We start from the raw sequence: 72,089 nt of genomic DNA, 5'->3' as shown, positions 1-72,089 counted from the left end.
TATACAGTTATCTTGTTGCACAGGAAAGATTGGATTTAGAAAAAAGGTAAAAATAATCTGTGAAGAAAATAACAAAAATGCAAGCAAACAGTAACAGAAAGACTGGAAATACTATGTTGTGGTCCATACTCATTTCCCAGTGTTCTTTCTCTGGGTGTAGCTGGTTCTATTCATTACAGATCAATTGGAACTGATTTGGATCCTCTCATTGCCGAAGACAGCCACTTCCATCAGAATTGATCATCATGTAGTGTTGTTGTTGAAGTGTATAATGATCTCCTGGTTTTGCTTATTTCATATAGGCATCAGTTTATGTATGTCTCTCCAAGTCTCTCTGTATTCATTCTGCTGGTCATTTTTTAGAGAACAATAATATTCCATAACATCCATATACCACAATTTATTCAGCCATTCTCCAATTGGTGGGTATCTGTGAGGAACTTTTTTCAAATCTAAACTTTGTATCTCCTCTTCCATGAAGCACTGGGTTTTGTACCCACATAACAAATGTTTTTTGAATTAAGAATTTTCAATATTCTGGAGAAGTCATTATAGAATTTAACATTTTACAAAAATAATTCATAAAACTGATCATCCAAAGTGTACCATTTGGGGGGGGGATCTCAATCTCTTTTTAGGATATTTTTATTTCCCGCCCCCAATTACATTTAAAACAATTTTTTTTAATTTGTTTTAAGACTTTGAGTTCCAAATTCTCTCTCTTCCTCCTACTCCTACCCCCCATTAAGAAAGCACATGTGAAGTTATGAAAAACATTTCCATAAATGTGGTATTTATGAAAGAAAACAGATTTACCCCCCAAAAAAAAAACCCTCATGAAAAATAAAGTAAAAAAACAAAAGAGAGAGTATGCCTCAATCTGAATTCTGACACAATAAGTTCTTTTTCTGGGTATGGATAGCATTTTTCATCATCAGTTCTTCAGAATAGTCATGAAACATTGTATTGCTAAGAATGGCAAAGTCATTCACAGTTGATTATCTCACAGCATTGAAATTATTTTGTACATAATACATTCCATCTTGCTTGAGTGCAGGGAGGACTTTCCAGATTTTTCTGAGAGTATCCTGCTCATTATTTTCCATAGAACAATAATATTCCATCATAATCACATGCCACAGTTTAGGGACCTCAATCTCAATGAAGTCTCCAAGAATCTAAGCTCTTTAGATAAAAGTGGAATTGTTTAATGTTCTCCATTCACACCTATTGGACCATCCTAAAGAAATAATAGTAATTGATGTTTATATAATGCTTATTTATTCTTATACTTATTATTAAATGATTCACTAGCTAAGTTTTACTAAATGAATAATTACTAACAATCATTGCACCCCATAAAATAATAATGGACTTATTAATACTGATTAAAGTTTGAGTAGGGGTCTCCAATAAATCAGCTTTCTCATTCATCCCCCTCTGATCCAAAAAAAAAAAAACATCAGTCTTTCTTTGGACTGTTATCCCACCTATAATAAGAGAGACTGAAACAAAGATTTGAACCAATGGCACTTTATTAAAGGATCGATGGTCCCCTCTAATGAAGTGAACCTCAGATTTTCTTCACAATCTGAGAAGCCACCTTTCCTAGGGCTATATAAAAACATAGGATCATAGTTATACTAAATATAATACAGCAATTTCTTTTGGGGGGGCTGATTTTTTTTATTTTTTTAATAACTTTTTATTGACAGAATCCATGCCAGTGTAATTTTTTACAACATTATCCCTTGCACTCACTTCTGTTCCAATTTTTCCCCTCCCTCCCTTCACTCCTTCCCCCAGATGGCAAGCAGTCCTTTACATGTTGAATGGGTTACAGTATATCCCAGATACAATATATTTGTGCAGAACCAAACTGTTCTCTTGTTGCACCAGGAGAATTGGATTCAGAAGATATAAATAACCCGAGAAGAAAAACAAAAATGAAAACAGCTTACAATCATTTTCCAGTGTTCTTTCTTTGGGTATAGCTGCTTCTGTCCATCCTTGATCAATTGAAACTGAGTTAGATCTCTTTGTCGAAGAAATCCACTTCCATCAGAATACATCCTCATACAGTATCGTTGTTGAGATATATAATGATCTCCTGGTTCTCCTCATTTCACTTAGCATCAGTTCATGTAAGTCTCGCCAGTTCTCTCTGTATTCATCCTGCTGGTCATTCCTTACAGAACAATAATATTCCATAACATTCATATACCACAGTTTACCCAGCCATTCTCCAATTAATGGGCATCCATTCAGTTTCCAGTTTCTAGCCACTACAAACAGGGCTGCCACAAACATTTTGGCACATACAGGTCCCTTTCCCTTCTTTAGTATCTCTTTGGGGTATAAGCCCAGTAGAAACATTGCTGGATCAAAGGGTATGCACAGTTTGATAACTTTTTGAGCATAGTTCCAAATTGCTCTCCAGAATGGCTAGATGTGTTCACAATTCCACTAACAATGATAATACAGCAATTTCATTGGTTAACATGTAAATTCATAGACTAAAATAGAAATACCATCAGAGTCACAAGTTGGTTGAAGCTATCATAATGATGTAAGTGGTCATAAAGTAGTCAGTCATTATAAGATGGTCTGCTCTTATTGGACAAGCTTTTATTTATGCCTCATTTCCAGAGGTACAAAAATATTTTGGGTGGACTTCCCATATAGTTATGATTTCTGCCATGCTGGGCTTGGTCACCTTGACAAGTGAAACAAGGGTAGATAGTCTTTAGTTAACTTCCCATACTTAAGCAAGTGAACTTAGAACCTACAGCTCACAGCTCTGATTATCCCCATTTTAAACAAGAATAAACTGAAGTTTGGAAAAGGGAAGGTCCAACAAAAGATCAATGGCCAAACTGAGATTGATTCTCAGGTCTCCTCACTCAAAATGTAAAACTCCTTCCAAAGCACCTAGATCCCTGTTGCTTAAGAGTCTGGGAGATGAAGAATTTTATAAATATGAGCTATGTTTCTAGAGAGGAATCATTTTGTTTTTTATGAAAAGAATAAAGGGGAAGATGATTCTTCTGTTCTTCTCTTATCATGCAGGAAGGAAATGCATTTTATATGAAACCAGGTCAGCCAGATGACTCCCAGCTATCCTCATCTCCCCTGGGGAACCTAAGCTTTAAAAAATTTTCTACTGCTAACAAAAGCAGCTCTCAATGGGCAGTGAATCTAAACAAGGATTCAGAGACTGACAGATGCCTTAGGGGTGGAAGGACATTGGGCAGGCTGAAGTCAGCAGGAGAGAGCAAGTCAGAGACAAGAAACAACTCAGAACCTACAGAAACAAATGGTCCAGAAGATTATTCTTACCCCCAGATGGCCATCATAAGCTGTCATCAATAATTAGGGTTAGACATGGGCTGTCCAGGCTAGTCACAGGCTGTCATAGGTATTCATAAGTGGTCAAAAGCAGTCATGTAATCAGAGGCAATTACAGGAGGACAAAGGCAGTTGCAGGCAATGTTAGTTGTTAAGCAATAGATTCAGGCAGTCATAGTCTATCCATTGTAGGTAGTCATGAAGAGTTAAAAGAAGTCATGGAAAATTAGGGTTAATAACTGGCAGCCATATGTTATCATGGGAAATCATTCATGATCACAGTTAGTCACAAGTAGTTGCAGATAATCATGAATTGTTCTGTGTAATCCTAGACAGTCCTGGACAATCCCCAGCTTCCATATCTCAAGGTAGCCTCTCCTGACTATTTTCCCTTCTTGAATCACCACCTCATTGTGGAAAAGAGCTTATATAGCTCAATGAAATGATGGGCTATGTTATGCAAGGCTATCCAAGACACATAGGTCATAGTGGGGAGTTCTGACAAAAGGTCCCTGGAGAAGGAAATGGTAAACACTCCAGTATCTTTACCCAGAAAATCCCATCGACAGTCACGCTATGGTCCATGAAGTCAAGAAGAGTCAGACAAGACTAAACTGCACAACAATAGCTTGGCTTCTCCAGGGAAGACCTGAGAAAGCAGATGGATGCATGAATCCAACAAGTAGTCAGATTTAAACATTATTCCCAAGAGACTTTGCTTCTTAGCTAAAGAACTATATCTCTAGGTCAGGTCGAAATTGACTTCTTCTTTCAGGTCAAAAGCAACCACCACTATCATCCCAACATAATCCAGCCACCACCATCCAAATGCCCAAATAAGGTTTAAGGCCTCTTATGATACATTGGAGAAAGTTGAGATCTTGAGAATGGGTGTCCCAATCATAAAGAAATTTATCATATCTCAAGCATGAAATGCACAGTAAACTAAGTATTAGTCTCCAGTCAACATGTCTGTGCCCAATGCCCAAGCAAGGTTAGCTGGCCAGACCCAATTGAGGATCCCTCCCTGTCTTTTGAATTGCAGAACTACCCTCAAGTTAAGATGGAGTAGCACCCCAGTGACCAGGATAAGTCTCATTGAGAGCAAGAGATGTCTGAGTATCTTGAACCACCCATGTGTGCATGTAAGACCTTTCACCTTTGCTTAACCCTTCTCTTCCATGACAAATGTCTAGGACTTGCTCTCTTTGTCAAATCATGCTCATGCTCCTCTTGCCATTCAGTCTTCCTCAGGATCCAGTTATCCTACACCTTCCAAGCCAACAATGATAAATTTGATAGAGTCATCTTTAGGGATAGAAGAATACAAGAAGAGACCCACTACTCACAACCTTTCCTGTCCAGGAAACTTGTGACTTTAATAATGACCTTCCAGAGAGAATGTTCTTGACTTGATTATCTTTACTGATTCACATGATCATAGAATGCTAGAGATAGAAGGGACTTTAGAGATCATGTAGTCTGACATGCATTTTGTAGATGGAGAAACTGAAACTATCCATTCCTTGGTAGTTTTCTATCAGAAGGAAATAACTTGCCTAAAGTCAAACAGAATGTCAGTGAGAAGGTCAGAACTCTTTCTTGATACCCCATCCAATATCCAATATCCCATCCCTCCATACTTATAACTATTGTCTAAAAACTCCTTTATCTTATGCTAGGTTTTTCAGACCATATCAGAGGGAAAATTAGAGTCGTGGCACATAAATGAGAAAAATATTAGGTCAACTGGAACCATTCAATGGTCTTCTAATACTATGTAGAAATGCTCCTTCTTGTTAAGGACCATGCCTAGATGAGGGGGCAGATAAATTTTCCAAGAGCCTCCACAGCTGTGAACCATAAACTGGAAGGAGTTGCAAAACAGCCTTGCATTTGCACTGAAATAAATTCGAGGCAAGAGGGAAGAGGAAAGAGGTCAGACAATGCAACTGCCTCTCAGTAGAGAGGTCAGAGAATTCAACTGCCTCTCAGTCTCCTTGTCCTCTCACATGAAGAGATCCATTCTACAGGTTTGAGTTAGACCTCCAGCAGCCACTGGCAGGTGTCTCCTATATCCCACAACATAGGGCACCCGAACATGGGACACAAGAATCACAAGAAACAAAGAAGTAGCAGCACTTGAGAGCTGTTCATGAGTAGGATCCTTCCAGAGTTCCTTTGATAACCCTTAGGGAAGGAAAGGGAGAAGAGACCCAGTAAACTTTTTTAGTCAGAGTAATTAAATGGGCCAGCACATAAAAGGGCCGAGCCAGGAGACTGATGAGAGACTCAAATGCCTGTTCTGACTATAGTCTCCTTCTCCATTGGAAAGTTTGCCTCCATGACATCTCACAAGCTTCAATACCTGCTAGAGTGCTGTTTGCCCTCTCTAGCATGTGGACTCAGATACTTTAGCATATGGACTTAGATAACAGCCAATGCACAAACTTACTGACCATTCCATGGGGGAAAAATAATTGTGTTTTCATCAAACAAATAAAGGGGAATTTTTAAGAACCATGCCTAGATGGAGGGGCAGATCAGTTCTCCAAGAGTCTCCACAGTTGTGAATCATAAACTTGAAGGGGTTGCAAAGCAACCTTCACAGATGTCCCTTGTGGAGTGAAATAAATTGGAGACAAGAGGGAAGAGGAGAGAAGTCAGACAATGCAACTGCCTCTCACTCTCCTTGTATCATCATCATCCTCTCACATGAAAAGATACATTCTTACAGGTCTGAGTTAGACTTCCAGCAGCCACTAGCAGGTGGCTCCCATATTGATTCCCTGACAAATGAAGTAATGGACAATAGATTCGTTTTGGACTAGCTCTTGACTATTGAAGGAGGTGTATGTGTGATTGTTATTTATATATCCTCCTTCTAGGACTTCCTCATGTTGACTCATGTTTATTACATCACGACTAGCTTGTGTTATATTACTATGTGCTTGTGTAATACCTCCCATGATGATGGATTTATGTATACCTGTTTCGACTAAAACAAAAGAAAGCAGGAGATGTAGAAGGCTGCAGATGGGGGGGGGGGGAACTCTGAGTAAAGTATGAGACCCTTCGGCCTGGAGGAAACCTGCTGACAATGTCTGGTTTGGCTCCCCATTTCCCTTTGGTGTTCTCACCTCCCTTCCTGAGAAGTCAAGGAGTGTGTGACCACTCTGCTTGAAGCAAGGGAAACTTATAGCAGAGTGCTTATAGTTAGCACTTCCTCAGTGTGATTGATGAGATAATGGTTCTCTACTTCTTACTTAGTATGCTGTAATGATGTAATCATACAGATGTACTTAAGGGCTGAGAGGACTAGAAATAAGAGATTTTCCATCTTTGATCATCCTGGTGGCTCTTCTGCCTCCTTCACTTCTCCACTAAGATCAAGCCTGGTCCCGAGATCCTCCACAGTATCCAGAGTCCAGATACTACACCTCCTCTACTGACTAAGGTTATAAGTCATGCCTGGGAAGAAATAGTGTAGCCATCCTCTTATCCACTTCTTGATCACAAGCCCATTTCCTATTCTTTGTTCTTTCTTTCTTCTTATAGGCCCCAAAACAAACATAGTGAAGTAGAAAGAGAACTGGGTTTTATGTCAAAGGAGCTAGGATTATATCCTAGCTCTCTTCTTCGCTAACTGGAGGACTTCAGTCAAATCATTTCCCCTAGCAAGAGAATACTTTCCTTATCTTCAAAATGGTGGCATTAGACTATATATCCTATGAATATCTATAGTGTCTTTTAGTTTTAATTCCCACAATGCTGATGGATTTCTCACATTTTTGTTAATATGCTTAGTTAGCATAGGTCTATTTTCCTACCAAAAATTTTGCAGAAATGAAAAAGTAGACATATAGGGCAGTAATTACTACTATGTTTTTGATTATTTTTTGAGTAATTTTCTTTATTTTTTCATTATTTAACATCTTCCACTGTTTCCAGATGGCTTGAAAAATTAATATCCTTAATAGTGCACAAAAGATGAATCAGGGAAATCCCTAAGCTTAATTGAAGTATTTTTCCATTAACCACTTGAACTGTGGTCTGAACTATAAAACTTTCCTATATAGGATTAAGAATACTATTGTTAAAATAATTAATTAAGATAATAGTGGGTAGATCATGTGACATCACATCAGTTTGATCAAACTCTTCTCTCTTTTTTTTAGTGCTTTATACTTGCCTTTTAAAAATTTTAATAGTACTTCACTTTTCCAAATATGCACAAAGACTGTTTCCAACATTCACCTTTGAAAAGTCACACACTTCTTTTTCCAATCCTCTTTTCATTTTTTTCCTTAGGACTTCTTTCAAACTATAACCAAGGTGGAAGGGGCATTGTGATATAAAGGAACAAACAGTAGTAAAAGAATCTGGCTTCAAATCCTGACTCTACATTTGTTATGCTTATGATCCTGGGCCTATTTCCTTATTTGTAAAATGAAAGGCTAAAACTAAATGGCCTTTAAGGTTCCTTTTGCCATTATAACTATGATTTTGTGAGTGATTCTCCTATTTAGTTATGACTTCCTTGGATTTTCTGATTTCTTTTGTAGAAAGAATGGGGATATTGATTGTTTCAATTCTTCCAGCATTATGTCATTTCACTGATTGTTGGACAAAGATCTTATATGTGAAGAACAATAGGCAAATTAATAATTTTATGATAATGAATCATACTTCCCCTTGGAGAGAGAGGTATGAAAAGGGTTTCTTACAGATATGGAATGTGCTATATACAAAGTTAAATGCAGTCACTTTCTCTGTTGGTTTTGCTTAAAGGCTTTTTTTAATGTTTATAGAAAGTCTAAGATTATGATTATGATTAATAGAATCACCTACCAGGCCAATTAGGTGGATAGAACATCAGCCCTGGAGTCAGAAGGGTCTGAATATAAATCCAGTCTCAACTTTCTGTGTGACTCTGAGCAAGTTCATTTAACTCTGATTGCCTACAAAAAATATAGAATCATCTGCCCTTAAAAATGTTTATAGAAAGTCTAGAAACTCAATAATTAATAGAATCATCTGCCCTCTTTTCATCATTTTTTAAAAAGTGAAAAGGGAATCTCACTGAGCCAATAGTCATTTTGCATTTTTCTTTGTTTTATAGATTGCTCCAGACAAAGAATTCACATAATCTAGTGTAAATGGACTTGAAGTTGGGTATTTAAGTTTTAAATCACAATTCTTCCATTTATTTATTATCCATGTAACCTTGCATGAGTCGTTTAAATTCTCTGAGCCCCAATATTCTCATCTATAAAAATGGGGTAATGATAATGGGGATGTGTACTTCATACATTTATTGATCTTATGAGATAATGGATGGTTAACGCATTAGGAGACTCCAAACCCAAATTAAGTTGTAAGACAATAGCAACTGAAATATTCATAAACCATCTAACATTTATTTCTTAATTCAATTTTATTTTCAGTTCTAGATTCTCCCCTTCACCCCACTCATTGAAAAGGCAAGAAATACAAAATGCATTACAAATATGAAGTCACTTAGTCTTGTTCTGAGATGGAGGTGGAGGGCAGGGAGGAAGGATAAAAAAAGAGAGGGGGAAAAATGAACTTCAGTCTGCACTGAGTCCACTATTTCTCTTTCTAGAGATGGATAACTTTTTTTTTTATCACAAATACTTGGGAATTGTGGTAGATTGGAGTTACAAATTCTTTCACAGTTGACTGTCTTTACAATGATACTGTTACTTTGTAAATTGTTTTTTTTTGTATCAGTTCATATAAATCTTCTCAGGTCTTTCTGAACTCATCCCCTTCACTATTTCTTACAAAACAATAATGTTCCATCATATTTACACAATATATTCTTCAGCTGTTCTCCAATTGATGAGAGTCCTTTCAATTTCCAATTCTTTGCCTCCACAAAGAGTTGCTATAAATATATTTCTATATATGGATCCTTTTCCTTTTTTTCTCCTGTCTTTGGTGTAAAGATCTAGTTGTAGTATTTCTAGGTTAAAAGGCATGTATAGTTTAATAGCTTTGGGGTCATAGTTTCAAATTGTTTTCTGAAATGGTTGCATTAGTTCTAATTCTGCCAACATTGCATTGCTGTACCTCTTTTCCCACATTTTCTCCAGCATTAATTATTTTCTTCTTTTGTCATCTTCCATCTAATGGGCACAAGGTGGTATCACAAAGTTGTTTTAATTTGCATTTCTCTCTTTGTGATTTAGATTTTTCTCATGTAATTATTAATAGCTTTGATTTCTTCCTCTGAAAACTGCCTGTTCAGATACCTTGACCATATCAATTGGGAAATTACTCTTATTCTTAGAATTTATCTTAGTTCTCCACATATTGATAAATAACTCTTATCAGAGAAATTTGTTGCAAAGACTTTTAAAAATTATTTCTTGCTTTTCTTCTAATTTTAGTCATTTGATTTTGTTGGTGCAAAAGCTTTTATAATTTGCGTATTCAAAACTATTCATTTTGTCTCTCAAAAACCTTTCTAGCTCTTGTTTAATCATGAACTCCTGGATCTATGGATCTAAGGATAAAGATCCATAGATCTCACAGGTAATTTCTTCCATGTTACACTAATTTACCTATGATGTCACCTATTTGTCTAAATCATGTACCCATTTGGAGGTTATCTTTTTATATGGTGTTCTGTATTGGTCTACACCCAGTTTCTACTACACTACTTTCCCGTTTTCCCAGCACTTTTCATCAGAGAAATAAATAGCTGTGATCTCTGAGTTTATCAAACATTATGCCACTGTGTTCATTTGCTTTTATTTGTTATGTATCTAATCTGTTCATTGATTAACACTCTACTTTTTATCCAGTATCAAATTGTTTTGATGATTACAGATTTGTAGTATAGTCTGAAATCTAATTCCAGGAGACCCCCTTCCTTTCCATTTTTTTCATTGATTCCATTAAAGTTCTTGACCTTTTGTTTCTCCAGATAATTTTTTTTTCTAACTCCATAATTTTGGTAGTTTGATTGGTATAATTCTGAGAAGTAAATGAATTTAGGTAGTATTGTCATTTTGATTATATTGACTCAGTCTTGTGAGCAATTAATATTTCTTCAATTATATTTATATTATTATCATTCATAAAAGAGTGTTTTGTAATTATTTCATATAGTTCCTATGTGTGTGTTGGCTAGCAGGCTCCCAAATATTTTAGAAAGATTATAGTTATTTTCAATTGAATTTCATTTCTAGTTAACATTTATTGAAAGGAGTTTTACTTAATAATATGAAAAGTGTATTTGGCAAAGATATGGCACCAATTCAGCTGAGTGCAGCTCCTAACTGCTTTCTTATTTGCCACAATGTCATATAAGATCAGAAGATTGTGCCATATCTGAGAAGCCCCAATATCTCATAAACTAGGCTTTGGTAAGTAGATAGGCATGGAGACAAGTGGTAGGCAAGTAAGAAGCTATGTTAACTATTTAAGCCTTAGAAGGAGGTGAAAGATAGCGACTATTCCCTAACAAGCCATTGGTCCCTTTCCCTTCAACATTGTCTGTAAGCAAATATAAAAGAAGAGCCCAGGCTTCTGGCCATTCTTTTCTTAGATTACTATTAGATAGAGAGAGAGAGAGAGAGAGAGAGAGAGAGAGAGAGAGAGAGAGAGAGAGAGAGAGAGAGAGAGAGAGAGAGAGAGAGACATATATAGTATGTTATAGATTTGGAAGAAATCTCAGACTACCCCATAATTGAACAAAATCCTCTCTTTAATATCCCCAACATATCGTTAGTCAGCCTTTGCTTAGGCATTATTATCATCATTATTGTTATCATTAGTGATCTCCAGGGATGGAAAACTCAGTGCTCTCCAAGAGAGTTCTATTTCATTTCTTTTCTGCTTGTTAGAAAAATGTTTGTTACACCAAATCAAGAGCAGCTTCTTACAAATTTGTATCCATTACTCTTTGTTCTGCTCTCTAAAGGAAAATAGGAAAAAAAACCTAATCCTTTTTTTCCCATGATAGCCCATCAATAATTATCTCTGTCCCAACTTTTTTCTTCTCCATATCAGTCCCTTATCTTTATGATGCTTTCCTGATCCTGATCACCTTACCCTAAATAAATTCCAATTTATTAAATTAATATTTTTCTTTAAAAGAAATAACCCAGAATTTAACAAGAACAGGTTCTGGATAAGGTCTGACAATTTATTTTTCAGTCTTTCCAGGGCAGTGAAACTCCTCTCCTTGTCCCATTGAGAGAACTTGAGGTATACAGCCAGGATCATGTGGCCAATGAATGTAAGATTTCCTTAACAAGGCATCTGACCATGTAGGACTCTCTGTGCTGCACATTGCCATTCCTTTTCTTTAATCATAAAATTAGCTACAATGTTATTCTTTTTTTTTATCATAGCTTTTTATTTACAAAATATATGCATGGGTAATTTTTCAGCATTGACAGTTGCAAAACCTTTTGTTCCAACTTTTCTCCTCCTTCCCTCCATCCCCCTCCCCAAGATGGCAGATTGACCAATACATGTTAAATATGTTAAAGTATAAGTTAAATACAATATATGTATACATGTCCATACAGTTATTTTGCTGTACAAAAAGAATCGGACTTTGAAAATAGTATACAATTAGCCTGTGAAGGAAATCAAAAATGTAGGTGGAGAAAAATAGAGGGATTGGGAATTCAATGTAATGGTTCTTAGTCATCTCCCAGAATTCTTGCACTGAGTGTGGCTGGTTCAGTTTATTACTGCTCTATTGGAACTGATTTGGTTCATCTCATTGCTGAAGATGGCCAGGTCCATCAGAATTGATCATCATATAGTATTGTTGTTGAAATATATAATGATCTCCTGGTCCTGTTCATTTCATTCAGCATCATCCATGTAAGTCACTCCAGGCTATTCTGAAATCATCCTGCTGGTCATTTCTTACAGAACAATAATATTCCATAATATTCATATACCACAATTTATTCAGTCATTCTCCAATTGATGGGCATCCACTCAGTTTCCAGTTTCTGGCCACTACAAAGAGGGCTGCCACAAACATTCTTGCACATACAGGTCCTTTTCCCTTCTTTAAAATCTCTTTGGGATATAAGCCCAATAGAAACACTGCTGGATCAAAGAGCATTCACAGTTTGATAACTTTTTGAGCATAGTTCCAAATTGCTCTCCAGAATGGCTGGATGTATTCACAATTCTACCAACAATGTATTAGTGTCCCAGTTTTCCCACATCCCCTCCAACATTCTGCATACAATATTATTCTTATCTAATCCTGCCAACTCTTACTAAGTGACATAAGCCAGTCTTCCCTTGGCCTATCTACTGTTTCCGTTTCGGAACTAGAGTGAAATTAGACACTTGTAGATCTTTTAATAGTTAATAAGAGGAAGTTTACTTAGCCTTAGCATGGAAAGGACATTCAACAAGAATGCAGTACTGATTCAGCAGGGCTCCACTCCATGATAAAATACTGGGTCAGAAATGGGTCTCAAATCTATGAAATATCTGACTTGTCATGCACTAGACTTTTGTACTTGGGCAACCATCAAGCTATGTCAGTAATTTAAATCTCAGTCCCCTAGAACAATTTTGTCTATAGAATAGTTTTATTACTTACGGTGGTACACCAAGATAAGGTCAAAATGGGTTCATGATCTAGACATGAAGAATGAGATTATAAATAAATTAGAAGAACATACGATAGTTTATCTCTCAGGAGGAGGAAGGAATTTGTGACCAAAGAAGAACTAGAAATCATTATTGATCACAAAATAGAAAATTTTAATTATATCAAGTTAAAAGTTTTTGTACAAACAAAACTAATGCAGACCAAGATGAGAAGGGAAGTAATAAACTGGGAAAACATTTTTACAGTCAAAGATTCTGATAAAGGCCTCATTTCCAAAATATAGAGAAAATTGACTCTAATTTATAAGAAATCAAGCCATTCTCCAATTGATAAATGGTCAAAGGATATGGACAGAAGAAATTGAAACTATTTCTAGCCATATGAAAAGATGCTCCAAATCATTATTGATCAGAGAAATGCAAATTAAGACAACTCTGAGATACCACTACACACCTCTCAGATTGGCGAGGATGACAGGAAGAGATAATGATGAACATTTGAGGGGATGTGGGAAAACTAGGATGAAGTTGGTGGAATTGTGAATACATCCAACCATTCTGGAGAGCAGTTTAGAACTATGCTCAAAAAGTTATCAAACTGTGCATACCTTTTGATCCAGCAGTGTTACTACAGGGCTTATATCCCAAAGAGATATTAAAGAAGGGAAAGGGACCTGTATGTGCATGAATGTTTGTGGCAGGTCTCTTTGTAATGGCCAGAAACTGGAAAATGAATGGATGCCCATCAATTGGAGAATGGCTGAATAAACTGTGGTATATGAATATTATGGAATATTATTGTTCAGTAACAAATGACCTACAGGATGATTTCAGAAAGGCCTGGAGAGACTTACATGAACTGATGCTGAGTGAAATGAGCAGAACCAGAAGATCATTATACCCTTCAACACAATACTAGATGATGATCAATTCTGAGGATTCAACAATGAGATGAACCAAATCAGTTCCAATTGTTCAGTAATGAAGAGAATCAGCTATACCCAGTGAAAGAACTATGGGAAATGAGTGTGGACTATAAGATAGCATTTCCACTCCTTCTGTTATTGTCCATTTGCATTTTTGGTTTCCTTCTCAGATTATTTTTACATTATTTCTAGATCCGATTTTTCTTGTGCAGCAAGATAACCGTATAAATATGTATAAATATATTGCATTTAACATATACTTTAACATATTTAACATGTATTGGTCTACCTGCCATCCAGGGGAGGGGGTGGGGGGAAGGAGGGGAAAAGTTGGAACAGAAGGTTTTACAAAGGTCAGTGCTGAAAAATTACCCATGCATGTGTCTTGTAAATAAAAAGCTATAATAAAAAAGAATGGTTTTATTACTCTTAGGTAAAAATTAGCTTCACCTACGTGACAAGGATCTTAGTAAATATACTTCTACCCCACAGTGATTTCTCTTTCTGCTGAATCCTTGAGGCACTGCATAGTTTAGGTCTGTTATATCATCCTTGATGGCTTCATGTTAGATTTACATGTAGGAAGCATTTCCTCATCTGTTATTTCTTCTTTGGTCTTTTTATAGCATTCTGTCTGTCCCATCTTATTTTGCCTTTCTTTCTAGTTATTGATGCCTGTGGCTCCTCTTGTCAGGGCTTCACAATAACAAACTCCAAGCTAGATATGTACAGGATAATAGGGAAGGCAACAGAAAACCAGACAGCATGGTCAGAAATGAAATTTTCACAAATTTTGGAACATAAAGTCATCCTTTTGTTGTATCCTGGATTTCAGGTGTCTCAAAGTGCAGTCCAATGCAAGAGACTTGGAGGAGGAGGAAATGGAGATAAAGAAGAGCAGCAACAACATGTTTATTCATCATTTTATGGTTTATAAAGCACATCTTTCACAATGACTCTGTGACACATAACTCTAGGTGGCAAGTACACAGAAAGCCATCCAACAGGATCTAGTACCCCCAAAACCACTTGGCTCTGCAATGGAGGCCAGTTGCTCTCCTTTCAATATAATTAACTTTACAATCATAGTATAAAGGCCAGTTTGGGAAACATTGACTCAAAGATTCAGGCTCTTCTTGTTTTTAGTGACTGTCTTCAGGCAGCCTTATTGAGAAAAAAAGACAACTTTGCTCATTAAGAATATCAGCCCCAGTTGCTGCCTTCCTATTCATCTTTTTGCTTGTAACAACACATCATCTCTTGCTAGGGTGGGAGATCCTTAAGGGCGGAAAGCCTGTTCCTTTTCTATCTCCCCAAGAATTTAATAACTGGTCCTAAACAAAAGTTACATGATGAGTGGTTTTGAATGAATGAAAGACAGGGGCATATGTCTTCTTCTCTGTAATTCCTCACAATATCTCTAAAATATATTCCCCACAAAAGGGTCCAATAAGGATCAAAAACAGGACTTTTGTATCTCTGTATACTTATAAATTGTATTTTTCCTGGTGCTGCCCACAAATGGATAGTGTAGATTATATCTTTCTTGTAGTAATCTCTGGCCTTATATTCAGAAGGCTCAAATTTGACTTCTGACCAGCAACAACCACATAGCTTTAGGCATGTTCCTTAAGCTCTTCCATAAAGAGGGAAGGCAGTGTTCCTCTTCTATAAAATGAGGGGATTGAGCTAATAATATATCTCTAAGGATTCTTCCAGTTTTAATTATCTCTGATTTTCTGAAACATTCCCCCAAACCTTCCAGAAATGACTCAGCCTAGGAATGGACTGGTTTTTGTCAGCATTTCTGCCAAAGCATATAGTTATCTAGGAAGTTTAGGAGAATTGAACAGTGGGAATGAATAGAGGAGGTTCAACAATAGTTCAACAGGTGGCAGGATGGTAAACAGAGAGCAGAAGGGCAGGGAGCTGGTGGGTGATGAGAATCTACTGTATTGGACATGTTATAATGTTTCCCTTCCTGTCATTAAATGTAGGATGTTCTTGGTTATATGTGTGGGTTTGTGGTAATGGTTTAAGCTACTCTGGAACCCAGACACCTATTACCATGTGGCATGTGTGTATATGTATCTGTCATTTATGTATATGTGTACATGTAGCTCTCAAGCCAAAGTTTCCATCCTGGCACAAAAGGTCTGTTTATCTTTTAAAGGAAATCTCAGTTCTCAGGCTCATTTTCCTCACCCTTGGAATTTTCTGTACAACAATAGCATGTTATCATCAATCTGCCTTGAAGTAAACTATGTAGTTCACAAGTATCAAAGACAGGAATAATTTTATTGATGGGTTAGTGAGAACAAAAAAAGCCCACAAAGATGCTATATTTTTCTTTGTAGACTATATTAATTCACTCACTCACAGTACCCAGTGTACAGAATTCTCACTAGAATTCTGCCTTGTAGGCCTCTAGTACATCTTTCCATGGAATCTCTCATGGACTTCTTCTACAAGCTTAGCCTCATATCATATCATCCGTGTCTCTACCTACAATTCTTGTTGGTTCCAAACAGGTAGTGTGAGCCTTCTCTATGCAAATTCCTTTTGGTCCAGTTCTGATAGTACTCAGTTGGCAAATCCATTGGAAGGATAATACTCTTCAGTGGTCAGAAGTTTTCAGGCAAGGATATAGAATACTCCCACAACTCCTTTAAGCTCAGTCTATTTCTGACATGCAATCTGTAAAAGGAACTCATTCTAGGATTCCTCCTTGTCCTAGAATGTGACTGTCTCACTTTGCAGGGAAGCATCGAGCTCCTACGAACTCTTCTTCAGGAATAACACACTTTTCCCCATATCTATGTTAGATCTCAAAGACTAGTATACTCTCCAGCTTCTTTTTCCTCCAGTTCCCTCTCCTGATGTCTCAGGAGGCAGGAAGTCACACAATCCCATATACCTTCCTATGAAATATGGAGTAGTGATTACACATGGGAAGAAAAAATAGAGCAGTTCCAGAAACTTCTTATTATAATCATTTGGTTTTCTATCTCTTCTCTGTCCTAGAAAGTGAACTTTATTGATTATAGAGCTGTGTTGTCTAAAAAATGTAATTCTCTCCTAGGGTACACAGTGGATAGTTAATAAATGTTTGTTGAACTTTAATTTGGACCCAGCTCCATATACCACCTGGCATTATTATATTCCCTTATTAAAATTTTCCCCATGCCATGTATCTACCATATAATTTCTTCATCAAACTCCTATTGGGAACATGTCTCCTTGCCCTAGAGATAGAAACAATCCATGCTGTGCTATGAACTTACCATGGATGAAAAAGAAATTTCATAGACTTGTAATGGAAAGTGCCATCCGCATCCAGAGAAAGAACTATGGAGTCTGAATGTAGATCAAAGTATAGTTATTTTCACTTTTTTGTTGTTATGCTTTGTTTGTTTGGGTTTTTTTTTTTCTTTCTCATGGCTTTTTTTTCCTTTTGATCTGATTTTTCTTGTGCAGCATAAAGAATATGAAAATATGTTTAGAAGAATTGCACATATTTAATCTATATCAGATTGTTTGCTGTCTTAAGGAGGGAGAAAAGGAGAAAATTTTGAAATACAAGGTTTTGCAAAGGTGGATGTTAGAAACTATCTTTGCATGTATTTGGGGATATGGACTAGAAAAGATGGTCAGAGCTTTTTGAACATAGAAGATGAAGTATTAGAGTTGAAAGAGACATTGAAATGAGAAAATCAGAGCTGGAAAAGCCTTTGGGAATTGTTATGGTGTAACTCTCTTGTTTTACAATTTTTTGGTAAAAATATTGAGGCATAGGCAATGGAAGCGATTTGTACATTGTCCCACGAGTTCTTAAGAGGTGGAGCTAGGATTTAAGCCCTGTCTTCTTACTGTCCAGACTTACTACTCTTTCTGCTATGCCAAACTGTCCCAATATCTTTCTGAGTCTCAGTTTCTTTATCAGTAAGTACAATAAGAACTTTGGATTAGATGCCTTCTATAAATTCCTCATTTCTAACCCTCCCTCCTCTAAGTTTCTGTGATTTGAGATAAATGAAACTATCAATCTTGAGACATGGGATTTTACCCCAGTGCATTCTTTCTCATGTCAAGGCAATTAACCCTCACTTACATCCAGTTCACCTGCATGTCATGACATTACCTCCTTGATGTCATGGTCCTCTTCCATAGAACAACAACAGGGATGAGTTGCACTGGTCATCATGATGCTCTGAGAGGCCCAGTTCTACCTCAGTCTCTCCAATGGCTCTTAGAAAGTCACACTTTCTTCAGTGGCAGAGTTCTGAGCCACCTGACCCAAATAAGAAATGCCAAGTGATACAAGAAGGAAAGATGGCGCACATATGGCACAAAAGCACACCGGATACCATGCTAAAAACAACTTTATTGAGAGAGGCTGCAGAAACAAGTCTTAGATACATTGAATAGAGATAAGTAGAAAGAAAAGGAAGCCATGTTGCTGGTCAAGGATGGCCAAAGAGTCACCCTTAACTGAGGAAAATTCCACTTCATACAAGCAGCAGGAAGAAAACATCAGGGGATCAGCAACAGATGCAACTGTCCATCTAGGAGGCAGCAAAACAGAGGGTGAACAAACAGCTCACACTGGAAATCTGTCCTTAGAACTCAGGCTATTCATATCTGGAACCCCAACTTTACATAAGGGAAACTAATAAAGGAGAGGAATCTATCAATTCCTTGATGTCCAGGACTCCACATAAGGAACTTTCTTTACTCAGGCAACTCAGTACCTGCTCTGCTACTAATATCCTTAGTGAAGAAGCTGGGCTTTAAGGAACTGCCCTGGAATCACACATCAAGCATATGTTCAAGACAGAATTTAACCTAGCTTTCCCTGAATCCAAAGTGAGCTATGTAACTATTATAGCATGCTGGCTTAGTCTAAGCAAGCACTTAGAGGTGAAATTGTTTTTTTTTTTTTTTTAACAACATTTATTCAAATGATATTTAATTTTAAAAATTGAATAAAATGGATTTGAAGTCAGAAGACCTGTATTGAAATCAAAGTAGCTATGTGAGCTTAAATTCATTCTTTCATCTCTCTCTCTCTTTCTTGCTCTCTCTCTTTCTCTTTTTCTCTTTCTCTCTCTCTGTAAAGTGAGAAAGCTGGGCTTTATAGTCCCCCCCAGGTCTAAAGTTCTAGGAACATCACTCAATAAGTAACAAATGAAGGGAAAAAAAAAAAAGAAAGGGGCAAATAGATTCCAGATCAGTATTTCTGTTTGGTCCATTGAGAAGACTCTTTTGGATCATAATCTTGGAATTACCCAGGTCTCATCTCAACTCCATGCTTTTTGAACAAGGATAGGAACTTTCTCATCATCTCTCTCTTTCATTAACCTGATCTTTGAGATTTGGGATTCATTTTCCTTTTTTGTAACAAAAATGCCTCACCTCTGGAGGCATTCTTCTTTGAAAAAGAGATCATTCTTGGGGCAGCTAGGTGGTGCAGTGGATAGCTCTGAATTCAGGAGGACCTGAGTTCAAATCTGATGTCAGACACTTAACAGTTTTTAGATGTGTGATCCTGGGCAAGTCACTTAACCCCAATTGCCTCAGCCAAAAAAAAATAAAACCATTCTTAACAGGGAAATTAATAACATCCCATTATGGCTATTTTCTACCTGTGAAACTCCATATAAGTCATAGTTTCATATTTTGGAAAAAAGGATTAGAGTAGATGATCTCTATGATCTCTTCACAATCTAAATCTGGTATTTTATAAATGGAGCTTAATGTCATTCAGCAAAAATTCACAATGTAAACTTCCCTCACTCTCATGCAAGCTTTCCTTCCAATTGATGTGGTGCAATGATTTTAGATCCAAAATTTAGGGTTAAGAGGGATTTTCGTTGTCATCTTATCTATTTCCCTCACATACAAATATTTTTACAGACATCTTACAGGAAAGGAAGGCCTGGAAAGGTTAAGAACCATTTCATTTAACAACTCTGTTAGGCAAGGCAAGTATCAGTGTTCTTATTTAACAAATGGAGACACTGAGGTTCAGAGAATTTAAATGACTTGACTGAATCCCACAGCAGGTTGGCTGTGATAGAGTTTGAGTTTAAACTTGGGCCATCTTCCTCCAAATCCAGGATTCTTTCTACTGTACTATATAGCTGCCTCCCGGATAGAAGAGAGCATTTTTGGTCAAAAAAACACATTCAGCATCTAATAACAGTATGTCAGGGTCATGTCTATAAACAGCTCAGAGTACTTGCATACCACAAAATAGCTAAATCGATGTCAAATAAGGCAATAGAATATATTAGGCATTAGATTTGGAGTTTGGAAGCCCAGCATTCAAATAATGTATGACCTTCTAGGTCTCAGTTTCTTCAATTATAAAATAGAACTTGGGCTCCATGATTTCTGATCTCCCTTTTTTGATTCCCTTTTGAATATAAAATCCATTTAATTTGTCCCCATGATGACCAATCAGTTATTGTTTTCATGTTCCTTTTGATTGCTTACAAGTATTTGGGAAGAGTAGGATACCTCTTTTTTCTGAATTCAGGAAATTGTACCTGTTCACTGTCTCCCTACTAACTTTGAAACTTTCTAATCTTTTATCCAATTAGAAATCATTCCCTAATGTTGTATTGTTTCCTTTTAATTAACTAGTCTTACTTGAATAATTTTTTAATGTATAAAAGTCTATTTCCCCCATCTTCAGGTCCAAGCCTAATCTGAGGAGATCTGATCCTAGTTTGCTAGGCAATTGGCGTGCATAGCTTAAAAAATCAATATGCTCAGAAGAATAAAATTTTGTTTCCTCAGTAATCTTGTCTTTCACATGTCATATCACTGAGTCTTCTCTTTTCCATGCTAAATATTCCTAGTTTCTTCAGCTGGCCTGGACAAAAAAAGCCTTCACCATTCTGGCTGTCTTTCCTGGCAGGATCATTAGTAATAATAATAATGACAATAGTATTTAAATGACACTTCAAGGTTTGCAAAATGTTTTACAAATACTCTCATTTGATCCACACAACAACCCAGAGGGATAGATAATGCTATTATCATCCAAATTACAGAGGAGGAAACTGAAGCAGACAAAAGTTAAATGACTTGCCCAGAGTCACATAGCCAGATTTGAACTGGTCTATCCTAAATACAAGTCTATGTTCTATTTTCCAAACCACATTATTAATCTCCTTTCTACACTGTGGTACCTAAAATTAAACACAGTGTGCCAGATGAGATCTGAGTGCTTAATGATAGGTTTTTTAATTGGTTCTGTGATTTGGGGCAAGGCATTATCCCTCTCTAAGTCTGCTTCCTAAACTCTAAGGAAGAGACAAGAGACTACAGTCTTTAGAACCCACCCTCGTAGGAATCTTGGGCAGAAAGCACTTTGCAAACTTTAAAGTGCCATGGAAGGTGGATTAATTGCTGCTATTGATGCTGTTCTAATCATTTCAATACTCCTAAAAAATATGTAGGATCAAAACTTCCCTGCCTATGTAACGTTTTAGAGTTTTCCAGGAGCTTGAAAGCTTTTGAAAATGAAAACGCCTGAAGCATCAAAGCAATAATGTCCTCACAAGAACATGGCTCCCTCACTGTTCCAGTAGCTCTCATTTGAATCAGAGATAATACTGCCCCACTGTTATTTTCTATTATATCCCATCCAAGATGAGTCCTGCTCTAGGGTGAGGGTCTACAGGACCTGCTGCTATAGGATTTCAACACTCTGGTGGATACAAAGCCAAAGGTTTCTAGGATTCAGAATGAGAAGGTTCCTAAAAGTACATTTTATGTATGAGAAAACTGAGGCTCACAAACAATAAGGAACTTGCCTTGTACAGAAAGGTATAATCACTCACCCAATCAGGAAATTTCCTGAATTCCTAATTTAGTCAAAGAAGAGAAAACTTGATAACCCGAAGACAAGATTACTGTGATATCCACCAGGAATCTCCTCCTGGCTAGGAAATACCAAAGCATCTGAACATTAACTGAAATGCCTGCCATACATCCAGATGTTTTGCCTGCATGGTGCCAAACACAGGGATGCTGGGCCTCCATGATGACCATAAACCAGATGTTTATACTTGGAGGATTGAAGCAGCAATCCTGGGAAATTAAAGGAAGCAACGAAAGGAAAAGGGGACATTGATGACGATAAGACTGGGGAGGGGTTGGGGTCTAGATTCATTCTCAGTTCAGCCTCAATTCCCCAGGGACCATGTAAAACCCTGAGATGGAGAAAATACTGATTTCTATACAAAAGAATGACTTTAAACTTTAAAAAAACTTAAAAATTCTTTTTAAAAGACTTTTTTAATTAAAAAAAAAATGGAAACACCATCCTGCTGATAGATGGCAAGATAGATGCTTTGATCCTAACTCAGTTAATTAGGTATATAAGATTTAGTGCTGGTATACAACTGTTGACTGGACTATCTTCACTTGAATAAATGGAATTGGTTTTTTTAAACAGACTGGATTGCTTCCTGTATTTTTGAAATGTCTTGGGTTTTTTCTAGCATTTTTTACTTGCAAATTATCAAATATATTATATAGGTAGCAGATTACCTTGGTATGCCAGGCTATAAAATCAAGCTCCTTGATATCAATTACAAGCACTTTCTCAATATACTAATTGATTTTTAATAAAATAATTTAAAATAACAAAAAAGATTTAGTGTTAGAAGAGACCTTAGAGATGAGCTCCTTAATTTTATAAAGGAGAAAATTGAGGCTGAGAAGGATGTTTTGCCCAAATCACAGTCAGATTAGGAACAGATTGAAACTCAGATCTCCTGACTCCAACATGAGTAGTCTGTTATTATCAAATAGCCTCAACAATTCCTTCTAACTGAGTCTGAGGAAAGACCTACATTCATGAACTGGAGATGTCAACCCTAAAGAATTCATTTTCTAAGTGGATCTGATTACTGGGTTAGTTAAGTAATGCTCACAGAGGGTAGTGAGATAGGGAGTAGATATTCATCTATTGAAACATGAGATGCTCCCCATGGTTCAGAGGATCATGGGTTTGGAACTACAAAGGATCTTAGAGGTCCACAAGTCCAGACCCCACATTTCACCAATAAGGAAATTAAGAACCAGAGGGGTTAAGTGACTTTTCCAGTGTCACACAGCTTTTAAGCATTTAGGTTAGGATCTGAAAACAGGTCTTTATGATTTCAAAGCTAATATTCTATCTACCATACCATGCTGCCTCTGGAACAACTTATATTTTGTAGTGAAAATTGCCCTTGGGATGTTGGGTGGATAGTTGCAGCAAAAATGACTTGAGTGCACTTGGATATTACAAAGCAATTTTAAACACCAAATAAGGTAAGCTTTACATTAGATAATTAGACCAAATAGTTAATAATTAGAATCCAATTTTACTAATTCAGACCTACCCCTTAATAGGTACTCAAGAAATATTTTTGAATGAATAAACTTGCAAAAAAGATTAGAAACTACTTGAAAACAGGATCTATGTCTATCTTTGTATCCCCAACACCTAGAATCATGTCTTACATATTCCTTGAGGATCTGTGATTTACCACTACCACCACAATCACAGAGTGCATCCATAACTTGGTAGAAAACTTGTAACCTGTTGCCTATGATTATAAATGGCTTGCCCTGGGTCACATGACTAATTATTGTCAGAGGCATGTTTTCAATTCAAGTCTTTGGGCTTCTGATTGAATTCAATGCTATGCTGCCCATTTTTCACAGAGCAGGTAATTATTAAATGTCTATGGGATTGAAGTTCAAATTTAAAGTAATTTTGAGAGGTGATTGTTATTCTCAAGGACAAAAAACTATGACAAATTTATTTAAATTTACTGGATATCTACTGGATATTGAAAACCAAAAAGTTTTCCAAGCAGAAATCACCTTAGCAACATTAACTATATTGGTCCTGTTGATGTGAAAGGAAATATATGAAACGAAACTGATTTCCTTAAGTACTTTAAAAATTATTAAATATGCCTCTTACACTCTTGCTCATAAATTCACTTCATACCCTTTCTTAAAAGGCCATTCAAATTTCAACATCAGCCAGTTAAGTGAGCAAAATTTAGCCACTATTGCCACTTTATCTGCCAAATCCATCATGTAATTAAAACACTGAGCCAAATTGGTATTGCCAGAGCCAGAAAACATGACAGCGTAGCTGGGTAAAGGGAAGGAAATGAGAGTAGGAATGAGGAGGATATGGAACAGTCTCTCAAGGCTACCTGGGACAGCCCACAAACCTTTCAGGTGGATACAGGATTAGATGACTTTAAACCAGACCTAATTTCATTCCAAAATAGCAATAACTTTGCTTCAGCAAGCACTACAGGAAAGGCCAGGCCAGAGCCCCTAGGGCACAAATGGGTTCAAGGGGAGATTTTGCAGGGTGCGGGAGGAAAGGAGGATAGCTCTGGTATTAGATCATGCCGCTCTTCTCATCTTGAAAAAAGGTCCTCGACGAGGTTCGGCCCAGGAGCAGCTCCTTCTCGTGGATGAGGTTCTCCAGCAGGTCCTCCTGCCGGTAGTTGTGGTAAACCTTCAGGAAGGCCAAGATCGTGATGCCCAGCCAAGCCAGCCAGGCAGCCCAGAGACCAAACTAGGACAGAAGGATAGAGTGCAAGGGTCTGAGGGAGGTATAAGGGAATGCATCATGCCCTGGAGGTAGGGGGGCAGCCAATAGTTCCAAATGTTGGGAAGAGTGCTCAATAAAGAGGGAAAGGAAGGTAGGCAGTTGGGTGATCACTTCATCTATTGATTTGGTACCTTACAATGTTCCTGGGCCTCTGGCATGAGCAAGAGAAAAACAGAGTCTCTCTCCCCTGAGCAAATCTCCAATTGTACTAATGCTCAAACAGCAACTGCATGATGATAGGATTTAAGCTCCCTGAGGGCAGGGACTGTTTCTTTTTTGTCTGTATTCCCAGAGACTAACAAAGTGTCCATAGTAGGTGTTTATTAAAGTTGAATTGAATTCAATAACCACTTATCAAGGATTATCAAATAGGTGTTGATCTAGATGCTCTCTGAAATCTGTTCTAAAATTCTAGTTTGATGATCTGAGAGAGCAATAAACAAAAGATGATCAGGCACCAAGTTCCAAGTTTCAGCCAAGTAGGAATTCAGGGAGGGTGATGACCCTGAAGGTCATGATAGTCAGGGAGAACTTCATGGAGGAAGTGGGCCCAGGTCAGTAACATCTCCATCCTCCAGTTTTCCCATTGAAAAATGAAGCCAGTAATCCCTGCCCTGCTTACCTCATGGGGTGTTTATGAGGAATAGGTGAGCAAATGAATGGGAAAGCATTTTGAAAAGTAAAAAGAATGATTCAATAAATGATGATAATAAATTCAATAAATGACAATAATAAATAACTCTATTTCTATTGTGACTTAAGATTTATAAAGTATTACTCAGTGAGGTAGGTTGAATAGGTTGATTATCCCCATTTTACACATGAGAAAGCAGAGTCCCAGAGTGGTCGAATCACCCAATCTCACATAGCTAGTATATGACAGAGCCAGGAAATAACTCCAGGTTTCCTGAATAAGGATTTTTCCAATTCATCCCATGGCAGATTGATGTTGTCTATTATTACCAGTTTATTATTATTATTATCCAATTTAGCAACCAATATGAATCAAATAAAACACATGGCTGCTTCAATCTGTACCTCTCTGAGCCCCAGAAAAATCTAGCCCAGTTTCAACTGAAGGGTCTGAGATCCCAGAAAGGAGGGGTACTCTCTCAGCTTTGATGTCCCCTTGTCATATCTCACCTTCAGGGGCAAAGGGGGTCTTTTAACAAAAGCCCTTTCCTCAGCCCAAACCACTACTCCATTAGATTGTGAGTTTTTTTGAAGGCAAGAACTTATCTTTTGCCCTTTTTTATCTTCCCAACACTTAGCTCAATGCCTGACATTTCTCTTACCCTCAGCCAAAATCAAAAAAACTAATGGGTTCAGCCTTCAGATTTTCCCTCTTATATTCCTTGGAAGGATGTGTCTCTTGTTTCCAAATCCAGGGGAAATTAGAAAATGCTTAGCATAATTAAAACTAGAAGTATCTGAACTTCCTCTGATGCCAAAACACAATTTGTGACTCCCTTGGAACACTGTGGTCTTTGGTACCCTCAACACTCTTCCCCCTCTTGAGAAAGGATAATCCGACAATTCCATCATTTTACTGAAGTAGAAACAGACTTAGAGGGCAATCAACTTGCTCAGTGTCACACAGAAAATGAGCAGCAAAGCCAAGACCAAAACAGTCTGACTTCCAGTCTTAAATTCTCTATTAACAACAATCTGCCTAGTGATTTAGGTGACTTAGCTTCAGCACTAAGGGATATAGAAAGCTAATCATCCTCCAGTGCCTTGAATGACTTACATCTCTTGTTTTTCAGACATTCAAGAAAGCAATTAATTAAGAAGAAACAATTTAATGAGCTTCAAGATGGAAAAGTCTGACCAAGAGCCTGCCATGTTTGAATTGGTGTATTTTGGACACCATATGCATAAAAATTTCTTTAAGGTTCATTTTTTTTTTTTGCTTAATGGAAAAAGTTTGTTTTTACATAAAATTGTTATTTCTATCACATTCTTTTAAAAAGTATTTCCTCTATCATTGAAATAACTACATGATTGTATCAGTAAAGAAAAAAACCTTTGATCAAGCATAAATGATAGTTATTCTTACTAAAAATCTTACAAAGAATAAGGACAAAAAGACATTTTAATAGGATAAAAAGTATATATCCAAATGAAATGTGGGAAAGGGGGGTAGAGAAAAGGACACTGGATCAGGAGTCAGAAGAATTGAATTCTAATCCCAGCTCTATCATTGTATTACCCACATGACTATGGATAAATCCAGTCCAGAACTATCTGGACTTTAGTTTCCTGATAGGCGAAATGAAAAGGCTGGATTAGATGATAAATTCCTATGGTCTCATTCAGCTCCCAAAACCCACTCACCATTAGTATAACCTTTGCAAGTTATTTAAACCTTCTGGGCTTGAGATTTGCAAATCACTTTCCTTCTGAAAAATGTATTGAATGCTGGTATAGAAACAGAAAGATCTGAATTCAAATCCAACCTCAAACATTTGCTAGTATGTGATCCTGACCAAGTTATTTAACTCAATTTGCCTCAATTTCCTCATCTGTAAAATGAGCTGGAGAAGGAAATGCCAAACCACTCCAAAATCTTTACCAAGAAAACCCTAAATGAGGTCATGAATAGTAGGGCAGGACTAAAAAAACTGAATTTCTCTTTAAAATTTTGTAAGATCAGTAATAAAGATTGTCATCCACTTCTGATCAAGGAACATATCAAGGCAACATCAGGAGACTCTGGTCTCAGCCTCAGGACCTTCTGACTTCAGGGTCAATGCTCATTCCATTAGGATTACAAAATCAAGTTAGAAAAGATTTCAGAGGCTGTCTAATCCAAATTTCTCATTTCATAGATGAAGAAATTGAGCTTCGGAAAGGTCATGACTTGCCTAAAATCACAAAAGGGAGCAAGCATCAGAGAGGCAGGCAGGATGTGAATCAGGTTCTCTTACTCCAAAGTCACTAGTCTCTCCCTAATTCTTAATGCTAGTTACTAGCCTGTTAAAGTGTGAAGGGCTATCTAACAGAGGAAGGCTCTAAATTGCTCTGCTCAGCCTTAGGGACACTATTAAGAGTAATGGGAGAAAATTATATGTAGGGAGATACTGAGTTACTACAAGAAAGAATTTAATAAAAGCTGTCTAAAAAGTGGAATGGATTGTCAGGAAACAGTGACTTCTCTGGGCTCTGCTTTCTTACATGCAAAATAGTGGGATTGAACTAAATAACCCTAGGGTCCCTTCTAGTCCTAGATATATGATCCATGATCCCAGCTAAGTGATACAATAGATAGAGTTCTGAATCTGACTCAGGAAGAACTTAGTTCAAATCCACTTCAGGCATTTACTAGATATGTGACCCTGAGCATACCACTTGCCATCTGTCTGCATCAGTTTCCTCAATTATAAAATGAGGACAATAACAGCACCTAATTCCCAGAGTGGTTGTGAGGGTCAAATAAGATAATAGTAAATTTTTTTTAATTAAGTAAAGTAGTACAGTATCTAGAACATAGTAGAGCCTTCATAAATGTTTGTCCCCTTCCCTATGGTCTCTCCACAACTGGATTTAGTCTAGTAAAGTCAAGCATGAATATTCATATATAAGAGAGATTGTAAAGAAGGTTCCTTCTCAGGCAGAAATAGTTCTAAATTCCTTCTAGGTTTGTGGAATGAGTCAAAGGATCAAGGTCAGCTGGATTCCCCCTCATCTTTGAATGACCCTTTTTTACAACTAACAGCATTTCACCCAATCTTGCGATCACTCCTACCTGGGCAAGAGAAAACTGGTCATAGAAGGCTGAGTTTTCAGGGTTCAAATCCAAGTCCATATTCTGAAACTCTTCACAGCTAAAGTGACAAAAATATTGGAACAGAAAGTTATTTCCAAAATATCCTTCTGCCCCCCAAGGGAGTAGTCCCACTTCAAATGTTCTCCTTCAGTGGAGGAAAACGCTGAGAAGAAACTAATGTAAAGGGAAAGAAGAAAACAAATTCTGGGCTTTTACACTATTTCTTTCAACAAACCTGATGTGGTTTCCTTCCAAGACCTGGAAGAAATCAGATACTACCAGTTCAAAGGACAACCAGAAGTTGCTCCACAAATGTTTTGTAATTCAATTAGGAAGAAGCCAAGAAGTCATACATCTGACTATGGTGAAACATCATCTAGCCCAACATCCCTTTCCCACTTCATTTTATAAATGAGGAAATAATTACCCAGATAATCCCATGTCAATTGTCTGTAGATCTAATGTTCTCACCCAAGAGGATGCCTTATTCCTCTCCTTAAAGTTCTCCTTTATTCAGTCTGCCAGCCTTAGATATCTCAGAACCCATCCAAGATTGTCCATGGGCAAAAATAAACACCACCACCACAGGATGTTCTGTCCTTTTGCCTTAATCCAAGATATATGATTGCTCACATATTATGGGTGAGATGGGAGTCAATTCCTTCTAATAAAATTGAAGACCATTAGCCCTTTATCATTAGCCCTCCCACTATCTCAGAAGATCCTCCATACCTTATTAACCTCCAACTCATTAACTGTTCTATACCTACATCCCACAGTCACTCAGTTCTAGCATCTGGCCTCCATCTGGAAATTAAAAACATCTGGACTTTGTTGTGTACATTGCCCATCGTTGTAATCTTCTAGACCTTTCCATCAGTTGCTGTTGAACTTCCTTTTATATTTTGTCTCTCCCAATTATAATATAAACTCTTTAAGAAAAGACGCTATCTTGCTTTTTTTATTTGTATTTCTATAGTTTAGCACAATGCACAGAATAGAGTAAGCAACTAGTAAACTTTTTGGCATGCATTCATCCATCTGTTTGAACATAAATCTGCCTTGAACTTGACTTCCTTTCATACACACACACACACACACACACACACACACACACACACACAGACACCCCTTTCCCCCAGAGTACGGAAACCAGAACACAAGCACATACCTATTGGGCAAGCTGCCTTTCTCTGTAATGGCATCACACCACATGTCAAATCCCACACTGATGATAGTACAGGCAATGAAGACTACAAAGAGGATGAAGATATTAAGCATCAAGGCTGCAAATGATTCAAGACAGGTCCTGGAGAAAAAAGAGCAAAAAGATAGAGCTCAGAAACAGCCAACTCATGGCATCTGCAAGCTCTATGGGAATCCAGAATTCACTGCCGTCCATCCTGGCAGCTTCTCCTCAGAAGACCGTATAGATGCTTAATTCAGGCCAAGTAGGTCTGATTTCTTCTTCAATTAGAAGCATTTATACTTTGTAAATGACTAGGTTGGACATTAAGTCACCGACAACAGATAAGTCTGATGAAGAATCACATATGACTGTATAATTCATAATCTCAGGGAAGAAAATCTTAACTATATATATAAAAATTCCCAATTCTATGATTTTTCTAAAGTTTACAAAGTTCTTCTTTTACAATACATTTTACATTCTTTTGTACTCTCAGGCTTGGCACAATGTCTGGCTCAAAGAAGTTGCATAATAAATGTTGATTGATTGATTGCTAACAATAAGGAAACAGAAGATTTTAAAAGGCAAATGACTTGCCCATGCTCATTCATATATCAGGTACTCCGGCCAACTCTGAAAAAGAACACCAAATCCTTAGAGAAGAATTTGAAAAGACCTACTGGGAAAACAGTAAAGTAATTTGAAAGAAATTAGAATCAAACCAAAATTTTATAAATTATATGGTACAAGAAGCTCAAAATGCTCATGGCACCTGTCATAAGTCAAGCCATTAAAAAAAATAAAAGAAATCAAATCAGAAATCTTTCACAACTATGATATGGGAAAAGATTCTAACTAAATGTGGGGCAGATGTTACCACAAGGAACAAAATAAATTATTTAAACTATTTTCAAGGATTCTTTATTTTAAATCTAATGCTTTTTATACTATCCATCTTCAGCATCATTTCATTATTCAGTCATTTCATTTGTGTCTAACTCTTTGTGATCCCATTTGTGGCTTTCTTGGCAAAGATTTTGGAAAGATACTTAGGCAAAGATACTGCCATTTCCTTCTCCAACTCATTTTGCAGCTGAGAAACATGAGGCAAGCAAGGTTAAGTGACTTGCCCAGGGTCACACAGCTAGTAAATGTCTTTTGATTTCAGTTTGATTTGAGTTCAGGAAGGTTAGTCTTCCTAACAAATCCACTGTGCCATTTAGCTGCCCTCTTCAACATTAATCCACATCATAATTTGTACCATGATTATTGAGGAGTCCAAGAACATAAAATCCTTAGGAAAGAACTCTATCTAGAAAAAAATCATAAATTAATTTCAAAAAATAGATATAGAAAAACATTTTTAAAATTATACACTGCAATAAACTCTAATAATCAATACCTGATTATTACAGATACTTATAGAATTCCTGACAAAATACAAGATAAACGTTACCACAAAAAGAAAATAGATCATTTTGATTACTTAAAATTAAAAGGCTTATGTATGCATAAAATGCAACCAGATAAGAAGGAAAGTGGTCAGTTGGAGGAAAAAAATATTTTCACATTAAATCTCTGACAAGAATCTGGCATACAAAATGTATTGTAAACATAAACAAGTAAGACCAAAAGCCATTTCCCCATTGGATAAGTGGTTAAAGAATATGAATAAATAATTCTCAGAAGAAGAATTATTATTAACTATCATGTGAGAAAGACTATTCAAAACATTACTAGAAACAACAGGAAATACAAAATAAAGCAACTCTGAGTTTGATTTCAAACCAAGCAAATTAACAAAGATGTCAAAAACTGAAGATAGCTAGTGTTGGATGAGTTATGGAAAACAGGCATACAATGAGAAAAAAAATAAAATATGAGTAAACAACAACAAAAAGAATGAAAATTCTATGTTGTGAACCACACTCAGTTCCCACGGTCCTCTCTCTGGGTGTAGATGTCTCTCTTCATCACAAGATCATTGGAACTGGTCTCATTATTGAAGAGAATCATGTCCATCAGAATTGATCGTCATATAATCTTATTGTGACTTCCTGGTTCTGCTCATTTCACTCAGCATCCGTTCATGTAAGTCTCTCCAGGCCTCTCTGAAATCATTCTGCTGATTGTTTCTTTCTTTCTTTCTTTTTTTTTTTTCTGAGGCAATTGGGGTTAAGTGACTTGCCCAGGATCACACAGCCAAGAAGTGTTAAGTATCTAAGGGAAGATTTGAACTCAGGTCTTCCTGATGTCAGGGCTGGTACTCTAACCACTCACTGTGCCATCTAGCTGCCCCTGCTGATCGTTTCTTACCAAACAATAATATTCTATAATATTCATATACCATTACTTATCAGCCATTCTCCAACTGATGGGCATCCACTCAGTTTCCAGTTTCTTGTCACTGAAAAAAGGGCTACCAGAAACATTTTTGCATATGTGGGTTTCTTTTCCTCCTTTAAGACATAGAACATTCCTTGAAATATGTTTTCCAGGCTTTATTTTTAGCCACAGATTTCAGGAAACCCAATGGTTCTTACTATCTCATCTGCATAAGAGAAGGAAAAGAACCCACATGTGCAAAAATGTTTGTGGCAGATCTTTTTGTAATGGCAAGGAATTGGAAATTGAATAGATGCTCATCAGTCAGGGAATGGCTGAATAATTTTTGATATATGAATGTAATGGAATATTTTTGTTCTATTAAAAATGATAAGCAGGCTGATTTCAGAAAAGCCTGGAAAGACATGAACTGATGCTGAGTGAAGTGAGCAGAACTAGGAGAACATTGAACACAGTAACAGCAAGATTATTAACAGCAAGATTACGTGATGAATTTGGCTCTTCTTAGCAATGCAGTGATTCAAGGCAATTCTAATAGATGTGGGATGGAAAAAGAACAATGGAAACTGAATATGAATTAAAGCAAAATATTTTCACCTTTTTTGTTTGCTTGCTTTTTCTTTCTCATGGGATTTTCCCCTTTTGGTCTGATTTTTCTTGCACAATATGACAAATATAGAAACATGTTTAAAAGAATTGCAAATGTTTAACTTAGATTCCTTGCTGTCTTGAAAAAGGAAAATACAAGGAAGGGGGAGGAAGGGAAAAATTGGAACACAAAGTTGTACAAAAATGAAAGTTGAAAACTATCTTTACATGTATTTGGAAAAATAAAATACTATTGAGGAAAAAATACCTCATCTGCACCTAAGGAACTACAACATACACAAATTAAATCACAGACCCCTGAAGCATAAGTACATTTTATCTTATTAGATTTTATCTATTCCAACCTATGAAGATCTTTAAATTATTCCTCCTAATTCTGCTTTACTTGAAAATTTGATTTTTAAATGTCATCTATGTCATCATTCAAGTCACTATTAAAATGTTACATAGAATAGAATCGATGAATAAAGTTCAAGATTATTTACATCCCTTCACTATTTATACTTCCTTTTGATATGAAGTAATACTTTTTTAAAAGGAAAAGATATGAAAATTCTGGCATGATTTTTGTCAAAACTAATTAAATTTATTTTTTTCAATGAAAATTGATCTTCTTTCCCTTCTGCATCACTCAACACACACATTAAGAAAGAAAAACAAATACTTCTTATAAACATATAAAAATCAAGCAAAACAAATTCCTACATTAGCCATGTCCCAAAAAAGTCTTTCATTAATGATTATATAAATAACAAATACTACTGATAATATTTGATAGTAATATAACTGATGAACATCACTGATATCATTGTAATAACATATCAACAATAATAATATTTACTACATTGTTATGTTACTAATATTGACAATGCATATAATAATCAAGAAAACTGTAATTGTAATAATATAAATCATTAGAATTATTAATAATATTTTGATTTGCTATTCTATTAATAATAAATAGCATTATTGGTTTTGAGGAAGTGTGGCAATAATGAACACTCTCAGATTTGGGATTATCTGAATTCAAATTCTGATACTGACATATGTTGGTTGCCTACTACTTGTGTGACCTTAATCAAGTCCCATCATCTCTAAGTCTCAGTTTCTACTTCTGGAAAATGATAATGTTGGATTAGATCAAGAGTTTTTAAACCCTTTTTTGGTAATACAATCCTTTGGCAGTAGGTCAGAACTAAGAAATGAAAGAGATCTCATATCAGAAACCTTATATCAATATATTATTAATATTGATAGAAGGTGCTAGAATGATTAATCCTATAAACATGACAAAAAGTAAAACCATGTTATTATCAATAGCAAGTATCAGCTATGTTCTATGTACTAAACATGAGCCTGTATATTGACCACATTTCCATTTATATAACATCTTTATTAAAATGACTTACACATTCATTGAGACTAGCATTATTGAAAATATGAGAATAAACAGGCAGAGTTCCCCCCAAGTAATTTCCTGTAGCAGATTACATGTTCACATGATTAAAAAACAGAGGAAATACAAGATCTTACTGTATTTGCTGATTCCAAAAAACATATTTGACTTTATAAAGCAAAATGCATCCTTTAAATCCCTCTCCCAAAGGAGATTTTTATTCTTATGTTAAAAATTATACCTTGAAAGATGCAGCTACAGAGTTGTAACTTCATTCAGTAATCATTTACCTACAAAAACGAGTGAAATATAGAACAAGAAGACCAATATTTTACCAAAACTATTTACTTTTTTCATAAAATGCTCCAAGCGAAATCCAAAAAAGGGGGTCTTGGTAAATAACATGATTTTCCGGAAGCTTCTATCTGTGGATGATATTTTAACAAACTGCATCAAGAATTCTTTAAGATTCATGGCTACTTGAAAATCATTGACCTAGCAATCTATACAGGAAAAACCAAATGGATGAAAAATGCCAGTTAGATGAGCAAGAAGTTTGTTGAGTTAGGACATCAATATATGTATCTTGTGCACAGACTTCAAGTGAATAATGGACTTGTCCCAGAACTGAATTTTAAAAAAAAGGAGGGGGGTAACTTGAACTGCATGAAAAATTGCTCAAACCGCTCCCTCACTCAAAAATTGTGTTAACACCAACATTCTTCCAATATGTATATTTATAAATCAAAGAATGCAACATCTTCAAAGACTTAAAATTATAAGTGATTCAATGACCCCAAAGAAAAGTATAGTGTATGTAAGTAAGCTTAACTTACTCCCAACAATGATTTAAAAGCAAGAAGCAGCCAAAAAGATTTCATGCAGAAAATTATGATCAGAAAAAGAAGTAGTACTATCTTATAGCAAAAGGTAAAGATGGCAAATTGATAACCCATATGCTGTACTGATAACAACAAAATGTTAGATGCAATTAATGAAGGCTCCCAGTCCATTGAGTAGATCCTTTATGTAAGATATACTGGATAACCAAGGCATGAATGACAAAGGATGTGAGACATAGGTGGATTATAAACTTCTGCATGCATCTATGTTGATAAGTTTATGGATACATTAAATTGTTAAAATATTAAAGTATGTCTCATCTTCAATTAATATTAGGATCTCATAGGCTAGGAAATGCTCAGAAAATGCATTATTCAAAATTAATAAAAATTTATCATGCACCTACTATGTTCAAGGCCTTTGATCAAAGCTAGGGATACAAAGATGAAAAATTACCCAATTTCCCTCTCTCAGAGAATTTATTGTATAATAAGAAGTATTATTTTCTTTTCTATTAAATTAATAATGCTTTTCTATTAAAATCAATAATAGCATACTTCAAAGAACAGTCATATCTTTAGGATAAATCATTTCTATGACAACACAGACAGCAATCACTCTATACTGTAACAGATAGTCTTTTTCAGTTATGTTTATCTTGAAGATAAAGAATTTATCTTTGAAGAAAACCCTGTAGGAATAAGTCCCTTTAAAACAGGGGTGGGGAGGGAATTTGTAGGGCTTCCCTAACTTCCATATGTCACTAGAAGTTATCTCCTCAGATCTAAAGATCTTTCTAGATGGTAGAGAACCTCATAGATTTGGGGAGGGAAGAGGATAGAAAGAATGCCATTCCTGAGAGCTAACATAATATGTAGGGAATATGTAAGGAAAGTTTTAAAAAACAAATTCAACACCAAAATATTTGGATTACACAATATCTAAACATCTAAGAGAGTTTGAAATATCCAGATATCTGAATAATGGTTCAGATAGGATAGCTAAGTGGTGCAGTAGACAGAGTATTAGGAGGCAGAAAGACCTAAGTTCAAATACTATCTCAGGAAACACTTGAGTTTAAATCCTACCTCAGATAATTCTTAGCTGTGTGATCCTAAGCAAGTCACTTTATCTCTCATTTTCCTTATGTGTAAAATGGGGATAATAATAGTGCTATTATTATCCCCACCTAAATCACAGAGTGGTTGTAATGTTCAAATAAGACAAAGGCAAAATACTTTGCAAACCTATAAATCTAATTATTATGAGATCTTACTAAGTGTTTTCCTCATATTATCTCCATGGTGGTGGTGGCCTGTTGTAAGCAATATAATTCCCATTTTGCAGATGGAGAAACTGAGCTTCAAAGGTATTAAGTGACTTACATGGCTAATAGTGCATTGATTCAAACCCCAGTTATCTAATTAAAAGACTGATTTTTCCCACCCAGAATGAAAGAAATTTGTTTGTGAACGAGTGAGATGGAAAAAAAAGGTTTTTGTATCTTCTCAGGCCTCAATCTGGCCCTTTCCTCTCTCACTTTGCACAATCTCTCCATCAAGCAATAATATGGGAGAAGTGTCCATGGTGCTAAAGGGAACGTTCTCCTGTAGTCCAGAATTAAATGTGGAGAGAGATGACTTGGCAATATTTGTTCTGGGAAGAAGGAAACATGCCTGGGTAGGGGACAGAGGGACCAGGTATTTTGGTAATGGATACTGGATAGTGTTTGCACAGGAGGATCTCTATTTGCAGGGACAGGGGAGGAGCAAAGTTCAATAATGATGAGCAGCAGGTTTGCATAGTGATGGTTCTTGCACAAAAATGGAGACAGTTTCCACAGGAAAGGGATGTTTCCCCAACGAACTGTTGGGAAATGGCTGTTTGCAGGGGGCTGAGTGGAGAAATACGGGAAAGGGTGGCTTTTTACATTTGGGTGGGGACTCTTTTTAGGTGAGGGAGATTGTTTGCACGGGAGTGGAGGAGAGAGCTGAGATCTAGGGACATAGTTCTAGCCCCAAGCAGGTTAGACTGGGGCCAGGGGCCGCGTGGGGGCCGCCACTACTTACTCGTCGAATCCCTTGCACAGGAGATAGAGCGACCGCCAGGCTAACCCAATGGCCACAGACAGGGAGAGCAGGGCAGCGAGTAGAGAGTAGTGGCAGGCAGCGGGCGAGCCCCACTCCTGCACCGTGAAGCGCTGGTGTTCCTGCACGGTCAGATTGGTGTTCAGCCACATGCCCTCAGTGAAGAGCAAGCAGCGGCCGTGGAAGTCATGGCAGTTCTCAGTCAATGGCACCACCACGATGAAGCTGAACAGGAAGGCAAGGAAGTAGCAGGAGCCCTGAGCGAAGACTAATTTGTTTTTCCCCATGGTCGGGCCTTGCCACAGGAGCCCCGGAGGAATAGAAGAGATGGAGGAGGGGAGATGAAGAGAAAAGAAAAAGGGGAAATGAAGGAGAAAAAGAGAAAAGAAAAGGATGTCAGAATTCTAAGCGGCAAGAGAAAAAGAAAGGAAAGGAGAAGAGAGGAAGGAAAGGGGAATGGAAAGGAATAAAGATGGAGAGGAAGAAGCGAAAACAGAAAAGGAAATGCAGAAGGAGCAGGTGGAGAAGGATAGGGAGGAAGAGAGAAGAATGCAGAGGAAAAAGAGGAAGGAGGTGGGGCAATGGGCAAATGAAGACCTGGAAATCCGCAGTGGAGGGCGGTAGGTTCTCACCGCTGGTGCAGGATCTGGGGCTGGGACTGCAATGTAGGGGTGGGGGAGCCGGGGAGGATGCGCAGTGGGATCTTGTCCAGGCCACGGCCTCCTCCCCCAGGTCCCTTCTGGCTGGCTTACCACCAGACAACAGGCGCTTGCGCATTTCGTTTGTATTGCGGCGTTTTCAGGACGCCGGACAGCTCCTAGAGCGGAGTACATCCTTTGGTCCTGGTGATGGAAGAATGAGAAAGTGGGAAGTCAGGGGTCTAAGGAAATGGGATTATGGATTATGAAATGTTCAAATTCTTAATCCAGTTTGTCATCATTAGATTCTGGTAAATTAGACTTGTGGGAAAGGAAGAGGGGTAATGGATGAAAATATAACCTCCAACTCCACTTTACCTCAAAGATCCACTAGGGCGACAGTATCTCAGACCTCACTATCAACTAAAAATTACACCTCCAAGATTAAGAATTTTGAATTTTCTCAATATGAACACAGTCTCCTGTCCACCCAATTCTCCTTATTCCTTTCTTCTGTCCTTTGCCTTCATCCCACTCAGTCCCATCCCAATAAATCAACCCTGTTCTAAACTCACTTTGTTTCTTACCCAGTCTTAACTGTATATTAACCTATCTTTAATTCTTTTGAAAATTAGTACTTCCACCACTTAACCCCTTGATAACTTTCAAACCTTAGTGCTGTTCTAAATCTTTTCTCTTCTCAAACCTCCTACTCAGCCCCTATTCTCTTCTAATAGCAAATGGCCATACCTTAAACTTTAATGAAAAATTAAGACTGTTTTTTATCTTCCATTTCTTTATACCTCAGTGTGCTCATTCATTCTCTTCTTCCTTTTAGCTTCAAAAATTATCTTTGTTAAAGCTAACATCTTTTCCTGTAATTTCCATTCCGTCCTTTTCAGCCTCTTCCATAACACCACTAATTCTTAACTTCACACCTGAAATTTCTCCTTCTTCAGTCTATAAATGCATGCTTAGACACATAGCTTCCAGTTGGTTAGAGAGGAACTGTCATTTCATACTGGAAAACCCTAGGAAATCTAGTTAGTGGTTTGTTCTTAGTGGGGTTAATGTTTATATTGTCTAATAGATAATATGAATTAATGTTTGCATGCATTTGATTAATAAGATTTAGCTGTTGGCACTGGAAAATGTACATATGATTCATGTTCCCATCACAGTAGCTAGTACATGTAACAGTAAATCCATTTTCACATGCATCACGAGTTACACATAACAAAGAGTTATAAGAATGAATCACAGAATCAGTGTTTTATTATGGGAGAGATCACAGAGTCGTACTCTTAGAATACTCAGGAAATCTAAACTATCTGAGCTGAAAAGGAACTAAGAAAGCATATAGGAAAAGCCATGCTTAAATAGAAGAACCCTCTAAAACAGGGGTGAGGAAGGTCTGGTGTACAGGTCCTAGGTTCAAAGGACAAAACAGTCAATAACTTTAATAATATAGTGTTTGACAAACCCAAAGACCCCAGTTTTGGGGATAAGAATGCATTATTTGACAAAAATTGCTGGGAAAATTGGAAATTAGTATGGCAGAAACTAGGCATTGACCCACACTTAACACCGTACACCAAGATAAGGTCAAAATGGGTTCATGACCTAGGCATAAAGAATGAGATTATAAATAAATTGGAAGACCATAGGATAGTTTACCTCTCAGACCTGTGGAAGAGGGAGGAATTTATGACCAAAGAAGAACTAGAGATCACTATTGATCACAAAATAGAAAATTTTGATTATATCAAATTGAAAAGTTTTTGTACAAACAAAACAAATGCAGACACGATTAGAAGGGAAACAATAAACTGGGAAAACATTCTTACAGTCAAAGGTTCTGATAAAGGCCTCATTTCCAAAATATATAGAGAATTGACTCTAATTTATAAGAAATCAAACCATTCTCCAATTGATAAATGGTCAAAGAATATGAACAGACAATTCTCAGATGAAGAAATTGAAACTATTTATAGACATATGAAAACATGCTCCAAATCATTATTAATCAGAGAAATGCAAATTAAGACAATTCTGAGATACCACTACACACCTGTCAGATTGGCTAGAATGACAGGGAAAGATAATGCGGAATGTTGAAGGGGATGTGGGAAAACAGGGACACTGATACATTGTTGGTGGAATTGTGAACACATCCAGCCATTCTGGAGAGCAATTTGGAACTATGCTCAAAAAGTTATCAAACTGTGCATACCCTTTGATCCAGCAGTGTTTCTACTGAGTTTATACCCCAAAGAGATACTAAAGAAGGAAAAGGGACCTGTATGTGCCAAAATGTTTGTGGCGGCCCTGTTTGTAACGGCTAGAAGCTGGAAAATGAATGGATACCCATCAATTGGAGAATCATTGAATAAATTGTGGTATATGAATGTTATGGAATATTATTGTTCTGTAAGGAATGACCAGCAGGATGAATACAGAGAGGACTGGCGAGACTTACATGAACTGATGCTAAGTGAAATGAGCAGAACCAGGAGATCATTACATACCTCAACAACGATACTGTTTGAGGATGTATTTTGATGGAAGTGGATCTCTTCGATAAAAAGAGCTAATTCAGTTTCAATTGATCAAGGATGGACAGAAGCACCCAAAGAAAGAACACAGGGAAATGAATATAAACTGCTTGCATTTTTGTTTTTCTTCCCGGGTTATTTATACCTTCTGAATCCAATTCTCCCTGTGCAACAAGAAAACTGTTCGGTTCTGCACACATATATTGTATCTAGGATATACTGTAATCTATTCAACATGTAAAGGATTGCTTGCCATCTGGGGGAAGGGGTGGAGGGAGGAAGGGGAAAAATCGGAACAGAAGTGAGTGCAAGGGATAATGCTGTAAAAAATTACTCTGGCATGGGTTCTGTCAATAAAAAGTTATTTTAAAAAACCGTCAATGAAGGAAAAAAAAAGAATACAAGTCATTCCTCAGTTGATACATCATCAAAGGATATGAACAGACAATTTTCATATGAAGATATTAAAGCCATTTCTAGTAATAAAAAATGCTCTAAATCACTTTTGATTAGAGAAATGCAAATTAAGAAACCTCTGAGATACCACCTCACACCTATCAAATTGGTTAAGATGACAGGAAAATATGATGATAAATGGTGGAGGGGGTATGAAAAAACTGGGACACTAATGCATTTCTGGTGGAATTGTGAATTGACTCAGACATTCTGAAGAGAATTTAGGACTATGCCCCAAAATGTTTGTAACTTCCCTTTTTGTAGGAACTTAAAATTGAGTAGAAGCCCATTAGATGGGGAATGAATGAACAAGTTATGGTATGTGAATGTAATGGAATTATTGATCTATTTTTAAAAAATGATGAGCAGGCTGATTTCAGAAAAGACTGTAAAGACTTATATAAACTGATGCTGAGTAAAGTGAGCAGAAACAGAACATTATACACAGTAACAGCAAGATTGTGATGATTGCTATAATGAATGTGGCTCTTTTCAGCAATGCAAGTGATTCAAGTCAATTCCAATAGACTTGGGATGGAAAATGCCATCCACATTCAGAGCAAGTACTATTGAGACTGAATGTGGATCAAAGCAAAGTATTTTCACCTTTTGTGTTTATTTGATTTTTGTTTCTTGAAGCTTTTTTCCTTTTTGGTCTGATTCTTCCTGCACAACATGAGAAATATGAAAACATGTTTAAAAGGATTGCATGTATTTAAGCCATATCAGATTGCTTGATATTTTGGGCATGGTGAAGGAAAGAGAGATGGAGGTAAAGGAAAGAGAAAAATTTGGAACACAAAGTCTTCCAAAAATGAATGCTGAAAACTATCTTTACATGTATTTAGGAAAATATAGTACTATTAAGAAAAAAAGAAGAAACTATTTTGCTTGGCCTTACCAAGGCAACTGCAGGCAATGATGAGCTGAAAGCAAGGTACAACAACCTCCCACTGTTTGAGTTCTGAAGCTGATAATTTTGTATGTCTTGCAAATGATGTTATAAATGGCCCTTGGCATAAAACAATTTCTACTCCTGCTTTAAAATCTCATTATGTCTTTTTGGTCACTGCCTTTTTGGACAACAAAAGGATTAAAGGAATTTTGGATACTAGGATTATATGTGGCAGAAACCTTGAAAATCATTTAGTCTGATAAGGCTTCTCATTTTTTATTTAAAATCTTTTATTTTAATGAACTGAACCAGCTATACCCAGGGAAAGAACTCTGGGAGATGACTATGAACCTCTACATAGAATTCCCAATCCCTCTATTTTTGTCCACCTGCATTTTTTATTTCCTTCACAGGCTAATTGTATACTGTTTCAAAGTCCAACTCTTTTTATACAGCAAAATAACTGTTTGGACATATACACAATATATTATATATATATATAAAACTTATACTTTAACATGTATTGGTCAACCTGCCATCTGGGGGAAGGGGTGGGGGGAAGGAGGGAAAAAGTTGGAACAAAAGGATTTGCAACTATCAATGCTGAAAAATTACCTATGCATATATCTTGTAAATAAAAAGCTATAGTAATAAAAAATCTTTTACTCTTTAAAATTAAAAATATTAATTGTTTTTACAAGCATTTATTTTCTCTCCCTTCTACTTTCCTTGAACAATTTTTTAAAACCTTCATAACAAAGATGCATAGTCCAACAAAGCAAATTTCCACATCAGACATGTCCAAAAGTATGTCTTATTCTACATTTTAGGTCCATCACCTCTTTCTCACAGGAAGTATATAATGTGCTTAATCTTCAGTCCTCTGAAATCAGAATTTGTATTACATTTTGCTTTTCAAAATTATTTTTCATTATAATGGTGTTATTGAATAAATTGCTCTTCTAGCTATTCTTACTTTATTCACCCGTTATCTATTTATAGAGAATTCTCTAGTTTCCTCTGAAACTATCCATTTAAACATTTCCTATGACAATTACATAAAATTTTGACTGAGAAAGATAAGATCAAAGGAGAGTGCTGCAGCAAGGCTGAAGAGTGTGAACAAAGGCTAGTAAAGACTTCATAATGGAAGTAGAGCTTACAGTAAAAAACATAATTACAATCCTAGGGAAACATATATTCGAATGAGAAGACAATATGTGAAAAAATTAACATATAAGATACATACAATGGAAATGAAAGAATATCAGAAGAAAGACACTAGCATGGAGTTTGGGGAGTCAAGAAAAAATTTAGAAAAGTTTCTTTCAGAAGATGGCATTTGAATTCATTCAATAAATGTCATGTCCCAGTGAGAAACACAGAAGGGAAATAAAAATGGCAAGAATTAACATCCCTATTTGACAGTTCACTTCTATGAAGAAAATAATTAAATGTATAAGGATTAGCTATCAAACAATGAATTATTTTGGAGATAGCAACACATGAAGACCATTTACCATAGCATTTAGGAATTGGAATCTGTGTCATTAGGGAAGGCACCATTCATTCATTCGTTCATGGATCTTTGAAGTTGAAGAATATGATAACTAAGGAAACTGATGCTAAGAGGAAATGTCTTTCAAATTCTGCATAGAATCGCATCTGACTTTTAGCAATGCCCATCTCCTAGACCCTTAGGTATGAGCCATAACAATACATCTAGGAAAAAGATATGACCCAGAACCAGGCTATGGGTTCCAGATTAGGAACAGATAGCATACCTTAGGAGTGATGCTAACTCCCCTGTTCCTTAAGGAAGGAAACCCAGTTGCTTGCTCCTCAGACCCTCATCTGCTTAGAGTAGGTCCCAAGTACAGAGATCTCAGGAACATTCGCAGCCAAAACAGGTATGCAAATAGAATCCCACCTCACATTAAGGAGAGGATGAGCCCCTGGCCTAGACATGGGTTGTCCTTTTTTAAGAGAGGAATTATATATCTATACACAGCAAGACAGACACTAAAAAGAGCTCTATTAGCAGCTCCTTCTTCAGGGGACAATTACAGGGCACCAGATTTGCACATATGGGCAAATACTTGGTTCCCTGAAAAAATACAATTTGCTCCTTCGTTGAATGTAAATGAACTACTAATTGCTCTTTGCAAACAATATTTATGTAAATGAGTCCAACATCCTGCACAGCCTGTGGATTCCCATTTGTGTTTGTATCTTTTTTATCATCCCTTGCAGCTGTAGTGAACAGGCCTTTTCCCTAGGCCAGCTTCCTTCTCCCATCCCCCTGTGCTTTGTCCCATATGCCTTTCTTCCCTGCAGGTGCAGCTCTGCTGCCTCATCTCAGCCTGGATAGAGCAAGCAAGCAAGAAAGCAACATATGATATCCCAGATCTCTTATTTTCTCTGTCCTTGAGCCCCAAAGTTGCCAGTGTGCTCTGTCCTCTATTACCTCCATGCCTTTAGTAATGATATATCCCATACCTAAAATACAATATTTCCATTTCTTGTATTTCTGAATGCCTACCACTCTTTTAAAACTCTGCTTAAAGTTCCAATGCCACAATATCTTTGGCCAAATATATACTGGCTCTAAATGCAAGTTTAAGATCTGGAGAGATTGATTCAATGAAACAGGCAATAAATAAACAGATAGAAAAACAGACAAGCAAATGAATAAATAAATAAATGGATAAATGGATGGATAAATAAATACATATGTATATATTTGTATCTGTTATCACATACAAAATTCAGAAGGGAAATACAAAAAAAATTCAACAAAAATATTCGGTATAGCTTTTCAAGCCCCTTGGGAGTTGCATCCAGGTCAGTAATAACAAAAGCCCATATGAGAAGAAAAGTTTATTTGATCTGAAGATTTGTCCTCCATTTTATAAGAATTTATATAAGTATAGTGAAGATTTAGCACATTCCCCAAATCACCAATGAAGACATTCATGTAGAAGAGATCAAGGGCCTATTTCTGAAAAATAGAAGACTTGACACTTGATATTTGAACATTTTATATTAGCCTACCATATGATTGGAAAAAAAATTTTTTCCATTGGCTGCACCTAAGATAATCTTCTCTTTATTGATGTCCAGGAGGAAAGGACTCATTCACTCATAGCAGCTGATGCCATCTGGTAAGTTGGAGAAGGATTTAAGGGCCCCTGCCACCCCTCAACCCCAGCTATATGGCCAAGAAAAAGACTTGAGGTTTGTCCTTTCAGTTCTAAGAGTAGATGGAAGATCTTAAACCATTAGGACTTTGGAGTCCAATATTCTAGATCAGATATTGCAGCTAGTCTAGCAAGAAGTCCTTGAGAAGCCAAGGTTCCAGGTAGTGATATGCTAATAAGTCTTTAACAACAGACTTTCTGGGGGCAAAATGTATGCAGGATACACTTTTAATAAAGAGTTCAAGGTCTGGCCAAATAATGTCTTCATTTGGCTCTGAGTGTTGAGACATGTCCATAACTCTTCCAACACAAACTCACCATACAGTTCTGATCTTCTTCATGTTTTCTGCCTCTTGTCCAGTTCTCTACCTCCTAGCCTGAAACTATGACCCCTGAGTGGTCAAAGTTCTCCATAATTCTACAAAACCAGAACTTCCACTCTTCAGCCATCTCCATGCTATACATCTCCCTGCCCCTACCATTTCCATGTTTTGCTTTGGTAATAGTACTATCATTTCTGGAAATGACCTGTTTTTAAGGGACAGGTCAATTCTCCAAGAGCCTCCACAGCTGTGAATCATAACATCTGAAGGAATTGCAAAGCAGCCTTTGCTGACACAGGTGTTGCAAACTGGGAATGAGATAAATTGGCAGTAAAGGGGAGAGGAGAGAGGTCAGACAACACAATGGTCTCTCAGTCAGAGAGGTCAGAGAACAGCAACCGCCTCCCAGTCTACTTATATCATCCTCTCACAAGAGGAGATCCATTCTGCAGGTCTGGGTTGGATTTCCAGCAGCCACTGTCAGGTGGTTCCCATGTATTCCAACAACCTGTCATAGGCCATCCAATGATATAGTGGCTAATATGCTAGAATTGAAGTCAGAAAGCTTGAATCCAGACTCAAACATTTATAAGCTATGTGATAACTGGGAAAACCCCTTAACCACTTACATCCTTAGTTTTCAGATTCTAAAATGGAAATAAAAATAGCAACTACTTGCCAAGATTGTTTTTAAAATACAATAACTTGAAGAACACTTTAAAAACCCCAAAGCATTATATAAATGCTAACCATTATAATTATTATTAATAAACTTTAAAGCACTATAAAAATGCAAGATTTTATCTACAAATACAAGATGTCACCTGGATTTATTCATGCAGATCTCTGAAGGAGTTTGTCTACAGTACAGGGACGCTTGTGTAGAAAGGGACACAAAGATTTGCTTTTTGTTTGTTTGTTTTTTCCAGATTCCAGTTGAATAGTCCTAAGCACTGAGGAAGTCATAAAAGAGTTTTTCCAATAAGAGTTTTATTTCTCACCTAAGGATGAGGAATTGACTTGAAGTCCAATCCAATCCAATCAACATTTATTAAGTGCCTATAATGTGCCAGGCAATTAGTACTTAGTCAGGGTATAATTAATTTAAAAAGAAAGACAGTCCCTGCCCACAATGAGCTTACAACCTAAAGGGGTTCCTGCACAGAAAATGATAAAGAAAAATAGGGAGGTATCTTGTTCCATAAAGTTGAAACCAGCAGAGGAACAGATGCAAAATGGAGTAGTCTGAGTCCAATTTCTATGCTTTATAAAGGAAGAAATTGGGAGGAATTAAGTATTCCACCTTTGAACTCTCCAAACAGATGCAAGAGGAACCTGAGAAAGGTGGAAGTCATCCTAATACCTCCCTATAAGAAGGGTCCCATATGTTCTAGAATCTTTATAGACACCAAGGTTCTTTCTGAGAAATAAAATTTTATTTTATTTTCCTTTTTAAGTTGATTAATTATTAAACCTGATTGGGGTGAGGGGGAGAGAACAAAAGCAGAGGGGAAGGGAGTCTCCCTGTGTAATATTCAGGCTACCTTTCTGTCACAGTCAGATCCAGTCTCAGTCTGACCCAGTCTCCTCCAGCAGTCTGACAGTCTCAACCAGTCTCCCTCTGAGTCTGACTTTGTTCTAGTTTAAATACCCTATTACAATTACATCATTATAGTATACTGAATATGTGTGAATATAGACAACAATTACAGCACCATGCTAAGTATTAAATATATATGTGAACTAGAGAATAATCAACTCATCAATTCCACTGAGTTAACATCTTGTTTCAAGTATTCTTCTCCAGAGTTCTGGTCCTCTACATCCCTGGACCTAAATAAACCTAGAATAGAAGTACCTTTCAGTGGGAAATGGAAAAACTCAAGCTCCTCTCCTCTTTTTTCTCCATTCCCTATCTCCATGCTCAGTTAGTGGATTAGTTTGACACACAAGCCAAATAATTTGCCTTCTCAATTGAATGGTGAGTGGGCTGACTTCTAGTGGATTCCAAGTAATCCCTGTGAGGAGAGTATAATATATTCTGAGGACCTCTATAAGCATCAGGCACTTCCTCTGAGAAGGGAGTTTTGGTTTTCTTCTCTTTTTAAAGTTTTATTTTATTATTTATGTTTTATTATCTAGAGATTAGAGAAGGCCGTTTATGAGTATTAATAAAAATAGAACTATGAAAAATTATATATTTGTTATATTGTGTCACTAAGAATTTAAAAATACAGAAGAATGTTAAGTTCTTAATATAATTATGACTTTTCCTGAAACATTTTAGAGCCAAGCACTGGGGAATGTATCCAAAAAAACATAATGCTGCCTTGTCCAAGTCACTAGAAAACTATTGAAGATTTGGGACTGCAGACTCTGCCACAAGAACTCTAATTGATTGCTGAGGACAGCAAATGTTAAATCAGAGAGCAAATATAAGGATAGGGTCCACCCCACTTCAATAAAATACAGAAAGTCTAGACTTCTCACTGAATCAATCAAATGTGAAAAACTAAACATGAACAAGGTCTAGACATCTCTACTGAATCAAGTCAATCAATCAAACATATAAACTATGTGTGAACAAGCTAATTAATCAAGTTGGAAAAGAATATTGTTTTGAGTCATTGAAAACAAAATAATATTGCAATGGAAATGTATTAAGTTGGTAAGCTTGCATAAAAATAGCAAACTTGTTTTATAATCTGGCATTCAAAAAATGAGCCAAATTATAGATGGAATAGCCTCAAATCAAGCCCTTCAGAGGGAATCTTTGGGGGGCAGAAAAGAGGAGAAGGTCTCTGTCTCCTATCCTACCCACATTGCCAGAGAAATACCTAGTTTCAAAAAGTTATAAGATTTGGTACTTCCCATATACATCAATAAACATGTTCTTAGAACAGCTGGGGTTGGCAGCACTATCAGCTGTTGGAGATTGACAACTAACTAGACATTCTGAAGAAAAATGTATATAAAACTTTACAAAGACCCCCAGAAGAGCATTATATATATAGTCCTAAGGGGGACTTCAAGAGAACCACTTGAAGGGACCACAAAAGAGAAAATAGATCATTTAAATTATGTGAATCTGATAACAAGAACATAGTGGGATCATGAACCACTGGCAGCAGAAAGAAATTCTCCATCCTATTTAGGTACCAGAGAACCTGTGGAAAATAAAATAATAGGATCCAGGGGCCTTGAGAGGGTGAAACCAGAGTCACACATCTTTAACATATCAGTAAAGTTATTGTCAAGGAATACAAGGAAGAAGAATATGTGGTCTATCTGCCTACATATTTCTCCATCCCAAACCATAACATTTATCCAGTGGTTCTGGCACACATAAAAGAGGCATACCTAAGCTACCTCCCTTTAGTACTTTACTCCTATTTTAATCACCTTATTCCTCCTCAGTCCCAAACCAACCTGGTTCATATATTGCCTAGTACATTCCATTGTAGTCTTTGGAAAGCCCTTCTGTTTTCCACTTATATTCTTAAATTGTCCATTCCCCCATTTTTTCCAATTTAGGCTTCAGATCTTCAAGCCTGAATAATTTTCATCATCAGATTCCTCTGTTCTTACTTCTGGATTATTGAACTGTGTTGGATGAAGTCATGAAACTGAGCTGATTTCTTCGACTGCAAATTAATGGGACATTGTTTTGCATGACAATCCTTCTATTCAATCATAATTGACTCATCTCATTCACTCACAGGCTAATCCCTCTGTAATAGCCCTTTGATCCCAGATTCTTATCTTCTCCCAGAAGTCACCCATTTCTATCTTATGCATCTTCAGGTTCTCTTTCTCCACTGGTTTCCTTCCTATCTACAAACAACACACTAAGGCATCTTCAGTACTAAAAATGTTTTCTCTTGAGTCCATTTAGTTGCTATCCTATTTCTCAATTATTAAACTTTTCAAAACAAATTCTATATTCAATGTCTCTACTACTTTTTTATAATTCACTCTTTCTACATCATCTCAGAATTAGGCTTCTAGGCTCACCAATCTAAGAAAATGTGTCTAAGGTCACCTATAGCTTCTTTATTCCCAAATCCAATGGGTTTTTTTCAATTATCAATTTCCATTAGCTCTCTGCAGCTTTTGAAGCTTTTAATCAAAAGCTACCTTCTTTTCCCTTAGTTTCAAAAACTCCACTCTTTTTGACCTTCCTCCTACCCTTCTAATGATTGCTTCTTTGGGTCCTTTTCTGAACCCAATCCTCTTCTTAACCTCATTATATAGATGGTCTCCAACGATCTGATCTCCACCTTCTCTTCTTTCTGTTGACAATCTCATGCATTCACTTCCCACATTCCCATAGGACCAATTCTGATTTTACTGCTGAACTCTAAAACCATATCTTCACATAAAACATGTCTATGTGGAAGCATTACTGTAGGAATTGAATAAATGCGTGTCAACTGATATAGGTTGGTTCTAAGCCTTAATTGATGCTTTCCAGTGAGACTTCAGTTTGCTCAAATTGTATTTTAGTCGGGATGCTGTTCCTTGGAAAAAATATTTCAGGAAGCAAGAATTTCAGGGTATCTAAATAAAGATGTCAGCTACAAGAAAACTTATGCAACTTCTGGCACAGGTGGCAAGTGCCAGACTCACTACCCAGGTCTCTGGAATACATGCCAGAGATTCATTTTGCATGACTGCTCCACCAGCTGCTCCACAAAGCTGCAATATCTCTCTCTTAAGTCTGTGACACCCCAACACAATCTCTGCCTGGATGCACAAGGCAACTCAGGATCATTTAAAGTCAGAGCATTGATCAATAAACAACTATCCCACCTCTGTCAGAATTGTGGACAAATTAAAACTGCCCAGAGAATAAACCATTAAGATGATAATTTCTCACTATTAGATCTCACTGTTAGAAATTGAAGAATTTCAATGTCTTTTCCCCTAAAACTGTTCTTTCTTCTGACTTCACTGTTTCTGTCCGTAATATTCAGTCTTCCAAGCTCATAGTATTTGGCTTTTTTTTCTCTCTCATTTCTAATATCTAATTGGTTAACAGATCATTTCCATCCTATTTTAACATATCTTTAATACATCCTTTCCTCCATATTCCTTCTGTCATCACCTAATCCACTCACCTGGATTATTACAATATTCTTCCCTCCATATTTTCTTCCTCCTCCTCCTCCAAATTATCCTTTGTGACAAATGAGAATCTTAAAAGACAGAATTTCTGGGTAATCAATAATCAATGTATTAATTAGACTAGGCTATAATCAATTAATTGATGGTCAATGGTTTCTCTCAGTAACCAAAAATGCCAAAGGAGACTCTGAAATGGAGACCCATTTTGAAAGGGAACTACCCTGAGAAGTGAAACTCAATACTGATTGGTGGATACTCAATGAGGAGATGGATCTAGTGAGATATTTATCTATGAAGTTAAGCTTAGAGAAAACAAAGAGAGAACTTCCCAGCTGATTTCAGGAGTGAAATCAAGAAGTAATTAAAATTATATAGGTAAATAGGATATTAACCAACTAATGGGTCTTCCTAGAGAGTCCCAACAAAATTCTAAATTCTCTGACCATTACCAGGATGGTATCCTTAGACTATCCTTAGACATTAGACAAAGGCCTTTTACTGGTACCCTGGGATTCTACATTGGAATGCCAAATCAGATTTTAGAGGAGATGGACAATAAATTTTCTTCTTAAAAATGTGTTAGTCTGAACTTGAAAAACACCAACAGATATGAACATTTCTTCAGACAAAAAAAATCTTAAAAAGAGGACTGAAGATGAAATTGAAAATTTCTAGTACAAACAGCTTATATTTTTCAAACTTATAACAAAGTTAGTTACAAAACAAGTTAGTTTCAAAGTTGTCCTTTTTGTTTGTTTCACTTTGATTTCTATTATCTCCTGGGTGTCACTCCACGAGTTCCCATTAATTCCCCTTTTCTCTTCAGCCCTCATAAAAATATTTAATTTTTAAAAAATTTTAATAAAACAACTATAAACCCTCCTTTGTAACAAATAACCATAGTCAAGCAAAACAAATCTACATATTGGTCACACCCAAAAATGTATGTCTAATCCTAAACCTTTTGCTGTTGCTGTTCAGTCACTTCAGTCACATCTGACTATACCTTTTTAGAGGTGACAAAGAATGGAAATCTGACGGGATACTAATCAATTGGAAAGTGAATGAATAAGTTTTGTTGCATAAATGTGGAATATTACTGTGGTGAATTCTTATCAACCAGGATACCAGTGGACTAATGATGAAACACACTACACACTTCCTGATAGAGAAATGAAGAATTCAGAATGCAGAATAAAACAAATATTTTTCTGGACATGAGCAATGTGGGAATTTTTTTTGATTGATTACAAATGTTTATGATGGATTTTGTTTTTCTTGGAGTGGGAGGGAAAGGTCAGAAGATAACTCTTGGATGATTAAAGCAAAAAAAAAAATTAATGAGAAAAAAATCCCTAGGAAGATGTGACAAATGAAAAATCCAAGAGATAGTTTCTTGTGATTAATAATCAACTTATAAATTAGACTAGATAATAATAAATTGATGGTCAGTAATTTCTCTAAAAGACAAAGGACTTGAAGAGATTGGAAGCCTGAATATACTTTTAGAAAAATGAATGCCCCTAACAGGTGAAAATCACTGCTGATTGATGGGGGTGGGGTAAACTCCTCCTGCTGAAAATTGTGGCTTGATCATGAGACTCAGTAACCTCCACTAATCTGAATTGAGGAATCCATCTATACCTCAGACCATTTTTATTGATTTTCTCCTTCATGAGCTGGATCACCCTAAACTTCAGTGGAGGGATATTAGGTATGTGTTCATTGCTTTGGGGTAGAAACTCACCTAGATCAAATTTAATTTATCTTCTGAAGAGAAATAAGGTCTCCTGAGGGGGAAGGGGTGTCCTGCCCAAGATCAAAGAGCATGTACCCAAGGATTAAGATAATCTTATCTATCAGCCTTATTCTTCAGAGACTGGCTGACTGACCTACAGGGACCAGTTCTGAATGAGGAAATTAAACAAAAAAAAAAAAATGCCTGGATCTCAATTTGATAATTGGCTACTAATATAATAGAAAAATAATTTCCCTCAAAGACTCACATAGATTGGTGTAAAGTGAAATGAAGAGAACCAAGAGAACATTGTACACAGTAAAAGCAATATTGTACAATGATCAACTGTAAGTGATTTCACGTTTTTCAGCAATACAGTTTTCCAAGACAGTTTTGAAAGACTTATGGTAAAAAAAATGCTTTCCACCTTCAGAGAAAGGAGTCTGAAAGCAGATTAAAACATACTTTTCTTTAAACTTTTGTTGTTATAAACTGTTCCTGGTTTTTTGATGAGTGTTTTCTTTTGCAACATGGTAAATATGGAATTGTTTTACATTGCTTTGCATGTATAATGTATATCAGATAGCCTGCCTTTTCAATGAGGGGGAAGGGAAGAGAGTGAGGAAGAAAATTTAGAACTCAGGTTTTTTTTTTAATGTTAAAATTTTTTGTTTACATGAGATAGAGAAAATAAATAAAAATTAAATGTAACTAAAAATATAATAATAAAAGAGTATTCTAAGCTGAACCATTTTAAAAAAAGAACGGGGTAATTCGGCTCAACCAAAAGGGAGAATTTTAAATTTCATCCAAAGAAAAATTTCCTAAAATCTCCAGTATAACAAAATGGGGATAGAGACATGATAGAGATGTCAGATCCTCTACATGTCAACTTCTTAGAGTCTTTCTCTCCCTTCAGGGTCCTGAAAAGAGAATCTGGTCCTATATATTATGTCTCTTAAAGCCAGAATCCTGGAAAACAGGATCTCTCTCTCTGTCTCTCTCTCTCTCTCTCTGTGTCTCTCTTTCTCTGTGTGTGTGTGTCTGTCTCTCTCTTTCTCTCTGTGTCTCTCTGTCTCTCTTTCTTTCTCTCTCTTCCTTTTTCTGTGTATACACAGATATACATATATGTACATATATTTAATATTTTTATTTTCCCCAGTTACATGTAAAATATTTTTTGCATTTGTTTTTAAAATTTTGAGTTCCAAATCCTCACTCTTCTTCCTCACCCTTATCCTCCTTTAAAATGGGACATGCAAAACATTTCCATAAAACTCATGTTGTGAAAGAACACAGATCTACAAACCCTCTCAAAAAAAAAACCTCAAGAAAAATAAAGTTAAAAGAGTATTCTTCAATCTGTATACAAATAAAATCAATTATTTTTCTGGGTATGGATAGCATTTTTCATCATAAATCCTTCAGAATAATCATGGATCATTTTATTGCTGAAAACAGCAAAATCATTTATAACTGCTCATCCTACAATATCGCTATTACTTTGTACACAGCACATTTCATTTTGCTTGAATTCATGGAGGATTTTCCAGGTTTTTCTGAGATTATCCTATTCATCATTTCCCATAAAACAATAATATTCCACCATAATCACATTCCACAATTTATTCAGTTATTCCCCAATTGATGGACATCCCTTATATTTCCTATTCTTTGCCTTGAGAAAAATAGCTGTTGTGAATATTTTTGTACATAAAGTCCTTTTAATTTTTTAAACATCTCTTTTGGGATTCATGCATAGTGGAATTGTTATATCATAATTTTATAACCCTTTGGACATAGTTTATATTTTTCATCATTTATCAATTAGGGAATGGCTTATTATAAATTTGACTGTTTCCTATGTATTTGAGAAATAATGCCTTTATCAGAGAAACATACTTTAAAAATTCTTTTCCCAATCACTATTACTGTATTTCTTCCCTATTATTTCTATTGTATCTCTCCTTTCATCCCAACCTCCTCAAAATTGTTTGATATAGGAGTTCCAGAATTTGGCTATAACATTCCTAGAAATTTTCATCTTGAGATCTCTTTCAGGAGGTGATAGGCGGATTTTTTCAATTTCTATTTTATCCTTTGATTCTAGGATATCAAGTCAATTTTCCATGATAATTTCTTGAAAGAGATGTCCAACCTTTTTTTTTAATCATGACTTTCAGGTAGATCAATAATTTTTAAATTATCTCTCTTGGATCTATTTTCCAGGTCAGTTATTTTTCCAATGAGATATTTCATTTTTTTCTATTTTTTTTCATTTTGGGGGGTTTTGCTTTATTGTATCTTGATTTCTCATAAAATCATTAGCTTCCATTTGCTCAAATATACTTTTTAAGGAATTATTTTCTTCAGTGAACTTTTGTACCACCTTTCCCAACTGATCAATTTTGCTTTTTAAGGCATCTTCTCTTCATTAGCTTTTTGTATTTCCTTTTGCACCACTCTCAATTTTCTTCTCAATTTTTTCTCTATCTCTCTCACTTGATTTTCAAAATTCCTTTTGAGCTCTTCCATGGTCTAAGATCAATTGTTATTTTTCTTGGAGGCTTTGGATGCAGTACTTTTAACTGTTATCTTCTTCTGGTTGTGTGTTTTGATCTTCTTTGTCACCATAGTAACTTTCTATAATCAGATTTTTTTCTGTTGTCTGCTCATTTTCCCAGCCTATTATTCAACTTTTAACTCTTTGTTAAAATAGAGCTCCATTTCCAGGGTAGAGAGTTCACTGTCCCAAGCTATTTTCAGAGATCCTAGAAGGATTTCATTAGAAAAGTCATTAGAAATGACTTGATTGAAAGCACTCTTTTCTTCCCTGAAACTGTGAGGAGTGTTCCCACTGCACTATGGCTGTAAGTTCTAGTGTGCTAAAGCAACAGTCCTTCATTGCTAGTAAAAAGACTTCCTGTGAACTGAGATCTCAGGAAAACTGCTACTGCCATAGTCACCATGCCCACTTCTGGTTTTCTGGTTTCCCAAGAATCTCTCCCCTGACTGACAACCCTTTCCTATTGACCTTCCAAGTTATCTTTGGTGTCTCTGGGTTGAGAGATCTAAAAACCACTGCCACTACTCAGAAGCCCAATGCCATTTTCTGCTTTGCTAGCATTGAGGCCAGAGCTTCAGTTGAAAAATGTTCCACTCCAAATTTTTTTGTGTGTTCTGATGCTTTAAAATTTGTTTAGAGTCATTATTTAAAGGAATTTGTAGTGATTTGGGGGAGAACTCAGTGAATCCCTGACTTTGCTCCACCATTTTGGCTCCACTTCCTCAGGATTTTTCTTTTCTTAAGTTCTCACCAACTTGGTCCCTTACATAGGTTCAAAATTAATTTTTCAGACCTGGGTTACATTAGATTCTTTCTAATTCATTCTGCCTTCTTCTCCTTTAGGAGTGAGTTCATTCTAATGATAGTCAATTCTCAACTTTTGCAAGGATAATATTCTTAGAAAATGGCATCAAAGTCTAAAATGTGAATACTATACATTGAACTTACAGGAAATATGAGGTTATGTTTCCTTGACCTCCATAAACTGTAATCTTTCACTGGGGATTGATAAAGATTCATACATATATATATATATGTATGAATCTTTATTCATAATAACAAAACATTCATTTTGAAAATATGCACTTCTTTTAACACAGTGACCATGAAATTATCCTTAAAATTCAGTACGCAAAATAAAATAGGTAATATTCATAACATTTTTTTCACTAATAATTCCCTAGAATTCTGTGACCTTTTTTTGCTAACAGCTCAATTTAAAAAACAAAAACATTTAAGACAATATTCACTTTTCATGAAATCAAACTTCACATGAAATCAGTAGTACCCCAAATAGCAGCAAATAAAATTTTGTGTGTGAGATAATTGAAGTTAAGTGACTTGCCCAGAGTCACACAGCTAGGAAGTGTTAAGTATCTGAGGCCAGATTTGAACTCAGGTTCTCATGATTCCAGGACTGGTGCTCTATGCACCGTGCTATCTAGTTGCCCCTCAGCAAATAAAATTCTTAAAATTAAAACATTTTTCAACCTAAATCTTATCTTCCAGTGTGTCAGATGGCACTATGCTGGCTGGCATTATACTGTATACTATGCTGCTGCCTCTCTGTTTAACTTTATTGCTCTCTGAAAAGGAAAGGAAAGATTGTTGGGACTTCAATTACTGCTCTGGTAAGGCCTCAATATCACTTCTGACAATTTGTCCTTCATGGCTAGAGGATAGCAATGGAGATCATGAAAGTCATGCCTATTTGAAAAAAGGCCATCAACTGGACATAGATCGTTTCAACAATGAGGTGATTCAGACAAATTCAATGGACTTGTGATGGACATTTGCATCCAAAAAGAGAACTGTGGGGACTGAATTTGGATCAGAACAAAGCATTCTCATTTTTGTTGCTGTTTGCTTGGTTTTTTTTCTTTCTCATTTTTTTTTCTTTTTGATTTGACATTTCTTGTGCCGTATGATAAATGTGGAATTATGCATAGAAGAACTGCACATGTTTAACATATATTGGATTACTTACTGTTTAGGGGAAGGAAGGGAGAAAAATTTGGAAAACAAGGTTTTGTAGGGATAAATCTTGAAAACTATCTTTGCATATATTTTGAAAATAATTTGAGGTGAATTGAATTAAATTGAAAATTATTCAAAAATAAAGGATAAATTCATCAGTAAAATATGTTTTATGCACCATTTGAGATCCTTTGAGGGTCTTGTGGCTGCAGATATCCCAGCATGAAGTTTATCTAACACTTTTATTTTCTCACTAACTCGTATCACTGACTTTGAACACTTGGGCTTAGAGCCCAAAAGGACATGAACTACTCTTTGGGAGCATAAATGAAACACAAAACTTGAATTTTAAAGACAAATAATTAGAATATGCAACGAATGCCCACATATGCAATGAATATTCACTCTACAACAGTACAATGACTGAGATCTGTGAAGTACCTAATAGGATACAAACTGCTCCACAAACTTGTATGCATCGCACTTCTCACTTTTTTTCTCTATTGTCCATATCCATGAATGTACATAGTCACCAACATAAAAATGAAATAAGTTTAATAAAATCATATGAAAGCTTAAAGTTGTGAAAATTGAAGTTGTGAATCTTGAAGATTAACTCAACTTTTATAGATGTAATCATTCACTATACATTTCCTTTTATCATATCCTCATACTTATTCCTCTCTTCTCATTCCCTCCCCCTACTCCCTATGAAAAAGGTAATGAAAGAAAAGAAGTGTAATCAACACAAGTGATTTGCAACTGAAGTAATTTATTTCCACTCTAGCCTAAGTCCCAATCATTGGTTTTTACACTTTAATTCCTTTAATCCTCTCTTAATGACCCACCCTCAGAATTTGACATTTTTTGCTTAAAATACTACTTTCCTAACCTTCCTCTCTCTCTTAAAAATCTCCCTCCTCTATTTCTCCTCCTTTGTAGAATTTTATTCTATATCAAATTTTTTGCATGTACATAAGTGCATGTGTGTGTATTCAATCTCCTTTTTAAAATTCAAATAAGAGTGAAGCTTACATGATGCCTACTTCCCTTTTCATTCTTTACATATTTTTTTATCTTATAACTCAAATTATGAGAAATACAATTAAGTCCATCTCCTTCTTCCTTATTGCTTCTCAATGTATTATTCTTTCCCTTCCTTTCTTTCCTTTCTATAGTTCATGCAGATATTTTACAGTAAACAATACCAAATCATTTACTGGTAGATCTTACAGTCACAAAGTTCTAAAAAATAACGATATCCTTTTATACATCAAAATGTCTTAAACATCTCCACCCATGCTACCCATGCTACAAGGCCTCCTCTATAAAAGAAAGGAATGGAGGAGAATAGGAAATGTGCAAATCTTCGATGATATAAGCCACTTCTCATCATTCCTAATCCAAACAGAAGTGATTCCTCATTGCTCTGAATTCCCAAAGCACTTTGTAAGTTTTTTTTTTCAGTTTCTATCACAGTCGGCTTCATATATTCACTATCTGTAAACATTTGAAAGATCAGAGGACCATAGAGTTAGAGCTGAGACTATAAAGGTCATTTCACTTACAAATGAGGAAATTGAGGATTAGAAAGTTTAAATTATTTGCTCCAACTCAAGGGAAACAAATGACAGGGCTTGGATTTAAATCTAAATCCTCTGACCCTACTTCTAGCTATCATTTCATGGCAACATACTGCTTTCCTCTCCCTTGCTAAACTGTAAACCCTCTGAAGACAGGGGCTATGCCTTATATTATTAGAACATGGCCCTAGGCAGAGCCCAGTAGTTGCTCAGGGAATTCAGTTCAGTTCCTTCCATTCCTTAGGTCTCCAGTTTCTTGTGGATCTTAGAGGGGATCAGTGACATTCTCTAGTTCTCTTTCTAACTCAATAAATATAAAAGAAATTTAACATAATTTAATAACCACTTATTAAGCACCTACTATGTACAGGGCACATCCAGTTATGGTTGATTTCCTCTGTATGGACAACCCCTCTATGGCTTAGAGTTGGGAGTCTACATATTAAAGTTATGTTATTTTGAAGTATGGTCAGATATCAACTTTATTGGGAGGGGAGTTAGAATGTTCCTTGAATTTCTTATCATGCTATAAAATCCTTTTTGCAATTTTTCTGGATTTGTGCTTTTAAGAAACTTAATCGGTAAACTTAAATCTGTAAAATAAATACAATTTCTTGATTTGTGATGAAATATGAAAAATATTGCACAAGTTGTTGAAAAAAGAATAACTAACATTTTATATAACACTTTGTGTCATTACAAGAACTCTGTGTGGAAGGTGCCGTTATCATCTTTATTTTAATCACATGAAGAAACTGAGGCAAGCAGACAGAGGTGAAATGCCTCATCTAAGGTCATACTTTACTGCTAGTAAAGTGTCTTAGGGGTAAATTTGAACTCAGGTTTTCGAGGAGTCCACACGCAGGACTCTATCTCCGCGCCATCGGACTGCAGCCATCACACACCCAGGTGGGCTGACCCTCAAGGATCGAACACTCAGTCCATCCTTCCTTCCCTTTTCCAACCTTCTCACCAAAGAGCTACCACACAGGGAGTTCTCTGTTCCTTCCCCCAACCCTTTTAGTATTTACCCCACCCCACCCCAGCGTCAGACTTCCCCGCGCGTGCCCCATCTCCATGACGACTTGGACCAGCCCATTGGAAGACGGGAGCTGCCGAGGGTCGCATAGGAAGAGCCCACAGGCTGGCGGTGATGGAAGCAGGAGGGAGCGTCCGCTTTAAGGGACCACCACGTGACGGACCAGCCCGTTTTCTCCCCACCCCCAACAGTCTCCGCGGAGGTCGGAGCTGTCCGGTGCTGCGCTCGCTTCGCCAGGGAGGACGCCCGGGCCCTGCGGCCTTCCCAGCCGAGACCCTCCCTCCTGCTGAAGCCTCTCCTCCACCTTCAGCGCGGCCGCGCAGCGGATCGGAACGGCCTCCCCGGAGGCCCAGGCCCAGGGGTGGCCGCCGCTGGGGTCCAGCGCCCGCCGGTGCTCACGGGGCCCCGCGCCGAGGCCCCTCCCCGGCCCTGGCTCTCACCCGCGCCCTGTCTTGGAGAAGGGCTCCCGGACCATGCTGCTGCCCCAGCTGGCCAAGCTGAGCCCCGAGGCTTGCACCGCCTCGCGCGTGCGCCTGGCGCCGCCCGGGCTCTGGTGGCCCTTGTGGTGGCCCGGGCCGCAGCCTCCACCTTAGCCGACATCTCAGCTAACCGAGAAGTTGGGGGTCCCGGTCCCCGCCGAGTCTGCGAGGCCCCAGGAGCCTGCCCTCCTGGCCGCGAGGCCCACCCGGGCCTCCCGAGCCCAGAGGAAGCGCCCTGTCCAGATGAGAGCCTGCCGGCTCCTGGCTGAGGAGACATCTCCCGAGGCCAGACCCACTGCGGGTCGTCCAAGCGTGGCCCGGGATGTGTCTCTAGTGGATTACGGGGCGTGTTCTGCCCAGCCCAACGTTCTGTTCCGACCCTTGCAAATAAATCTCTGCTTAGCCGTGACACCAGACGCAAGAGGTGACATCTGCATTCCTGCTAGAATGACCCGGGGGCCCACCTTGGGGTGACCAACAACCTCACTGCCCCCCGCAGGACGCTCAGTTCAGTTTGGTCAGCCACTTCTAACCAAGGCCATTCCACAGCTAAGGCACCGTGGATGGGCTCAAGAACTGAGCTTGGCTGCCTTCTCCTTTCCTCGATGATCTTAACTCAGAGAAGTAATGTAAATTGTCAAATGTTTCTGCTGTCTGTATATAATCAGGGAGCCCAAGAAGGGGGCCTCCTGATAGTAGTTCATATTAGTTCCACCTCGTGGTCCTTGACTCCCCAGGATTTCCAAATCCAGTCCTTCAACCTGGCTGGTTTTGGAGGCTTCTCCTGTGCCAATGACTGTGCAGCCTTTTCCCCCCCTCATCCTCATGGGACTGGCCCCTTCTCTCCTCATACTCTTCTCCTTCAGTTTGTATAGATTCTGTATCAGCAAGACCACGGACCATTTCAGTGAGCACAAGGGAATCATTCTATGTCCCTGATGGAGTGACTCCACAGAAGACTGTAGGTCTGCTTAGGTTATAGACTGTTGTTGCTCTAAATTTTTTTCCTTTGGGTCTGGAGCTACCAGGAGGCTCTTTTAAAGCTGGCCTCCTTAATGGTCCTCAAACAACATTCCATCTCCCAACTCTGGGTATTTTCACTAGCTGTTCTCCTTTCTCATCTCCATCTTCTGGCTTCCTTCAAGTCATTGCTAAAATCTCATTTTCTAGGAAGCCTTTACTTTTAATTCCAGTGCCTTTCCTGTGTTGATTGTTTTCAGTTTATCCTGTATATACCTTGTTTGTACATAGTTGTTTGCATGTTTTCTCTCTTATTAGTCTGTGAGCTCCTTGAGAGCAGGGACTGTCACTTTGTATCCCAGCACTTAGCACAGTGCCTGGCACATAGTAGGTGCTTAATGAATGTTTATTGACCAACTGACATCCATCACCTTCTTCCCCTAGCATTTAATCTAATTCAGCAGGCTTACTGTGCTTTGTACTGAGAACACAAAGACAAAAATGAGGCAGCCCTTGCCCTGAAAAAGCTGGATGTTGTTTTGTTTCCCAATTCTGCCCTGCCCATGTGGAGAAAACCCACAAGTAGGATTCACAAATTTAGACCCATAGAAGATTTTACAGGCGATCTGGCTTTACTCATGTTAAAATGTAAATACAAAAATGTGACTTGTCCAAAGTCACATCCATAGTGACTGACAGAGGTGGGATTTAAAGCCAAGACCCCTGACTTCAACTCTGGTGATTTTTTTTTCTGTTATATTATACTGGATCTGGTCTCTCTATCTCTTCCCTTCCCAGAGACTATTTATGACAAATACCTCCCACTTGAAATCCAGGAAGCTAAAGGAGAATGTGGGAAAGAGCTTAGCTCTGTGTCTCTAGGACATTCTGCCACATCTCATCCCTGCTACCCCATCTTCTCTTCCTCCTCCTTTCCCCACTGATACTCAGGGAAGCAGCAGCTCAGCCCTGATCCCATTTACTTTCATATACATATACATTCCATGGTAGTCCAGAGAGATACAAAGAAAAATTCTTCATTTTGAGGGAGAAGCCACCAAAGCTTCTCAAACCCATTTCCTTTCTCTCCTTATTAGCTGCCTATCCTTATTTATTCATTCCAAATTCTCCACATTAGAAAATCATGGGTTCCCTCTCCTTGGAAGTCTTTCAGCAAAAATGGGATTATCACTTGTTAGTTAAGATTATTTGGAATTCTCATTCAGGATAGAGCTTGAACTAGTTAGCTATTTCTAACTCTAAGATGTTGTGGTTCAGTCCTCCATTAAACATCTATAAAATGAATTGTATAGAGTATGGGCAGACATTCTCTGCTTGATTCCATTTCACCATTTGGGAGCTTTGGGACCTGCTTCTGGACTTTTATGATTCAGTATTGAGGGGCTTGTACTACTTGATAGCTACTTTCTATCGATTCTGAATTTATCTAATTAATATATGTTGTCTCTCACAAGGACTTTTTGTTTTTGTCCTTTGTACCTCCAGCACCTAGCACAATGCCTGGTATACAATTTGATCAATGTTTGTTGTTTAATTAAAGACTCTCCTTTTTCTACTGAGCCATAAGAGCACAGTAGAGTCACCTTATCAAAAGGGTTTTCTACCTTCCCAGCTGTAAATGATATTGATGGATTCCATCTGGGTCCTAGAATTGGCTGGGAAACAGGGAATTACCCTGACTCCCTCTTGACCTCCATGCCGCCTCCCTTGTATTTTTTGTATTTGTTCCCTCCTAATGTTAGTCAAACAAGCTTCCCGTGATTCATATATCCAGGACTGGCAACAACTTTGTGATTTCCTAATGGTCTGAGGTCTCTGTGGGCCTGAAAGTGTGACAGCTGTACTTTCCACAAAACCATAGTGGTTCATGACAAGGAAAGCCTTTGCATCAGACTTTATGACCATCAAGAAGAGGACTGGCCCATGTCAATAAATTAGTGCCAAGAGTGGTTAAACAGCACAGAACTGAGATGAAATATAAAATAGTTGATTGATAGTCTTTATGTTCTGATGATTCTTAAATATTTAAACTTATTGTAACAATAATTATAAGTTAAGTGACATTCCTTTTATTGCTGTTAAACCTATTTCTCTGTATTTAGAATTTCTGTGTAAAAATAAACAAACCAAAAAAGAAATCTGAATGAAACATTAATGGAGGAGCAATCCTCAATACAAAGAATAAACAGTGAGCTAAAGACTAGTGAAGGGTTGGGGTAAAGATAAAGAAGACAGCTTGTATATATCCATAAATGTTATACAAAGGAGAGAAAGAAAGTGTACTAAGAAAATGTGTGGAGGTGGGACAGCAGGGGTTAAGGCACTCGATTTTGAATCAAAGCCCTCAATCCAAATCTTAGCTCTCCTACTGGCCACCTGTATAGCCTTGAACAGGTCCTTTCACTTCTCTCAGCCTCAACTTATCCATTCAAAAAATGAAAGAGTTGAACTAGATGCCTAGCTGGTCCCTTCCAATTCCAGATCTATGACCTGGTAGTGACAGAGAATTTCTTTAAGGGGTCAATTCAGGGAACATGCAACCAGACCTCCTCGGGAAAGCTCCAAGGTCCCTAGGCATTATCATTGGTTGGGCATTTTAAGAATGATAAATTTCCTGGTTGATTCTGGCCAGGGTAGTCTAGCATGAAAGGATGTATATTTTAATATGGATTTGCAAACTCTGAGTGATCCCTTGGTCTTTACCATGCCCCAAGACAGTGGCAAAAAGGGGGGGTACTGTTATAAGAAAAAGTTTTCCAGCCCTTGCAGGTGTAGGTGCAACTCTCTTGCCTCTAAACTCCAGGAAAGGTGGAGAGGGAAGTGAGTAATATCTGGTCCCTCTGTCCTGTAACTCCTTCCCATTTGGAGTGTAGACTTAACTAAACAAGCTTACACCTAGATCTTGGCTTTCTTTTCAACTTTGTATTTCCTAAGTAAATGAAATGAGTAAGTGAACAAAGTTCTCAAGGTGTCCAAGCTTAGAAAGACAGGAAATTTGGAACTATGCTCAAAGAATTTTAAAACTGCATACCATTATTATAAGCAAGCAATACTATTACTAAGTCTATATCTAAAGAGATCATTAAAAAAACAGAGGGAGAGACCTATAGCAGGTCTTTTTGTGGTGGAAAAGAATTGGAAATTAAGGGGTTGCCCCTCAATGAGGGAAGAGCTGAACAAGCTATGGTATATGAATGTAATAGAATACTATTGTGCTATAAGAAATGATAAGCAGGCAGATTTCAAAAAAATCCTGGAAAGACTTACATGAACAGATTCTAAGTGAAGTGAATAGAACCAGGAAAACACTGTTCACAGTAACTAACATTGTATGATGATCAACTATGACAGACATAGCTCTTCTCAACAATATAATGATCCAAGACAATCCTTACTAAAGACTCATGATGGAAAATGTTATCCACATTCAGATAAAGAATCATGAAGTCCGAATATAGATAGAAACTTATTATTTTCACCTTTTTCATTTTTTCTTTCTCCTGGTTTTTCCACATTTTGGTCTGATTCTTCTGTTACAAGATGATTAATGTGAAAATATATTTAACATGATTGTATAGGTATAAACTATATCAGAGTGCTTACTATCTTGGGAAGGGGAAAGAGAAGGGACAGACAGAAAAAAATTGGTGCTCAAAATCTTACAAAAATTAATGTTGATAACTATAAACTAGAAAAACACTATTTACAACAAAAATGAGAGGTAGGAATTCAATGAGAAAGACTACTGGTGGAGGAGCTGCTGACTTTGGAAACAGATGAATGTGACATGCAGAAGATTTGGGGTTGACTAATTGTACAGAACCAAGATAAAATACAACCTACCTAATCTGTAATTCTACAAACTGCTTTACATCTGGTCAGATTTAAGTACCATCCTCCTAACAGATTATATCAATAATTATAAGTTACTGCATATTGTCCTATTAAAGGCACTCTTGTGAATCTTTTGGTTATCATTTTTTGTGTGTTTAGGATTACCTGTGCAACATATAATACATATTATACAGAGAATGCCCTTTATTTTACTTCCTTCCCTTTTTGGAGAAACCCTAAATGTAAGCCATACTCTAAGACAGGGGTCCTCAAACTATGGTCCAGGGGCCAGATGCAGCAGCTGAGGATGTTTATCCCCCTCACCCAGGGCTATGAAGTTTCTTTATTTAAAAGCCCACAAAGCAAAGTTTTTGTTTTTACTATACTCCGGCCCTCCAACAGTCTGAGGGACAGTGAAATGGCCCTCTATTTTAAAAGTTTGAGGACCCCTTCAAGATATAAGTAAGTTATCTCTGGAGGTTCTGGGATGGGAGACTTAAGGAGCCAGTGAGTACAAAAGGGGAACATTTCTCCAGTTCTTTATATATTTCCCTGAATACAAGTGCAGTTCTTAGACCGTTTTTTTGTCATGTTTCACTCTCAATGTATGTTGTACAGACTTAATTGTGCTCAGCTATTCACTGATATCTATAACTAGAGCAGCTCCAGGATGCCTGTTAGTGGGCCGACATCCTTGTTTAGTGGAGATGAATTGTTTTATTAAACGCAGGATAATAGGAGAGTATTCAAGCAAACCCCAGCTAATTTACCAGGGTATCACTGCAGGCATAGCCACTTCCTTACAGAAATCACTCAGAAGCTTGTTTTCTCCCAAGTAAACAGCATAACTAACCCATGGAAGGTTAATTATAAGCTAGTCAACAAAAGTGTCTGCTCTCATTCAGGCCTTCATCACCTCTTGGCCAGACTATTGTAAAAACTCTCTCTCTCTCTCTCTCTCTCTCTCTCTCTCTTTCTCTCTCTCTCTCTCTCTCTCTCTCTCTCTCTCTCTCTCTCTCTCTCTCTCTCTCTCTCTTTCCCCCTCCCTCTCTCTCTCTCCTACTCACCCTATTCATCTTTTTACTGCATAGGTATGATCATGTCACTTCCCTGCTCCAAACATGCCTGCAGCCTATCAATCAGCAGGCTTTTATTGAGCACCTGCTGTATTTCCTATCCTGTGCTAGGGGCTTCCAGGAATGTAAAAGAAAAACAGATTCTTTAACTTAGAAACTCTAGACTTGTGATACATCAATCTATATAATCTGGTAGTTCTAATTCCTAACCTCTGATGCTAGTACCTGCCCTCTTATAAAATTCAGACTCCTTGCAAAATCTTGTGTTCCACATTTTCTCCCGTTAAACATGTGTCATTCTTCTAAACATATTTCCACATTTATCATGGTGTGCAAGAAAAATCAGATTAAAAGAGGGAAAAAATGAGAAAGAAAAAAACAAGTAAATAAGCAACAAAACGGTGAAATACTATATTGTGATCCATATTCAAACCCATGCCTGGGTAATTTTTTACATTATCCCTTGCACTCACTTCTGTTCTGACTTTTCCCCTCCTTCCCTCCATCCCCTCTCCCAGATGGCATCTGCTCTCTCTCTGGATGCAGATGGCTCTCTCTCCTTCACAAGTCTATTGGAATTGGCCTGAATAACCTCACTGTTGAAAAGAGCCAAGTCTCTCAGAGTTGATAACCACATAAACCTATTCTGGCTTTGTATAATTTCTCTTGGTTCTACCCACTTCACTTAAGATCAATTCAGATAAATCTCTCCAGGCTTTTCTGAAATCATCCTGCTGATTATTTCTTAAAGAATAATATTCCAATACCTTCATATACCATAACTTATTCAGCCATTCCCCAACTGATGGACATGCATTCAGTTTCTAGTTTCTTGCCACTACAAAAAGGTCTGCTACAAACATTTTTGCACATTTGGATCCTTTTCCCTTTTTTGTTTTATTTTGTGTGTGTGTGGTTTGTGAATTTTATTTTATTTTAAATAATTATAACTTTTTATTGACAGAACCCATGCCTGGGTAATTTTTTACATTATCCCTTGCACTCACTTCTGTTCCAACTTTTCCCCTCCTTCCCTCCATCCCCTCTCCCAGATGGCAAGCAGTCCTATACATGTTAAATATGTCACTGTATATCCTAGGTACAATATATGTGTGCAGAATCGAACAGTTCTCTTGTTGCACAGGAAGAATTCTTCTCCCTTTTTTATGACTTTCTTTGGGATACAGACCCAGTAGAGACACTGCTAGATCAAAAGGTATGCTCAGTTTGATAGCCCTTTGGGTATAGTTCCAAATTACTCTTCAGAATAGTTGGATCAGTTCACAACTCCACCAACATTGTGTCCCAGTTTTCCCACATGCTCTCCAACATTTATCATTATCTTTTCCTATCATTTTAGCTAATCTGAGAGGTGGAAAGTAGTGCCTCATAGTTGTCTTAATTTGCATTTCTCTAATCTATAGTGATTTAGAACATTTTTTCATATTACTAGAAATGGCTTTAATTTCTTCATCTGAAGATTGTCTGTTCATATTCTTTGACCATTTATCAGTTGGAGAATGGCTTGTCAAATCCTGAGTTCTTTCCACTGTAACTCACTGCCCAGTATGATATGGAATGGAAGTATTTTGGAGAAATGGTGGAATGTGTGTAGAAATTCTGTAACTGGTTCTGGTTAACCTCATGGTGAAAAGGAGGCTTTATGACCATAGAAGCATTCAAAAAGCCCTGTTATCCTCAGCCTAGACCATCTTTATCATTTTCTCTTGAGCTATATTTTTGAGGGATCTCATTAACTCTTTCATTCATGTTTCTGGTGAAATACTGTAACAGGTGAAGCCTTGAGGCCTTCTCTCCTATGAGGTCATGGGTTCCTATGAAAGGATCTTCATTCTTTTTTTTCCTTTTTTTATTAAAGTTTTTATTTACAAAACATATGCATGGATAATTTTTCAACACTGACCCTTGCAAAACCTTGTGTTGCAAATTTTCCCTTGCTTTCCCCCATCCTCTCCCCTAGATGGCAGGTAATCCAATACATGTTAAATATATTAAAATATGTGTTAAATTGTATACATATTTATACAGTTCTCTTACCACACAAGAAAAATTGAATCAAGAAGGAAAAAACTGAGAAAGAAAACAAAGTGCAAGCAAACAACAACAGAAAGAGTAAAAATGCTTTGCTGTAGTTCATACTCAGTTCCCACAGTCCTCTCTCTGGGTGTAGATGGTTTTCTTCATCATTGAACAATTGGAACTGATTTGAATCATCTCATTGTTGAAAAGAGCCACATCCATCAGAACTGATCATCGCATAATTTTATTGCTGCTGTGTACAATGATTTCCTGGTTCTGCTCATCTCATTTAGCATCAGTTCATGTAAATAAATCTCTCCAGGCCTCTCTAAAATCATCCTGCTGATAGTTTCTTACAGAACAATAATATTCCATAACATTCATATACCATAATTTATTCAGCCATTCTCCAACTGATAGGCATCCATTCAGTTTCCAATTTCTTTCCTCCACAAAAAGGACTGCCAAAAACATTTTTGTACATGTAGATAAGAGTCTTCATTCTTGATCTCTCTATTTCTTCTTTTACATTCTAATTAAATTGAATGGAGTCTCCAGTTTTACAAATTTCCAAAGTTCAAGAAGGCACCTCAACATCCTGCTATTACTGATCTTTATCTATTTTCTAAGTATTTGGGCTGCAAGGGAAATGTTTGTCATACTTCATTTTAGATGTATGTTGTTCACAATGATTTGTGCCCAGTTCCTTGCTGTTCTCCAAAATTAGAACATCACCTGGCCACCTGGATGTTTGTAGGACTAGTGTTAGAGGGACTTGAGCACAGCACAGCATTAATGGTTCAAGGACCTAAGAGTGATCTTTAAGGCATTGATGCTTTGCTGAATGTAAATCCAGATTCTGGAATGCCAAGTTGGGGTGCCTTACTGATCTTGTGAAACTCACAACGCTTCATTCCCTTTTTCTAGAACATAAAAGAACTAATATACAAGTCGACAACAAAGACCCTTTCAAAGGAACATATGGCCTATGAGGAGAGAAGATCACAAGGTCTCTCTGGTCTGAACATTGCCTTTCATTGGATACCATCAATGAGATCTTGTATCTTCGGGATAGTAGATCAGCAGAAGTAGAGATAAGTACATTCAGCAGTAATGTCACATTTGGACATGAACTTGGTGGGATCAAAGATGCATATTAAGAGTGAGCCTTGGGCAGCTAGGCAGTGCAGTGGTTAGAGCTGGTGGTTAGAGCACTAGCCCTGAAGTCAGGAGGACCTGAGTTCAAATCTGATCTCAGATACATAATGCTTCCTAGTTGTGTGACCCTAGGCAATTAGCTCCAATTGCCTCAGGAAAAAAAAAAAAAAAAAAAAAAAAAAAAAAGAGTGAGCCTATTCTACCCAGAGACCAAGGTCATGTAAGGGAGAATATGCTCCTGAAATGTTGGAGAAAATGATTATACATTAGTTCTTGCTATCTCTTCAACATAAAATATTCCTTTTGTAAAAACTCACATAGTGCCTGGCACATGGTAGGTTATTAATAAAAAGTGAGGCACTAAAAGGGTGGACAACATCTGCTTTGTGGAACATCAGCTTGAAGTTGATGACAATGGAGAAGAGAGACCATCCTGAAGGGCCAGCATAGCCAGTCTAAGACTGAGAAAGAAAGCCAAAGAATACTTGCTGTGGAAATTTGAAAACATAAAGCACACAGGGAAGATAAAGGTAAGGATTTATCCTATTATTTCACTGATAGTAATTTCCAGATAAGAAAATACCCTGAACTAATACAGGTCATTATCTCTGCAATTTATGGCCCTAAAGCACTAAGAGGTTAAATGATAGCCAAGATGGATCAGAGGCACCATGGGACATGAACCTACTTCTTCCAGTCTCTAAGGTCAGCTACTCCTCAGAAGGTAAAATAACCCTGGAAAGAGAACTGGCAGTCAGTTGTGGAAGGTTTGAAATGCCAAGCTGAGGAATTTCTATTTTATCCTAAAGGCAATTAAGCACTGATGACTTTTGAACAGGGGAGGGATATGGTCAGAACAATGCCTTGGAAGATCATTTGGGGAGTTGCATATATTAAAGAAGAGAAAAAATAAATGCAGGGACAGTAATCAGTAAGTTTAGGAGAGATTTGATGAGGGTCTAGTCTTGGGTGGTGACAGAATGAGCAGAGAGAAGTGAACAGATGTGAGAAATGTGGAAATGTTTTGAGACAACCAATAATTTTAAAATGGATTAAATTCATGATAGGGAGGTACTGAGAGAAAATGAAGAGTCAAGGATGGCTCGAAGATTATGAATTTGTTGAGTCAGAGGATGAAATGTGAAATAAGGAAATTTGTCTGAAAGAAGGATATTTAGGGGATTTGTTGTTCAGTCCTTTCAGCTATGCCCAGTGCTTCATGACCCTATTTAGGGTTTTTTTTTTTGGCAAAGATACTGAAGGAATTTGCTATTCCCTTCTCCATTTCATTTTGCAGATGAGAAAACTGAGGCAAATAGGGTTAAGTGATTTGCCCAGGGTCACATAGCTAAGATGTGTCTGAGGCAGGACCTGAACTCTGGAAAATGAGTTTGTTTGACTCTAGGCCAATAACTCTATCCCCCACATCACATAGCTGCCTTCACTAGCTAATAGAGAGTAATACACTTGTGACTTCCTTGGTACAGGGGATTTCTGAGTGAGGAAACTATATGCCAAGACAGGTTATCACCTTCTCTACAAATTTTAGTTGTCCAAAGCACTCAGAGATTAAGCACCTTTCCCAGGTTCACATGGCCAATACATGTCAGAGGCAAGATTTCAATCCAGGTCTTCTTGGCTCCAAGGCCAATTGACTCCACTGCACCACACTACTTGTAACACCACTCCAATAATTTCAAGCTGCCAATAGTTACATGAGGCCTAAGATTCACAAAGACTTTTACATAATTGCTTCCATTTTGTATGTAGTATGTTTGAGTTGTAGATTAAACATCCAGGTAAAGAAGGCAACTAATGACATATGAGCAGATGGAAAGAACAGAAGGGAGAGAGGGAGAGAAGAAGGGAAGGAAGGAAGAAAGGAAGGAAGGAAGGAAGAAAGGAAGGAAGGAAGGAAGGAAGGAAGGAAGGAAGGAAGGAAGGAAGGAAGGAAGGAAGGAAAGAAGGAAGGAAGGAAAGAAGGAAGGAAGGAAGGAAGGAAAGAAGGAAGGAAGGAAGGAAAGAAGGAAGGAAGGAGGAAGGAAGGAAGGAAGGAAGGAAGGAAGGAAGGAAGGAAGGAAGGAAGGAAGGAAGGAAGGAAAGAAGGGATTTTGTGCCAGGCACTAAGCCTGTCCTGGTCCTCAAAGAGCTGACATTCTGATAGAGGAAGACAATACACAAAAGGTTGCTAGAAGGAGGAAAAGTGATACACAGAGCAATATGGTGAGAAATATTGTGGTGCCTGACTGCAGACAAGATAAGCCAAAAGTTCACTTACTAAACCTAGGACCCCAGGACCAGAGTCTTAAGTTACAATGGGAGAGGAGTTAGGAGGATGGCCAGAGATCACCCTAATTGTATTCCCATACTAAGACTCTCCTGCTGTCCCCTTCCTTGTCTCCAATTCCTCTACCTCATAATCCTAATAATATCTCAGTATAAAAGCTCTGTGTCTGCCCAAGTAGTCCTTATCTTATCCTAACATTATTAAGTATCTATTACATGCCAGAAGCTAGGGCCTAGGTATCTTCTTAATGACAGCTATGCTATGGGCCTCCAGTCAAATATCAGGAGATTTCTTAAGGATGGTAGATAAGTGCCAGGGTTGCCTAGCAATGGCCTGTTCTATGAAAAAAAAAAAATGATCCCTGACTGAGTCATCAGAGCAAGAACAGGCAAAGAATAAGAAACCAGGAATGGTTTTATAGGGAATGGCTTGTCAGATACAGGCTTAGAATCTTAGAATGTCAGAGCTGTAAGCCTCTTGAGAGGCTGCTAACCCAGGGGTTATTAACTTTTTTGTGTATCATGGACATGTGGCAATTTAAGAAAGTCTATGGGCTCCTTCTAAGAATGATGATTTGTTTCCTATATTCAAAATATTAGATTTCAGTTAGAAGTTAGAGATGTGATTTTTTTTCCCCATCCAAGTTCACAAATTTCTGACTCCATGTTAAGATCTAGCTCAATCCTCTAAGATTAGAAAGATGAGAAAACTGAAATACAAGGAAGTTCACATTAGAATGGTCAATAGGTGATTATTTGGCAGAATTGGTCAGAAGAATTCTTGCTGGTGTATTTTGTGTCAGGTAATCCTTCATTTTGATTTTGGTAACCCTATTATACAGACAGATTTCCCAGACATGGAATTAAACCACTAAACATTCCACATGATAAAACCTCATCAACATTTCTCTTCCTGAGTCAGCAGATAGGCAGGGGAAGAGAGGCAGAGTCTCATTCATCGCATCCATCAGCCTCTTTCCCAAACCAATCATTGATTCTGGGGCACTGGACACCTAATTACAAGTTGTGCTATGTCTGGTTGAACTCATTCCCCTATGATTCTCTTAAGAAGCCAGCAGTTTCAAGTCTTCATCTTTTCCCTGTCTTGTTCTTCATAACCCTCCTGCTAACTCCCCGTCTTCCTGATGGCCTGGGAAAGCAAACACCTCATTTATTTTGTTATGAAGTATTCCTCTTTTATACTTGATCTATTCCATCCAATCCATCTTTCATCTCCTCAGCCCATTTCCAGGCTCCGGGGGACTTGGCACTGATTAAATGCCTATAATAGAGAACATTCATTACCCTGTCACTTAAGAAATCACCATTGGAAATTGTCCCATCATTTTGTTCCCT

At 37.3% G+C, this 72,089-nt stretch overlaps 1 protein-coding gene across 1 annotated transcript; it reads right to left on the bottom strand.

Moving 5' to 3' along the window:
* Positions 1-18,262: 18,262 nt before the first annotated feature.
* On the bottom strand, positions 18,263-37,585 carry TMEM179 (transmembrane protein 179). The gene is made up of 4 exons (XM_051978271.1): positions 36,765-37,585; positions 29,484-29,621; positions 28,292-28,370; positions 18,263-24,507 (listed from the first exon to the last, which is right to left on the bottom strand). Exons 1-4 carry the CDS (start codon positions 37,067-37,069, stop codon positions 24,328-24,330), a joined length of 702 nt encoding a protein of 233 aa, XP_051834231.1. The 5' UTR covers positions 37,070-37,585; the 3' UTR covers positions 18,263-24,327.
* Between the last annotated feature and the right edge of the window lie 34,504 nt (positions 37,586-72,089).

The sequence above is a fragment of the Antechinus flavipes genome, chromosome 2 (assembly GCF_016432865.1).
Source record: "Antechinus flavipes isolate AdamAnt ecotype Samford, QLD, Australia chromosome 2, AdamAnt_v2, whole genome shotgun sequence".
In the NCBI taxonomy this organism is placed as follows: domain Eukaryota; kingdom Metazoa; phylum Chordata; class Mammalia; order Dasyuromorphia; family Dasyuridae; genus Antechinus; species Antechinus flavipes.
Note: the sequence above shows the minus strand (reverse complement) of the source record. Positions and strands in the feature narration are given on the sequence as shown.

Excerpts from the sequence above, each read along its gene's own strand:
- TMEM179 (XM_051978271.1), bottom strand. The coding sequence starts at position 37,069 with ATGGGGAAAAACAAATTAGTCTTCGCTCAGGGCTCCTGCTACTTCCTT. Across the intron at positions 29,622-36,764 it reads CTGTGCAAGGGATTCGACGA|GACCTGTCTTGAATCATTTG; the intron begins GTAAGTAGTGGC and ends TTTTTTCTCCAG. Across the intron at positions 28,371-29,483 it reads AAAGGCAGCTTGCCCAATAG|CTGTGAAGAGTTTCAGAATA; the intron begins GTATGTGCTTGT and ends TTGTCACTTTAG.